The following is a 72,089-nucleotide window of genomic DNA, read 5'->3' on the forward strand; positions in this document are numbered from 1 at the left end:
TTTAAACAAATTTTCACTTGAGCCTTAAGTAACCATTTTGATGGAATATTATGTGCAAAGTTCACAATTCAAATGCTTTAAGTGGTTGTAGACGAAACAGAAGGGATTATGCCTAATGAACTGCCGTATTTTGTAGCAGTGAATCATCGATGTCTCCAGGTAGGTACTAGGTATATTTACCTGTAAAAAGTTAAATATTGGTAAACACCGGTAAAATACTGTCCTATATCGCCGAAAACATCTCCAGCTTCCTCTCAAAGAACTCTTGAAAAGTTGCTTGGATTGCCTCAGGAGGCAGCGAATTCCAGAATATGATTACTCATCGAATCTAGACTTTACCGTAGTTTGACTACACTATTAGGAATGACACGATTAAAACACAACCACCTACCACTCACAAGCAAACGAGTGGGTAGGACGCTTTCGCCGGCAGTTAAAAAATTCACTCTCAGCTGCAAGTGTTACGCAGTGGACCGATGCTTCTCCACTCGTCTTACTAGGTATTCGCAATGCAGTGAAAGCTGACATTGGATACATTGCAGCTCAATTCGTTTATGGGATGACACTTCGACTTCGAGGAGAATTCATGGATCCTTGATCTTCTTCAATGAACATGGATCTAGTCTCCTAAACGAGCTGGCTTACAAACGCAATGCGTTCAGTTCAACCTGTTTCCACTCGACCTCAATCAACTGACGTTTTCATTCAACCTGGCTTACAATAAAGTGCACATGTCTTCGTACGTCGGGACTGATATCGACGACCCCTTTAATCACGCTGATACTTCGGCAGTATCGGAAAATAAACTTAAATCAATGCGTTTTGGAAGAAGAGTAAGATTTCCAGAACATTTGAACGACTATTGCACGTAAGACACCAGATAACATTTTAATATGTCTAATACTTAATATGCTTATACTTATGTATTTTTTCAAAAAACAAACAAACAGATTTTTTGGCTATACGTCTATATTTAATTTTTCTCTTTGAAAAATAACCAAAAATTTTTCTTTATCGCTTTTATGCTATCGCAGGCGTATGAGATTATTTACCTTTTTTCGTTCGCTTTGTGTCTTAACGCGCCTACGAGTGTGTTTCAACATGCACTTAAATATTCTTGTTTTCTTTCCCAGGACGACTGGAAAAGATGATGAAAAGAACGACCAAGTCTACGAGGAACTTGAATTTTGATTGTACTTTTTTCCTTATTGCTATATTGAGGTTCATGGCTCTTTCTAGTAAGGAATGACGACCAGACACTGCTAAACATAGCAAGCTATCAGAAGAGTGTTTGCCAACGACACACTCATTGGGTTTAAACTTCTGGCTGGTCACGTTGTAGGGTCTTACTAATCTGTAGCGGTAAATAAATCTCCCAAATCAATAGCTCTGTAAGTATTTGACGGTGGACGCTGACCATATTAGTCATGAAGAATTCATGCAACCGACCCGGAAGCTGTTTTACTGTTTCATTTGGTACGCAGTATGACAATCCCAAAGATTGGTTCGAAGAACCGTGCATGGATCTTACAGTAACTGCTTACAACAAACTTAGTAAGTCGGATCGAAGGTGGGTATGTGGCACGCGCAACATGAATGCGGATGTTTTACGGAGCAACGTCATCATTCTCTTGACAGGTCTGCGGAAGAAGTTGTCAGCGAACCTGTAAAAAGCAGTCCTAAAACGGGTAAACAAACAAATACGCACAGTGAAGACAAGAAGAGCTACCTCGGCAACGCTAGTATTGACGGAGCATGTAATGACACTAGCGAGGACATGCTGAAGCTCAGCACCGTCATAACATCGACGGTACTAAACTCCTGCAGCAATCGTGGGTCCTTCAGAACAGGACCCTTGAATGCAGTGGTGGTTCCCAAAAACTCTGTAGAAGGTTGGACCTCAGTTAACAAAGTTAGAAAGACTTGTGTGTCTCCGTCTAAGACGCTGAACATCCCAGGTATTGTAGTGAAATCGACTGGTGATTTGGTTGTATAGTCTATCCTTAAGAATGTCCAGCCGGTCAGCAAAGGGCACAGGAATGTGAAACGCGCTATGACCAAACAATAAGGTCCTCAACCTGAACATACCCGAAAACCTGAGAAAATAATCACGGTCGCGATGATTCTCTCATAATCATGAACCTTAAAGGCAGCCCTGAACTTCCCCCTAGCCTGCAGGACAAAAATGACAGGATGCTCTTAGAGGAGTTAAATAAGAAGCTCGAACCTCCCAGAATAGAACCTTTGACGGTCACACGGTCCACTCGAGGAAAGGACTACAAGCATCAAAAACACCCAAGATTACTTACTGTAACGCCCACTAACGCTATGGACGTAGGGGATATCTTGTAATGATATTTGTCCTAAACACACAATCCTCAAAATTGAACTTGAGATAACTGGGAAAATGCATGTTCAACAATTAACACGAAGAGAGGATCAGCAATGGAGTAGGTGGGAATATTCATCCGAAGCGGATGGCATAGCTCAGACATGTAAGCGTAGTTATTCTTATGTAACTTATCTCCTTGAATCATATTAAATATATTGTTCTGTCTCCAGCCTAAATGTGTTCTCCGTAAGTACGACGAGCCAGTGCAGACAATGATGGGACTTCCATGTAAGATATTACCTATCAGGTAGTCACATCATGACAAATCTATGATTTAGGGATTAGCTCTACTATTAGAGAAGTACTAATAACTAAGTAGACCATAAATTTACAATCTTCATGGCTAGTCATTCACTGAAATCAGATAGGAACGTAAAAATACTGCCTGATATACCGTATTCTGAGTACAATTTCATCCGGAACATCCCTAAGGAATTTCGCGAGCAGTTTTTTCGCGAAGGAAATATCATTTTGCAAAGCGTACTGGGAAACATAAACCCCGATCACACAACTTCTGATATCAAAAAATCTTTGAAACTTCAAAACATTTTGACTCAACAGGTGGTGAGAACAGCCGAGAAGAACAGGGATTCTAGACGCTGACTGATGAGGATAACCTTCCCAGCCTCCCATATGGCGGCTGCAACTCTCGAAGCACTTCACTTCGACGAACGCCGGTTGTCAACTGGAATCCATGTGCACCCGGTGTGGTGTTTATATGAACCAGTGATTCAATTGTATTGATGACTGCTTGATTTCGAATTCCAAATACAATACATCCGTTTGTGTTTATCTAGTACTTCTTGATTAAATTGAGTCATTGCCGTGATTCCTAGTTTATACAATAATTCAAATACTCCTAATTATCACATTGGCGTCGCGATGGAGCCTGTGGCAGAACGACTGGACATACATTCAGATTTTAATGCTTTTGAGAATTACATGGAAACGTTCGAAATCCGGGCTATGGCCAAGGAAGATGTTGAGGATGTTAATACTGTGACCCATTTCCTTACATTCATCGGGAAAGAAGCATATAGCTTGATAAAGACGTTGGGATTTCCGGACAAACCGATTTCACTTGCCTATGCAACTCTCAAACAACTACTGCTGGACCGCGTAAAGTATACAAATTTCGAATGCGGTGATGGAGAAAAATTCAGTGAAATGACTTGCCAGAACATCAGGAATTCCACCACTTTACTACGTCGTATCAGTCCAATACGTAATCAAGGTTATTCAGATAACAATTCATTGGCGAGTTGTGAAAGAGTTCATGAAAATGAGCACAAGTTCGGTGGATGCTTGTTGTGTGGCAAGTTTCATCCATGTAATTCATGTGTATTTTGTAATGCTGAATGACTTAAATGTGATCAAACTGGACACAATCAGTCTGCTTGTAATACCATCGTTCATTTCGCTGAGAATAATGCTAAAATTCGTGATTGTGATCCTATAAAGTTGGATTTTTCTAGTGGACACTTGTAGACTTTTAGACTTCTAGAAGCGGTTCAACGTCACATAACAGTCGTCAAGTACAAAGGAATCATTGGTTCATATAAACACCACAATCCCGATAGGTCAATTGATACCAGGATCAGGCATTAAGGCCAGAAGGAGCTGATTATTCCACTTGTGGAATGTCCAGACCGTAAAATAAACGTGGAAAGTACAGGAGCTACCAACTTGGAAACCCCGTGTAGGTAGGTTACATGTCCATTCACTCAAGGACGGAGAAGCCCACGCGTTCCAAATTGAAAACATAAACTATCTATATATAAGCGCCACAAGTTTACATAATAAATTGGATGAGCTGCGTGAACTCAATAATGCTAATGATACTCACCTGATGGGAATATCTGAAACATGGATATCTTTTTAGTTCACAGACCAGGAGCTAGCAACACCTGAGATGTCGTTGTTTTGCAATGCCAGAGAAACAGGAATTCGGTTCGAGTAGCCTTATGCTTGCGATCTTGCCTGGCGGTACATCAAGTGGTTTTATCAGCAAAACTGAGCTAAGACATCCCATCAACAACAGGCGCTGGAATTAGAAACGGTTGAATGTATAAACTTTACAGGACAAGGTACAGCAGGTAGATTGGGAAGTTCACTCTCAACTTCACGTGAGTGCACAGTGGGATTTCTCACTGCACACGATCTTATGTGCTACAAGGTAGTCTGCTCCTTTAATGGTCCCCAAAATCTAAAAGGAACCTACAAACATCAAGAACTACACGCTTCATGTGTCGAGCCGCAAAAGGCAGTGTTGGGTAACAACGGTGCTCACAGGCAATACGAACAAATAAGGAACAAATGCACAAGGGCCATAAGAAAAGAAAGGCTTCAGTACCAGATGAAGTTTGTCAATAAATTTGTCTCTAATCCGAAAGCCTTATTCCGTCATTCGGTTTCTCTCTTCGACAAGCCAAAACAGGGTTTTCCCAACTACTAGGTCAACAACGACGGTGACGCCGCTAACCTTCTGGCTGAACAGTACTCTGGGAAATTTCAACCAACCCGCACTTACTTTATTGATGTAAGCTTCGTCTACAACTCCACAGGTCTTCCACAAGTGAATCTGAGCGCTGACTTAGTGTGCCGGGGACTGCAGCTTTTAAAATCTACATTTCTGATCCGGATATGGTTCATTCTGCTATACTGAAGGAATCAGCTTCAATCTTGACAAGGCCGCTTAGCGTGATGTTCTCATACTTGCTGAACTATCTTTCACATCAGGTATCGTCAGATTTGTTAATTTTTGCCGGTGGTGTGAAATTTTGGAGAGAGATGTGTAACCAAGAGGATAAACTAGCACTTCAGGAGGATCTAACTCGGCTTCAAAGTTAGGGAGATGATAACGGGCTTGCTTCGAATACTTTGAATAGTAAAGCAGTCCATCTGAGACATGTTACAGACTACAGCTACAAATTAGGCGACTCCATTCTTGAAGTATCCTAAGTTGAAAAGATTTAGGAGTGTTGGTCCCCTGTGACAAAAATGCCTGCCAAGCAAACCTTGAACTGGTAACATTGAAGCGTATTTTCAGCCAGTTTGACGGAAGAACTCTTCATATATTCTTCAACAGTTTTATTCGTCTCCGATTTGGAGTACGGAAGCAAAGTATTTCCTCTTTAACTCAAAAAGGGTAAGGACACTGGAGCGTATCCAACGGCAAGCTACGAAATCACATCATGGACTGAGATTCAGAAATTATGAAGAGCGTGAAGATACCAGGGGTATTATAGTTTGACAACACTGTACTAGTAACATCTTATTCAGTTGAATCGCGTCCACCCTTTGAAATCAAATGTCAGAAGCGAGGAGATTGGAGGATATATTTGATAGACTACCAATATGTCGAGGTGACTGACCTAAACTGGCTACTGATCGCAGCAGACGTTGAGCACGCCGTTCCCACTCGTGATCTGGTGCGGATGCATGACTGAGCGCCTTCAGCTAAGTTAGTCCATTAAAACTAATATGGTCAGCATTCACTGTCGAATACTTACAGAGTTATTGATTTGGGGGATTTATTTACTGCTATAGGCGACCCCAATCGCTTAAATTTTACTCATTAGAGCATAGGGGTCTAAGTGGTGACCTTCTAATGGCTTACAATGTCCTTACGTTTTCTGGACATCTCTTTAAACATCCACTTAAGCTCAGTCACAACGCAATCCTTAAGAGTAACACCCAGAAACTGGTGACACAACATAGCAGAACGGACTGTAGACACAACTTCTACTCCATAATAGTAGTCAAGTGCTGGAATTCGCTGCCGACTGAGCTAGTCCAAGTGACTTTCTAGGAGTCCTTCAAGAGAAAACTTGAAATATTCTTAAGGACTAAAGATAGTATATTACCATGATTTACCAACTTATCTTTTCCTCTCATCTTTTATCAATAATATACCTAGGTACCTACCTGGAGGTATTGGTGATGCAATGCTACTAGATATGGGAGCCCATTAGGCGAAATCTTCTTCTACTCCTCCCAAAACCATCCGAACAATATGAACTGTCGATTGACCTTGATCGTCTGTCAGCGCTCTGTTCGAGTGATACGTAACACGAGTTCAGAGTTAGTTTGTTTCAATTTTGGATGGATAGTAGTATCTTAGAAAGTCGGGACCTCTCATTCTGTAAGGCTAGTTCAAACATTTTATCTGCTTTGGTTGGTGTCAATTATCTAATTAGTGTCTAAGACAAGTCTGTGGACTTAAGTTTTCAAATATTTATAGGACAAGTGTTGAGGTTGGAAGTAGTAAAGTATTTTGGGTGAATTTATCTAATTCCCACAAAACCTTTCTCGCCTCATATTCGATTTCAGTTTTGATGAAAAATAAAGGAGTTCATTTCCAAATACTTGATATTTATGTTTAATCTGCTTATCAGATATTGTAGTACTTTTAGGGAGTATAAACCGTTTCATAAATAAACAGTGTTCACTCATCGGCTTAAAATTAGTCCGAAATCGTCCATATTTTTTTTATCTGACTGACTTCGGTATTTTAAGTCGTTCTTATTCAGGAATAAGCAGTTTTTCTTAACTTATATTTTTCGCGTTTCTTATGTTCTCACTGAGAAGTTTTTCACAAAGCTCCCACCCCAGTCTCATTGATCGTAAGCGGTAATGCTTAGCTTAGCAAAGGATGCCGGGCTTATATTTTAGAACTTGTACTAATGTGGTCTGGAGTAGTTGGACTCATGATTTTTGGACAGCTCCTTTAGTAGACAGCTTCAAGAAAGTACTAACGGTTATTCACACTACCGTATGCTGTCTTGCTTCATCTGAGGTGCTACACAAGTGTGACACGGCTATTGCACTCACCAAATTCACTTTCCGTGTAGTATTTCTTTTTCGTATAATTAGTCGCCCTTTATTTACTAACCTAAGTATATTTCCTTTACTTCTAGAAAATATAAGTACTTTATAAACTACCTCTTTTTTCGCGGTTTTGACCAGGAAAAGGTTTATCCAGTTTTGTGCAACTTGGTGGTCTTAGTAGCTTGTTAGAATTAAGAGTATTTGAAGCATAGTACAAACCAGGAATCCCGGAAATAACGCAATTTAACCGAGAAGTACTAGATGAGCATGAGCGAACGTATTGTATCTGGAATTCTAAATCAAACAGTCATCAAGTACAAAGCAATCATTAGTTCATATAAACACCACATAGCCTTATTGCCGTAATGAGACCTTGTAACTCAGTGCTGCAGCATGTTGACTTTTGTCTAGCTGTTAAGTCCGCTGACACAATTTCGGCAAAGCAATTGTACTTTATCAGTTTCGTTCTTCCAAGCATCTGAAACAGCCACACAGAACTTGGTTAACGTAGAGGAGAGATTCATTTTACTTGAGCTCTTTCAACAGATATATAAGCTACCAAACGGTGACTTAATTTCGATTTATAGACTATCTGTTGATAGCTGCTCATTGGATAATTTTTAAGGAAAAGCAAGTCGGTTAGATATAACTTTTCTACAGCCTGGTATTATTAAATACGATTGTCAGATATTAACGTCTAAACTACTGAAAGATAAAATGCCTTAGACAATTTAAATTTATTTAAGCAAATGTTTAGAATGCTTGAATATCATTTTAGCATTGTAAACTAATTTGTTCCATCAGTTAGTGCTAACTCATCATAGTTTCCTAGTCGTCTTACGTGGCCCTCAAATGCCCTGTTACGGCCAAGGGTGGGGAGAGTCCGCTCTCTCTCTCGAAATCCTCGCACATGGCCATTCATATACAGTCACTGTCAGGGAAGCCCTACTCACCGTCTTCCCGCGGCTGGGGCATTGTTTATGTAATCGAGAGGACAAAAGCGAATGTCTGGCGCTTTAACCAGGTTAGTGGATATGTAGGATTCACCTAGGGGAGTTGGAAAACTCTTATTCCAAACCAGTGGTGCACATGAGCCCCCAAATGCCCTGGTCCGGCCGAGAGTGGGGAGAGTCCGCTCTCCCTCTCGAAATGCTCTCACATGGCCAGCAAATATATAGCTTCTGCCAGGGAAGTCCTACTCACTGTCTTCTCGTGGCGGGGGTGTTGTTTAGGAAATTGAGAGGACGAAAAGCGAATGTCCGGCGCTTTAACTGGGTTGGTGGACAAGGCGAGTCCACCTAGGGGAGTTGAAAAACCCTCATTCCAAACCAATGATGCACATGGGCTCCAGTATCCTGAAGGAACAAATGGCGTACGAACCAATCGTTGATCACCGGCTACTATGGGACTGCATCTCCTCACGATGCTCCACTGCCTTGTGGATCAGATCTTTCGGTCAAAGGCTCCGGGTGTGGGCCCCCAAGAAAGCCATCTGCTTCAGTCTGGGCACCTGAGCAGTATCACAGCCCTCAAGCAAATCGGATGAGATTTGTATGGCGCATATATATCTGGTGCTTCCTTGTACCAATATTTATGTGTTTAAATAAATAAATAAATAAGGAACAAAAGGCATATGAACCAATTGTTGTTCATCGGCTACAATGGGACTTCATCTCATCAAGATGCTTCACTGCCTTGTTGATCAAACCTTTAGGTCAAAGGCTCTGGATGTTGCCGCCTTAGAAAACCACCCGCTTTGATCTGGGCACCCGAGCAGTATCACAGCCCTCACACACATCAATGATAACTGCTACTGGCCCCATCGTTATTGTGTGGTGCATATGTATTTGGTGCCCCTTGTACCAATATTTGTGTATTCAAATTAATAAATAATTTTACGTGGTTAAAAGTATAGTCGTGAAAAATCTTGGATTTTAACTAATATTGTTTTCCAAGGTTTTAAGTGTCAAAGTTCTTAAAAAATTCCCTGTTTTGTTTCCGTTGATTACCAAACATGTATCAATATCAATGTAATTGTGTATATCTTTTATGGTTTTATTAAGCCTTTAGATCAATAACCGATACATTTTAGAAATGAGTGTCTTGCGCCAACCAATGAAATGATGCATAAGTCCAAGTCTAATCAGGTGCTGGAAATTGATCATATTCAAGAGCTCCACGACCATTGGGCTAATTGCAAGTCATTAATTGATGTAAAGGATGATGGCGTTCATTCCATTTCCAAAATTGACACCGTTTTTTACCATGTCAGTAAAATTATACTGCTAGTTGTTGATGAGCATTCTTCTGACGGTAAGTCTTTTCTGCTTCAATTTGATCGTTAACCATATTAAGGGTTTGTATCCAAAGTACTGCACAAAAAGCCATCAAATTAGACCCATACATTTAATACTTTTTTGAATGAAATATCAGCTTGTAATCTAACGTTGTTGGATGTTTTTATGAAGAAGTCCTAAGTGATTTCACTTGGATAATTTGCATTCCTGATACATAACTTTCACTAATCATTCGTATACTCCAGTTTTTATTATGATGCTTGTCTAGTATTGTTAACGTTTTGAGGTTTGATCGCTCCAAGACTGAAAATAAATCGTACTAATACTTACCAAGATTTAACAAATAGGTCGTTATTTGTATTGCTTATAAACCATTTTCTGTCTACTTAATAGAATAGTGATATCAGTCAACCGTGATATTACACTTTTAGGGAAGTTTAAAAAATGCTCTATCTTGTCCGCTGGCTCAAGATTCACTTAACTACACTACGTAGTTAATGAGTGCTAAGTGATATTCTTGTTTTCTTTATATGATCAAGCATAAGCTGTTAAAGTTCAGAATCCTTAGAGACCTGCCAACCGTCAAGATAAATGACGATTTACAATGTATACAATACTCCCTTGATATCATGTAGTTTGATTTTATAGTTTGATGTAATAAATTTTCGATTAGAAGGGGTTTTGTGGAGATTTCAGTATTTTCATAGTTGAAATCATGAGTCAATTGAAGCTAGACCACCATGAAAAACCTGGAAGCACTGGACGGCCGTTTCGTCTTATTATGGGACTCCTCAGTGGCAGTGCGCATCCACGATCCCGCACTCGCGAGATTCGAACCCAGGACCTACCAGTCCCACAATAGGACGAAATGACCGTCTAGTGCTTCCAGGTTTTCCATGGTGGTCTAGCTTCAATTGACCCATGATTTCAAGTATAAAAATTTTCGATTGTCAAAGTGAAAGAAAAGAATAACTGACAGACGAAATACAATGATACGAAATAACCGAGTGAGAGCTGATTACGGGACCAGATTATTTACATGGACCCGAATGATTTGAGATTGAGGACAATATCGTTAGCTATAATAGGCCCTTATTCTAATGAAACAACATTTTTGTACAAAATATTAACGGAAGAATAGCATGAATAAATGTTAGTAACGATTAGGCAAAGTAAATTTTGCATATCTTTGATTCTTCAATTAATTAAGTTCCAGCTTTTATAACTAATTATAGTCCGTTATTTCACTTGAGATCCTAACTAACCAGTCATCCATGTATGCATTTAAGGTTGATTCTATCGTGCGGTTGACTCAAGTAGTACTTGTTCTCAAGAGAATTCTTCGTGTTTTCGTTGTCATTTTTAATGGAACGGCTCATTGGGTTACTCTGAATGATAAGTAGGTTAAGGGAACGTCATTGCCTCCTGATTAACTGTTAAATCCAGCTTATACAGACAGTTCGATTAAAATGTGGTTTAATCTACATGACTTGAATATAGATTTCTGATTGCTCGCTGAATAGTTTAAGCCTCAAACGTTAGAAAGGTTATTTTGAAATCACTATGTAGTCTGGCTGCTTCATCCGTTGGTTTCAGTGAATGGCCTGGTAAGCTCTGTTTGAAATCAAACTTCACTATTAATATTCTGTTAATTTGCACTTCTTATGGATTCTATATTTTCTCTTTATATTTAAATGTCGAGTAGGCTCCTGATCTGAGAACTTGGTGCTTTCATACTCTTACCGCGAGATGGAAATCTAATAAAAGTATTAATGTATGCACACTTCTGTCTTCAGAGTGGTATTCGAACTCAATAACTAGGTATCAGTAGTAGGGTCATACCTAATTAAGTTGGATTGTATAGCACAAAAACGTGTGTTTGATTTTAATTTGATTTAAAATAGATTTTGCTGCTTTGGGAAAGCTTTTATTCCATGGCTCTAGATATCTAATCGACACTTTTATATTACCAGTCGAACCGGTAACCTATTTCATGAATTTGCATGCTGACTAATGAACAACAATTAAGACCTTAACGCTTATTGGTCCCCAAGCCTCTTCTACACTAGTAGCCAGTTAAAAGACGCGGATGAGAAGCAGACCAATTCTCTATTGTAAGCAATCCGATTGTTACTCAAAATATGCAGTAATATGCTTGAAATGCCTGATCACAGTACATGAAATAAGAAATCGCACTTTAAGCTTAATAATATCATGAGTATTAGAAGACAAAATAGTGCATAATTAATTAGCAATAATTAGAGAGTAGTTAAACGTGCGACAATAGCCAATAGATTAACTGAAAGCTTACAATAAGAGAAACTTAGAAATACAACAGTAAGGTTGTCGTCTAATTATACAGTAAAGACATAATAATGATCCAAAAATTAGCTCTGAAAACCTCCGCTTCCCCAATATTCGTCCCACTATAACAAACTTTTTAAAACTTGTTCAATCTTCTTAATTTGCTTACTTTTTTTTCCAGTATGGCTTGTATCATCCGAATCATAGTCGATGGGTATGTGAATCCAGTTTAGAAGTTCAGGACTAGCATATACTGAGAAGGAAGAAAGATAATCTGAATCTTAATTAGATTAGGGTAAAATGTGTTATCTGTTTATTAATGACTAAATGTATCAAGCTTAATATCATAGTTTGGTATCTGAAGTTAGTGGTAAAACAGAACAATCCAACCAACTTTCGGATCTCATATTTGGTGATAAACTACTTTTGTTACCTGAGGGCTGGTAAAAATATATTAAAACCCAAGTAGGTTGGGCGTGGTTGTAATCTATGACCTACATACCTAAAGCTCTAGGTCTCTGGTCCATGTTAGGGTCAGTCGGTTGATGTCATTAACACTAATCTGAAGGTCAAAGGATGTATCATTTTTTAAAATCCATTTTACTTTTGTAGCTTTAACTTACTAATGAGTCTTATTATTGGAACTTATTTTATGTATTTTTAAGCTCTAGAAGGAAACAAACTAGTAGAAGGTTCATATCTTGAAACAATAATAAAATGTAATATTTTTGAATTACTTCTCATTTGGATCGAAGCAAATCCAACACCTAAAGATGACAAATCAATCTGTACTCGTGATGTGTTAAGAAGACATCTAATTACTACTTTTGAACAGTTAATAACACAATCGAAACAGAATGTCTTACTTTATAGACCGATTCTTCAACCTTTGTGCCAATTTTTATTCAAACTATCCTCACAGTTACGGCCTAGTTATGATCAAATCTATGGGCATTTATTACATGAAGTTTGTATTTTGTTATGTAGAAACTTTCAGTTGTTGGAGTTTAGTAAAGAAGTAAGTCCTTGATAATTTTATATTTACTTCTTTATGTGTATATGTAAGAGATCAAACTCTTAATTTCTAAAGAGACTAGCTTTATGTGGTAAAAGTTCATCAGTTAAAACTCATTCGGTCTAATATGATGTCCGGTATTTACAGAGCATGTGGTAGCTGGGAGATTAGTTACAGTTGCCAAGTCACCACCTAACTGAGTATGTGATGGTGGTTGAAGTATAACTAAATTGGCATAGCACTGAAGATGAACAGATTAAGACATAGAATCAGATCATAAAAACTATAGTCTGTCTATTTAAATATTCTAGGTAGATGTCATAGTTTCCCAATATGGCAAATCAGTGGTACTAGACAATGAGTGACATTGTTTAGAACGGATCCTCCTCTAATCTTAAGGATTTTAATATTCATTTTTCCCTCCTCTCCTTCCTCCTGTTGTGAAATCTTTTTATTTCTGTATTTAAATATATGTACTTCATTCTGGAGTGTAATAAATTGAACTGTGTTACTTGCGGGAAACCTTCTAAATTATTTTACCTAGTATTGTCAGTCCTGTACTTTTCAAGTAACCTAGAAAGCATCTTTAATGCTCACATTATTAGGAATAGCTAACGCTCGTATACGAATCTGTACGTAGCTAATGACTTTCCAATAATATACTTTTTTACTTTAACACATATAATTATTGAAAAAAATAATTGTAGTAGTCGTTGCAAACTTACTGGTGCCGGAAAACTGAATTTAGCTGTTTATTCAGCCTTATTCATTTTTCAGATAGCTTTAATCACGGACTGTGATGAGCTAGCGAACCACTGTAAGTCAAAAGAACTAGACGACTACTTCATCTTTGTGTTTGGTTGCTCAACACTTTGTACCTACTCTTCTATATGAAATCGAGTTCGGAACTATGACGTAGCACCTGTCTAATATTTCCTGGTTTCTAATTGAGTTTCAGCTCGATTCTGTATCACGGTAAAAATTACTGTTCATCTAGTTTTGTTGATTGTTCTAGGGTAGATTGAACTATCAGTGTGTATGTTGTGAATTCCCCACGTCTTCTGCTCTTTATTACCATTTGATCTTCCTAATTTATTGTCAAAAATATTTAACTCTAGACTTAAACTTAAATGCCACTAGTCAGTCAGTCAGTCAGCGACAACGTAGGACCAGGCACATATATGCATCGGTCCAAGTTGCCATACCTCGTTAGCACAACAAGATGAACACCGGATTCATAGAAGTAATTAATTTAGTGGTGGTAGTATATAAAGAAAGGTAACTTAAGCGTTCGAACTAAAACTCTGAGATAGGTTTAAATTCAGGTCTCATATTTCTGTCATTATTGTTAAACAAAATCTAAATTTTAACAAAGACCGATCTACCATCCGTCGTGATACACTTCCGCATGAATAAAAAATCAATCAAACTATTGTGACCTATGGATAAATTGGATGAAGTCGAATTCATCTTCGTTTTCATGAATATTCAATATTATTTATATTTAACCTTCTAGTGTTTCTTACAGTATACACAAATACGGCGTGTTTTTAAAATAAGTCAGTTGAAAATACTATATCAATCAATAACAGTTCTGCAACATTTCACACAGTAGATATGTGGAATGTATATGTGGAGTCTTTTTCAAACGACTCCATATTTGTGCTCCATAATTGAAGTCAATGGTAACAATTCCTAGATATTAGTGTTTGTTATTGTAGAGTTAATAATGATTAAAATCTCTAACAAAGCTTGAAATTCCTAAAAGCTGAAAATAGCGTGCTAATGTGTCCTGACGAGCATCAGTTATGGATTGAATTAGACAGTAATAAAACCAAGCGAATTATTTGATTGTTTACACTGAAACTTACTGAATATACATTTAAAACACATTATTAGTTTCTGTCACCTATCTCCGCCTGTGACCCTTTTACGGTTACTGCCGGTCTCAAGGCCGGATAAAAAAGAGGGTTGGTCATGGGGTCAGCAACCCCACCAAGTAGAAAGCAAATCTGCTAGAGAAACAATAATCAGAATAAACAATTTAAACCGTTTAAAATATGTCCTGGAAGCTGAAGGATCTTCATGCAGAAAAATTATGACTTCTCATGAGGAAAGCCGAGATTCTTCGGAAATCAAAAAGTCGATGCCTCTTCTCACAACCAGAAAAGCATTCAGTATAGGTACATGGAATGTCCAAACAATGCAGGATACTGGAAGGACCAATCAAATAGCTACGGAAACGAGAAGATATAACTTGTAGGTTCTCAGAATCAGTGAAACTCATTGGACCCAAGCTGGACAGAAAAGGATAGATTCGGGAGAGATGCTGCTGTACTCTGATCACGAAGATGAAAATGCTTCTCACACTGAGAGAAATCCTCTGATGCTGTCCAAAGAAGCACGACATACACTTATAGGATGGGAATCTCATGGATCCAGAACCATCAAAGCATTCTTTAAACAAAGAAGGAGGGAATCACAATGAATGTTATCCAGTGTTATGCACCAACCAGTGATAGTAGTGAAGAAGGTGAGGATCGATTTTATGAGCGTGACAAGGAAAGGAACTGACCATCCTAATGGAAGACATAAACTCCAAAGTCGGAATGGACAACACCGGGTGTGAAGATATCATGGGACGACATGAACTAAGAGAAAGGAACGACAATGTGGAGAGATTTGCAAACTTTTGTGCATTCAACAAAATGGTTACAGGTGTAACTATATTCCCACACAAACGCTTACACAAAGCTACAGAGATGTCACCGGATCACACTACAGAGAATCAGACCGATCATATTTACATCACTAAAAAATTCAGAGGGTCTATGAAAGACGTGAGAACCAAGAGAGGAGCTGACATAGCTTCAGATCAGCACCCGATTTCGGTCAGGATAAAACTGAAGCTAAAGAGGCATTTGAAAACTGAAGAGACAGCGTTGCAAATGTTTGTTACAGCTCTTCTTCGAGACACTGACAAACTCAATGGACTCAAGATATCTCTCAACAACAGGTCCCAAGTCTTACAGGATCTACTCAAAGAAGAAGAAACTACTATGGAAGACAACTAGAAGGGGGTCAAAGAAGCACCAACTTTGACGTGCTAGGAGGTTCTGGACAGCAAAAAGCACCATCGTAGGGAATGGATCTGTATCGAAACCCTGGACAAGATCCAATAGAGGAAGAACAAGAAGACCGAAATTAACAACAGTCGAACAAGAACAGAGAAAGTCAAGGCACAAGCTGAATACACTGGAGTAAACAGGTAAGTGAAGAAGAACATTAGAGCTGAAAAGCAGAAATACGTGAAAAACCTAGCAGCGACAGCGGAAAAAGCTGCAAGAGAAGGAAATATGAAACAATTATATGACACAACGATGTAACTGGTAGAGAAATATAGTAAACCAGAGTGACCAGTTAGGGACAGAGGAGGCAAGCCAATCACTGAGATTCAAGAATAGAGGAACAGATGGGCAGAACATTTTGAGGAACTCTTGAATAGACCAGCTCCATTGAATCCATCGGACCTCAAAGCAGCACACACAAACCTTCCTCTAGATGCCACTTCCTAGATGCTAACGTTTGGAGAAACCATCGATGGTCACCAGAAAAATCAGGAGTGGGAAAGCAGCAGGACCTGACAATATACCATATGAGGTACTGAAGTCAGACATAGAAACAAATGCTAGAATAATCCACATTTTATTGAGGAAGATTTTGGAGGAAAAACAAGTGCCGACAGACTGGAAAGAAGAATATCTCATCAAGATACGAAAGAAGGAAGATCTAAGCAAGTGTGGAAACTACAGAGGCGTCACACTTCTATCGGTACCAGGGAACGTTTTCAACATATTGTTGCTGAACCGGATGGAAGATTCAGTCGACGTCCAGCTTCAAGATCAACAGACCGGATTCCGTACGGATCAGTCGTGCACAGATCGAATCGTGACACTACGGATCATTATTGTGGGATCAATTAAATATAATTCGTCACCATACATCAACTTCCTCGACTATAAGAAAGTGTTTAATAGTGTAGCTAGGATGACCTTATGGAACCTTCTTCGAAACTATGTTGTACCTGAGAAAATGGCCAACATCATACGAAATTCATGCGACAGACTACACTGCAAAGTCGTGCATGGATGACAGCTGTCAGATGCATTCAAAATGAGAACTGGGGTCTGACAAAACTGCTTACTTTTCCCCTTTCTCTCTCTTCTGGTGGTTTACTGGATTATGAAGATCACAACATCTGAGGGAAAGCACGGAATACAGTGAACTTCGAATCTTCAAAGGAAAAGGGGAAAGAAACAGACCAGAGAACACATTGCACCGAGAATCGGAGGCAGACATAGGATTAATGAATAACACTCGAAAACAACTGGGAATGAGAGCCTAGGACAGAATTGTTTGGATAATCCGGACTTGCGGCCCATGGTTCACGAGAAGTAACGAGAAGTAAGCAAGTGATCACTTATCTCGTTCGTTTACATTGCAAATGTTCGGTGTAAATGTTATGGATGACAATAGTTATAGGTTGACCTTAATTTCAGTATATGTAAACTTTAAAACATAACCATGTCGATTGCCTAACAATTACGTGTAATCGATTTGGGTCGAAAGGTCATTTAGTAATTCTGTTTATGTTTAATTTCAACGCTTGACCAATGATGTAGTTCTCCCCTTCTAAAAATGTTCAATAACCTGTTGTCGACTTTCAAAGTTTCGATTGACACCGATCTGTAGATGATAAGCGTGACAATAATTTTACGTTTTACTAATTATCTACTTTTATGTTTTGAGGAATCAATAAATGAGAATAGTAAGGTCTTGGTGTTGAAACAAGGAACTAGAGCTACGTAGTCCCGCATAATTATGTTTTTATCTAGATATGTCTTAGGAACACCATCGAATTGTTTTTGATAGTCAAAACCTCATCAGTAATTAGAAACTTAATAAATTGTTTTTATTTCCCATCCTATCAGTTTGTATAATTTTCCTAGCCTAATCCTTCATCAGGCATTATTTTAATACGTTTGGCTTCTACAAGAAATCTACAGTAGCGATCTCATCATATAAACAATTGTACAATGACATGTGACATTTCAATTTTCTATACACAGACAAGATACTCGGTTAAAATGGAAAATGGGTTAACGAGGTAGTTAATCTTTATCTACTGAAGTAGTTGGGTATTAATATTAGTATGCTCAACAACTACCTACCTCTATGCGTAATATTGGCTGACACAAGAGTAGGTTGAAAGAAAACTAAAGGCGGTTGAACCAAGATGTGATATCAGTTCATGAATTTATTGACTGCTAAACCGAGCCGTGTTGTTGTGTTCCTCACGGTTATCGTATAAAATGGTCAGAAACGTGGGCAATATGGCTCGGAATCATTTTCAATGGCGCAGATACATTCAATTTTTGTCTTCTCTTAGACATTGAATCTCAGAATTATTGTATAGTTTTTTATGCTATGAATTCATTCTTCTTGAATCATACTATGTCTAATTTCTCCTATTGCTACTTGTAATGTCACCAGTTTTATTACTCTTCCATTTGTCTTAGTAATTTCATTTTGAGACGTACATATGTGTTAGGTTCTACTTTGTGTATGACTGATATACATAAAACAATTGTAATGAACATAACTAATGATGAACTCAATATATTTTATAGAAATTTTAGAACAAATATACCTCTTATTGTGATTAGGGAAAATAACAATTGAGCCTAGTGATCCATTATAAAGGAGTATACAGGACTGCTTCCTACATTTTATGTAGATCATGTAATGTTTGAGGGATGTTGCTGAAATTCAATCTTCAGGTTGGAAGGGTAAATTGTATTACTGACTGAGGAGACGCATGGCGCCAGTATTTTGTGTTTCTTACAAGCGACTAACACTTCCAGTAATGCTGCTCTCTCACAAATGAAAGGTGAGGGCCAGAAATAATTGACTGTAAAAGTATGCCACTGTATCTTACTTCAGAGATTTCCATTACTGACAGTTATGTTTTAAAGTTATGGAGTTAAAATAACGTTACAGAAGACGAGTTAATTTGTATGGGTTTGGGTTATTCTTGACTGAATTTTTATTGGTCTTAGTTGGCATACTTGCACTCTATGCTGATTACTTTGACATAACTATGTCGTCATATGTTATAGATGAGACGGATTGTGGTCATTATTGAAATACAGGACGCTTATTTCGTCCTGTTTATGACTCGTGTGCCGGATGTATCTAGACTCAGTAGCTTAGTGGTTAGTGCATTCGGTTTATGAAGTGGAAAGTACTTGGTTTGAGTTTCAGCGTAAATATCAACACTGGGATCCAGGTAGATCCAACCAACGAGTCCTAATAGGAGGACACGCGGGTCCTAGATTCAACTACTAGCCAGAGTTCACTTCTTCTACTGGTAGATTTTTTAAAAGATCTGACCAGTTGAAAATTTATTGGTCCGAGTTAATTGAATAGACATCCAAGACTAATCGATTATGAACTTTGGAATGAAGTTTTCCTGAGGAACTTTACTCTTTGAGGTAAGTAAAATTGACAGGAGTGATAGACATAACCTAGAGATATTTGATGACTGTTGTTTCATGTCATAAATTTAACAAAGTTGGATAAACTTAAACCATTTTTGTTGACTATCTGGCTGGGGTCCGTGTGATTATCATCACCAGTGGTTATAGATTTTGAATTATATGACTTAAAATTGTTTGCAATGGTCCATGTGCACCCGTTCTCTGTCTTCTTCCACATTTTGAGTTTCTTAGTTCCTGACTACTTTCTTTGTGTTTTTATTCCAGTAATTTATATTTCCTAGAATCGCATCTTTGATGCCTAATTTTTTCAACCACCACTCATACTTTTACTTCCTTTACTATTCTGGGATTTGACCTGGCGATTTAATCCCTCTGTTCTAATGAGGTATGGACACTTGAAACGATGTACATGCGTACCAGGTTGTACGTTGCGACTCTCTGGCTGACTGATTTGTGATTTTAAATTATTGATCATAATCGTGAATTTGAATATCTTTATTGTTTATTTTAGTTATGCAAAGAAATTTTCAATCAACCGTATATGATATTTTCACTGCTTGTTCCATTAGTACATCGAAATGACCCGTTGGGGGATTCGGCCAGAGATTCACTCTTGATCATATTTGGACTTTCTAATAAAGATGATAGTCTTGGTCAATATTTAGCATATGAATCTGATATATGTCCGGTACGTTGGTTGTGGTTATATAAGGCATCCATCTTTAAACTCAGGTCTGTGTACTACTTGTTCATGAGTTGCATTTTTGTTTTTAGAAGGATCTATGGTGTGGTGTTTCCTAGAAACTTGACGTTATGCCCGTAATTCTTTCCTATACATACTATTTATTAACTCCAGATTTGTGTATGTATCTTTGAGCTACGCTGGGTGAGGTGTAATGGTACTTCTCAAATCCTCAAGTCAAATTACATGGGGTGGAGTTTAAAAATATATATTTCAGCACATCACACAAACGGTTACGTTACATTATATCATATTTACTAGTTCATTAATGTTCGAACACATTAAAGTTAGTGAGTGATCGCTCAAAGTATGCAATAGTGACTGAAGAAACATAGGCATATACCACTTCAAATTCACTTGGGTTATGGAGATTCAATGAAATCGGGTGACAGACAATCATCCTTTTATAACCAGTTACATAATAAAAATGGATCGTGCAATTTCATTCAAAACACAAATTTCTATATAGAGAAGACTTCAGCACTATATATAAAGTTTTGACAAGGCTTTTGGCATACATAAATTCAAACTCTGTGTTAAAGTTATTCATTCTTACCCTGAAGAACCTACATTGAGTCATTTTTTAAAATTTCATTCTGTTAGTGAAAGTGTAACATCTAAGCACAGAATTCTTTCCTTATCATCAATACATATCAATGTGCTAAGTAATGAATATGTGCCTACTACTGGCTATTTTCATGACTAATATCCTGCAGTTATGATGGAAGCTAAATATAATGTTGTAACCTTGTGTAGTTTTAACTTAACAAGTGATTAACAAATATCATGTTTGTCTAGTCCTTTAATACTGATCAAATTCTATCGGTCAACAAGTTACAACATGTCCACTAGTCTAAGTGACTTGACATCGCTTGTACTTTGTTAAGATGTTAGATGGTTGGAGGTATTCGATAGGAGGCCTTGTATTGGTATGGATTTCGTACCAATTTGTAATCGTCAGCAAGGTGTGCGTATGGTCTTAAGGGACCTAATACTTTCTGTGGGTTTCGGACCCACATCAAGCAGTTGCGCCTTGATCTCTAGTATTCGATTTGTGCCAAAGGACTAACCGAACATGACATTGGCCACTACTTAGTAATCATTCAATTTTAAAAATCTCAGTTCTAAATTAGGTAAGTCCTGTCCTGAATAACCCAGTGGTAAGTTTCAGTCTGGGGAACTGGGTGGAGCTAGTTCTAGTCCCACATGGAACACCATTTCCCTGAAGACTGTAGGCACACCTTTGTGACCTAGCACCAGGGTTACTGCAAATCATTTGTCAGGTATAAGTTTATGTATTAATCGTTACGTCATTTATTTTATGCGCGAACTTCAAATGAAACTACTTAGCTGTTAGAACCTAAATGTGTGCACTGTGTTTGACTTGGCAACCCGGTAGTTAAAAAACCAAGCTCTTTAACCAGTAAGCTATCGTTTTGCCTTGTTATGTAGGAATAACTAATTCATGAATGTATGTATTTACAAATAGGGTTGTTTTTTCATGAGCCATGTTAGTTTTCCAATAAAATCGTGCATACAATTTCACTTCTGTCTTATCGTAGTTGGTTTGTTATAATATCGATCCTATTTTTCTCCATGTATGTGTTCAGCCAATATTTGGGTGTGTCTTCTGTAAATCTTGTTATAGCACAATTAACTGGTTCGGAATTATGTATTGGCTGTTTTTTGTTTCGTTTTGTACTTCAGATTTTAGCCACTGGTTTAAGTGGTCTATATTCTAGTCTACCAAAAAAGTTAGTTCCACGTTATGGATTATATCATAATCATAACGGTAATGTTTCATTAAATTCTCCTGGAGGTCCAGTTTCTGTAACTACACCAATATATATTCAATCAGATTTACTCAATCCATGTCTGTTAGAATTGCAAGTTGGTGGAGCTGAATGGCATCAGTTAACCGAGAGTGAATGTTCGAATTCAATAGACCTACGCCGATTTCTACATACATTACATTTTTGTAATCTAACTATTAAAGTAAGAAAACTATGTGTGTTTTGTAGTGTATTTTTTACTAACATTTTTAAAACCTTTAGCAATGTTTATGCTTAATGCATTGATGGCTTAGATTTCATTACGCAAGCATTTCGCTTCCATGCTAGACATAATTGTGATGGAATAATTTTAAAGAGAAAAATTACATATCTCATTGGTACTATTATACTGTCATCATTGTTAGTAACTAGTAGTCGTTTTTTTATCTCATTGATTATGTCCTAAAGGCCCGTATAAACTAAATATATATACCATAGTATAAATGTTTAAACTTGGATTAACTTTTTTAGTGCTGTTATTATTATCATTTAGTTGAAAGCAATCGACAAAAAGAGACATTTCAAGTGTACTAATTATTTTATTTCATTTAAACACATAAATATTGGTACAAGGAAGCACCAGATATATATGCGTCACGCAAATCTCATTCGATTTGTGTGAGGGCTTTGATACTGCCCAGGTACCCAAACTGAAACAGGTGGTTTTCTTAGCGGGCCACACCCGGAGCCTTTGACCTAATGGTCTGATCCACAAGGCAGTGGAGCATCGTGAGGAGATGCACTCCCATGGTAGCCGGTGACCAACAGTTGGTTCATACGCCATTCGTTCCTTCAGGATCCTGGAGCCCATGTACACCATTGGTTTGGAATGAGGGTTTTCCAACTCCCCTAGATGGACCCTCTGTGTCCACCAACCCGGTTAAAGCGCCGGACATTCGCTATTCGTCCTCTCAATTTCGTGAACAACACCCCCGTCACGAGAAGGCAGAGAGTATGACTTCCCTGATAGAGGCTATATATTCGCGTGGCCATGTGAGAGCATTTCGAGAGGGAGAGTGGACTCTCCCCACTCTTGGCCGTACCAGGGCATTTGGGGGCTCTTATTGCATGTTTTATTCACATGACTGTATTATTATTATTACCTCAATAAACCAGACATTTCTCTTACTGTTCATTTTCTCCACATGATTTATATTAATTGTAGCTTGACGGCGTACAACGAACTTACCTACTCCTTTTCATAAATGACTTTTCAAATTTACAAATGAAATGAGATGTAGTCTATGCTAAAGTTCACATATTGCATAGTTCACTTACAACTTATTTATATATATCTTATTTTTGACCTTTGTATTACAGTAATCATGGATTTATTACCGTAAAGTCTGATGATAAAGTTATTAGGAGCGATCGTTTGCGCGGACATTCTTTGTCTTGTAATACTGTTCTATAAGAGGGACCTTTCAACTAAAGTGATGGCCTTAAGTGTAGATATTTTGTTGACTACTTATTTTTTCTAAATATTCACCCATGCCATGGTTACTATTGACTTCAGTCTCTGTGAAATGTCATAACTCATGTATATTTTTACAAATTGATCTCTGTCATCTTTTGGTATGCGTGTTCTTTTGGAAGTATGTTCTTTAGATTGAGAAAAAGTATAAAAGTGAAAATTATACCTAGAGAAGGCAGGATAAGTTTAAAGTTTTGTTATTTTCTAGAATAGATAGTGTAACAATGTTTAATGTCTTCCTACTAGTCATAATGTTGTAAAATAAAATGGCTCTTTTTTGGTAATTTGTTTGATTAACTGATTAACAGGAGATATATACCAATGCAGATACATCCAAGTAGGAAGAAACACGCGTCTTGGATTGCACTGCTAGCCATCACCCATCTTTATTTATAATGCTTGTGACTTAAGACAATATCGAGGCAATCCGTACAGGATGCACTTATGCCAATAATAGACTGACCAGTTGCAGTCCTAAACATCAATGGGAAGATCCAGACAAACGATACAAAATGAATGTACTAATAAATGTTTACAACTTGCTAATTTAAATTTTTAGAAATTTCACTATTGATTTCCTATCTGAAGTATTTATGACTGTAATGCACCTTATTCAACTATTTGCTCAGATTATAGGGTTTAATAGTATTGCGATACCTTAGTCAAAATGGTCAGATAATCTTAGCTAGAAATTGCAAACACTTACTTCCAATCAATATCTTTTTATCTTTTGTAAAAAGTGGTGTTAGTAGAACTGTGTTACTCGGTACATACACCTACAAAGTTATTATATTTACTAGTCAAGTTTACTTTTATATACTCTTTTTCTGTCTTTTTATATTTAGATTGCACATCCTCATGTTCGTGATCAATTATTGTATTTCATTCATTCTGGATTCTTGGTTCCTGTTTTAGGATCTGCATTACACCAAGTATGTTTATTGTGGCTTATTCATTGTACAACGTACTGCGATTGTGGTTTAGCTCGCATATTACCATTACTACTATTTTCAGTGCACGTGATTGCTATTTGTTGATTCGCTAGGTTTTTCTGTTTTCAGCTGTTTCAGATTATAGTATGTACTTTCTCAGAAAATCGTAATTGAACAAACTTACGTTTGTGCTGCTGCTGAGCCTTAAATTAGGATGAAACAACAGTCCGATGCTTTTTATATTCCGACTATTCCCTATCTGAAGTTGATCTTGTTATGAATTCAACCTCTATATTCTCATCTAGTTTGTTTAACCCCTTAGTGATGAGACCACTCACGTCAAGTAAAATTAATGACTTTAGCTTCACTTGTTGTACCCACTAAGCATGTTAACTCAGATTTATGTACATGACTTCTTACCCCTAGCAAGCCCAATTGAAACATAATAAAAGCCATCTGATTTACCTTCTATTATGTGGTCCAAAAGATCTTAATCATGTGCATAAATTACAAAAACACAATACGCCAACTAGTTCACTCTCTTCATATAACTTAGTCATTTATGGTACCAAATTGAGTAACAGCTGATTAGTAATTTAATCCCGTCCGATTAAGTACGAACGCCAATCGGCTACTCGAGAAAAAGAATATCTTTAGTAAAGATGTGCAAGACTGGAACACTGGAGAGAGCAAAGGAAACTGGCACGTTAGTAGCTTACTTTGGTCCAGTTCATGTGGATTAAGGATTTTGATTCAACCATGCTTTATTAAGTAGACGGACACGTTACTTGTCTGCTTCTGTATAGCTGTACTAGGGGCACCCTTGTCGGGAAACTTTGTAATAAACCATAAGCTCTGTGAGTGATAATATGTACATCAGTATGAAATGTGGATAAAATCACAAGTATGCGTTACATGCATATTTAAGATACATAGACCAGGGCCTATACACTCCATAGTATGAACATAGGTATGGATTTAATTTTCTTTTGTTGCCCCCAAGCTAGAGCCCAGTTACAGTGAGAAATTAATGAAGTACTTGTTTTCAAGTCACTTGATTTAATTAGTCTGTTTATGATCAACTCTACGCTTATACCACAAATAAGTTTAGTTTTGACTCCTGTGCACTGGTTACGGCACAGTTTATGGTTATCGCTCTGGTTTTCACCAAATCTAATGAGGCTTCGTATAGATAATCCGGTCAGACGAAAAAACAAGAAACTTATTTTCAAGTTCTGTATATCATATAAGTCCTTATCACAAGCCCTTCATGTAGTCCATATTTACAACAGAGTGAGGGACTAGTCTGATCTTCACTTAACCACTTACGTTAATTCATGGAATAAAGTTTCACTTTCTTCTCGGGGGACCTCGAGTATGTGTGAGTAGGACTTTATAAAATTGGTTAACAAGGGCATAATTAACTATGACTTATGATTAACTAGCTAATTGAAAACTTGCAATTAGAGTGATATAAAAGTACCTTAAACCAAATATTCACTACATACATCATAGAAATGTTTATTGTAATCCATCCACCCTTAGAATAGTTCTCAATGTACTATCTCTCACACTTATTCACATGTAACTAATAAGTTTGTGATTAAAACTATATCTATATATCCATGTAATAGTTACTATCGATTTTATTTAAAGAGTGCTATGGATGAAGTAATTGCTGCCACAGCTTACCTGGAATTATTTTTACGTCGTTTAACTGAACCTTCAATGATCAAATTATTTTTGAAATTCATTATCACTGAATCACATGATTCTTATCATATACTCACATCGATTATGAATCGTTTGAATGCAAACGCTATGGTAAGTTCTCTTTTTGGTTCCTATTATGTAAATACATAGATATGTTGTATTTGTTTCTAAGTGTAATGACTTTTTTATTTAAAAAAGGGGGTTGTTATTTGTTACTTTTTTTGATCGAAAAAGTCTTTTTTTTTGTCATTATGTATCATGAGGGGGAATGTAATGAAAAGTTCTATTTACAAATATAGAACAGTTCAATATAGTTTCATCATTTATTTCTACCTATTTACAGTACATTCGTTCGTGTTTCTCTAGTTTATATTATAATTCAAATACTCCAAATCATTACAACAGGACAGTCTGATTAACGTCGATAGGGTAACTAACCAATTGAACTATTATTATTATTATCATTGGCTTTATTCAATATTATATTTTTGGCACAATATAGAGTTCTCAGCATAAAGTATTTCAACAAGTTTCCGTTTTTTTTTTTACTTCTTGGTCGATCCTGACGATAAATATTGAGTGATCACCAATTAGAAGTTAACAGTTCAGTCAATCGACATTTGAATAATGTACATTCTTTTCTCTGTCTATTGTCAGCAACCATTCTATTTATCCATACTAAATAAATTATGAAGGTAGAAATCCATAGAAACTATATTGCCTAGTTAGTAATTAAAGTGCAATGTAATAATGATAATAATAATCCACTCATCAATTGTTTATATCTTTTCAAGAATCTTTCCTTTTCTTATGATCTTTTTCAATTGATCATGTGATTAGTTATGATGTAAAAAGGTGTGACGTACGTATCATACATGTATTGCAGTATCTCAAGTGTATAAGTGGTAATTCGTTCATTCTATTGAATATATATGGTTTACATGAAGTTTTAAGAAAAGAATACAATATTTTTCTTCATAATACGTATTGATTGTTTAACTGAAGATGTAAGTGAGTTTGGTGTCAATTTCAAAATCCTGTGGAAAATATTCACAGTATACAAATAATCAAACATCAGTATTAATGACAGTTTTATATGATATATTGTTGTGAAGAACAGCACAAGTGGAGGAAAACTAATTTATTTTTTAATGATATGGCTGGGACACGTGTTACGTATGCCCAACCACCGACTGCCCCGACGTGCAATGTTTTATGGTGTAAGAGTAGGTTGGAAGAAAGCTAGGGGCGGCTAGACCAAAACGTGGCACAAATCCATGAAGTCACTGACAAGTGGACTGAGCCATGTTGGTAGGTGTAGACTACCTGGTTGGGATTCGCGAGATGATAGCAATCAATGGTTAGAGACCTTGAATAACATGGCTCAAAATCGTTTGTAATGGCGAAGGTGCATCCACTCTTTGTGTTCTCCCAAATTCTAATCTGAATTCTTCATGTCTCCATCTTTTTTTCTCTTTTCAAATCGATTTCACTGGATTATACTTCTTGAATAACATCTTCAAACCCTAATCTTTCCGATTACTGCTTATACTCTTGCTACTTCTACTACTATGGGATTTGAATCGACAACTTCATCTCTGTGTTAATTTGGTATGGCGTCTGGAACTGATGTACATACGTACGAAGTTCTACGTTGTGACTGACTGACTGAATGCAAAATTACACGGCGCTTTCGTAAAATATGAAAATCATACATCAAATACATTATTTGCATATCTTCTATCAGTTGTCCTTTACATATTTCATGATTATTCCAATTCTGTTGTTATTCCATTTAATCTCTACTTCTCTTCCTGTCAGGCATTCCACTTCGGATTGCTGTTGCATACTACTTATATCTGTGAACATAAGCAGCTTATACCACAATGTTGCTGATAATTTACTAATCAGTATTATTGCTCATTAATAAATGTACCAAAGTGTTGTTCATCACTTTTTTTAGTAACATTACATATATGTTATACATCTAGGACATGTAGTTCACGATTCTACAACAATTACCAGCTTAATTTAATAGTTGGATTCATGGATCTATGTAAGTTAGACCACCATTGAAAACCTGGAAACACTGGACGGCCGTTTCGTCTTAGTATGAGATTCCCCGACAGTGCGCGTCCACAACTCCACACGCAGGACTTAAACCCGAGACCTTCCGCCTTGCGCGCGAACACCTAACCTGTAGACCACTAAGCCGGCATCCAACGGTGTTAATGTCTAGCTTCAATCGATCCATGATCTTGCGCAACCATTGACCGATTGTCCGAGATAGATACCTGTCTTTAAATGACACATCGAACTTCACTGGTCATGACTTCTCACTAGAACTCCAAGAAATCCATCTTGATGCTAGTCACTAATGAGCACATGATGATTATCATGAATTCAACTATTAAAATCACTAAAATCTCCACAAAGCCCCATTCTAATAACAACTTACTTTAAACCAATCCGGTATGTTCAAACAAAATATGACTTGTGATTGATCAAGAAGTATGTATCTATTTATATCGTATATAATATCTCTACCGTTTGTACTTTTGTGTCAATAAACTATCCAATGTTTCATTACTGAATGCTCAGATTATTGAGTGAGATTATAACACGTGTTTAGTCAAAACCAACTTTATAACAAAATCCATTAATGATTCATTTGTTTATCCGAAACGATGTCTGTTCGTAAGGACTGTGTCGTCCAAGTAACAATTCCATTTAATGTGAAGTAGATACGTGATTAGCGGTTGATGTGAAGGAAAAAAGCAAGATGCATATTCTTAGGTAACAACCACGAAAATTCTTTCTATCATGTTTTCACCAGTTACTTTACGGAATATTGTACTTAAGTTACAAAGTATTTACATAATACATATGCATAGCCTTAAATCGTCCATTTGCATCTTTCATTGTGTTCTACCATCTGAACCGTCTTTTCGTCTGACCTTTAAGTATTCTGTCAACGCCGTACTTTCGATGTACTCAAAATCTTGGCTCCGGCTGACAATTGTTGCAACTTCGACTCCACGTTCTGCCATATGCTACTTACAAACAAACCTGTAAGTAGCGTCCGCTACTTCAGTATCTAATGATTCGATTATCTTCTCTGGATTAAAGTGTGAATAGAGAGGTTTAGGTGTAGCAACAGTGTAAATAGCACTTTATCTAGAAAAATATCTTTCAGTAAAGGAGTTTTAAGTGGTGAAATAACTTATGCAAAAGTATTTCCACACCTCATTTGAATTATACAAAACATTGCTTCTCTTCCCCACATACTATATTCCGTAAATATAGTCTGCTGATCATAAAGTTTTGAAAATTCCTCAAAACCAGTTTAACGAAGATAAAATTCCACTGTTGACAACAATGCTTCTCTGTGAAGGTTAACCCCCCCCCCAAAAAAAATACCGCTTAATTATTGGTTACTTGTTACTTTGTAAATTGAAATTTCTTTCTTCTTTTCATACCGAAATCCTCATTGAACCCCATTTGTTGTTTTCACCACGGTTAAAGTGATTGTCTTCTTTACAGTCTGTTACCTTTTTAGTATACTAAATTTTTAACTTATTTTCAAAGTCTTTATACATATATTTGTATTTAAATAATTTTTTGCCTAAATCATAGCCTTCATTGGTCTCTATCAATAAATCTTCCGTGTGAGATGTATCTTTTAGACTAGTGACTCTTAATTCACTGATTTGGAACTCACTCGCCGAGTTTTCCAACATAAGCGAATTTGTTATATGATCCATTTGTCATTCAATATCAAAAGCTAATGCCTATCTAACTTTCCATGTAGTTGACTTCATTAGTCAGGGTTTCTTATTTTAATGTTTTAAAACCGTTCTCAAAACTAGTCATTAATGAGCGCATAATAAGTAATATGTAAGGTTGTTTTTGTGGAAATTTACAAATTTTTTCTCTTGAATTATTAACGGAGCGGGATATATGGTGATAACTCTGTCGACAATTTCAATACTATATACAACACTTCTGTTCTGTTCTAGTCCCAGCTACTTCAGAAAACAAATCTTGTTAAGAAAGATATATAGTAAGTGAAGAAAGCTGGTTAAATTTGCTTCCACTTTAATTCACTAATGATATATCGATGTATTTCGGTGTTTATCAACTAAGTATTCATCACTCTTATGCAAAATAAGATTAAATTGATCAGCGCAATGAAATGTTCTTACCGAGTGAATCGGTACAAATGGGAATGTACTGAAAGTCAATAAAAGGAATTCATTTCAAACTAATATGTGAATATAATAATTAATTTCTGTTTAAAAGTTGTATTTGATGATTTTACATTCCCCAACACTTATTTCTTCTTCTTCTTCTTCTTCTTATTATTATTATCAGAAGGGGTTTTTGTAGAGATTTAGTATTTTCATAGTTGCAAGCGTGAGTCAATTGAAGCTAGACCACCAAGGAAAACCTGGAAGCACTGGTGCGAGACTGGTAGATCCTGGGTTCGAATCTCGCGAGTGCAGGATCGTGGATACGCGCTGCTGAGGAGTCCCATAATAGGACGAAACAGTCGTCCAGTGCTTCTAGGTTTTCGATGGTGGTCTAGCTTCAATTGACTCACGCTCTCAACCTATTTCTTACTCATGTTCTTTACACTGTAGCTCATTTTTTCTCTTAGGGATTATTCTTATTTAAAAATGTGTCATCTACTATAATATGCTGTTTGATATTTAGTTGACCACTGATAAACGATATCAAGTAAGTTGTGGTTCATGTTTTGTTATCATGTCCGGTCTGTAGTTGTTGCATATCTCTCTTCTTAAAATGTGCATGTGATTTTCCAATGTTCATACTATACATCATATTGTAAATTATACCTAGGTATTCTAATCTTCATTATCCTAGTTTAACTCGTATGTGTGTTGTTTACCCAGTACCTTTATATCAGTGGTATTCCTGCATTACATACCTATGTATATATGCATATTTGATCAGTCTGTCTCCTCTTTTGAAATATTTTATGTTGCTTGTTAGTACGTCAGTCATTCAACTGAAGTTTTTCTTACTTGAATATCATACTAGTAAGGAAGTACTTGCTTGCAGCATGTTAATAAATGACTTATTCATACTGTGACTAATGAACAGTGGGACCTCATCATTTTGTTGAAGAAATTATATTGTTCGATTAATTTTTATTATATCAGTCATAATCAATGTAGAGCCTGGCATAAATGTTCATTGGTCCAATTTGCCATACAACATTAGCTTAATGATGATGATGATGAAGATGGAGAATATTTTTCTAAAAGACAGAATGAGAAAGTATATATGAAGGAATATTTTAATTAAGGATCTAGAGCAAGGCAAATTGTATGTATATTTGCTCCATTGTGGCTAATTCTGAACTATATCACCCAACTTCTCCAACTACTGATCTCGGCTACTACACCGTCACTAACCAGATAGTCTGCATCCACAAACGTGACTCAGTTTAATAGTCAATAGGCCCATGGACTGAAAACACGTTTTAGTTCGGCTACTTCTAACTTTTATTGATTTAATTACTCGTACATCGGTTAACTAAAAGTTTAAAACCTACTGAATTTACTATTTCTTGCCTTTGTGATCAATAATAAATTCAAAACATAAACTAATGCTTCGTTGGAAAATTACCAAATATTTATTAGAAATGATAGTTAGAAGGGGTTTTGTGGAGATTTCAGTATTTTCATAGTTGAAAGCATGAGGCAATTAAAGCTAGACCACCAAGGTAAACCTGGAAGCACTGGACTGCCGTTTCGTCCTATTGTGGGACTCCTCAGTACGAGACTGGTAGGCCCTGGGTTCGAATCTCACGAGGCGAGGTCATGGATGCGCACTGCTGAGTAGTCCCACAACAGAACGAAACGGCAGTCTAGTGCTTCCAGGTTTTCGATGGTGGTCTAGCTTCAATTGACTCATACTTTCAACTAAGAAATGATAGTGTTAATATATTTCAATGCAAGTTGAATAGCTGCATGTTTTAGTGATAATTATTGTAATTGACTATTCTAATTATTGTTGTGACAATTTTCTGTTAGCTTTTCTTCCCCTTTATTCAACTGCATTAATTTATTTATTATTTTTAATGAGCATGTTTACAGTACTAGTTGTTTAAATGTTTTGGAATGCATTTTGTTTTCTTGTTTAATGTACAAATATCTTTGTATCCACTGATCGATAGCATTCGATCAACACTAAGACGGACTTGACACGCATGACATTGATCTCCACCCAGTGATCAATCAATTATGATTACATCTAAGTCCTACAGGAGGTCGGTCACAGCCCGAATAGCTCAGTGGTAACGTCTCTGACTGTGAGGCTGAGTGACACGTGATCGAATCCGTCAGGGAGCACCAGTTCCCTCAAGATTACAGGTACACCTTGCTGAAGAGTGCCAAGTAGCACGAAACCCGGGTCCAGGGTTTCCTGTTGACCACCTCCACAACCACCATCTTTGTATCCATCTTACTTGACTTTATAATATTTCTCTTTGTTTGGTATCTGAATGCTGAATGTGTGTGGATTTATTATAGATTTACACAAGTTTTTTTTTTAATTCTAAGTATCTATTTCTTACAAGAATTATCACTGATCGTAATGTATTGGTCCCTTATTTTAGGTTGATCGTCACTCATATTAATGTACTGTTAATCATCTAAATTGTACTCTATATCTGGTTTTAGATATTAGTAGCTATGTTACTTACTTACGCCTCTTACTCCCATTGGAGTATAGGCCACCTAGTAGCTATGTTATTAAATGTAAATTTACATTTTTAAACATCTCAACGATTAAAATAAATTAGCTTTATGATTTCTTCTGAGAATCTGGTCCGAGACTCTTTTGGAAAGTAATATGTATTTAAGAACTAGAAATATCTCTTATTTTTCAGTAGTAATATTTACTTTCTCTTCGTAGTCAATTATAATCCAAAAATTTAAAAGCAATTAAATGTTCCTAATTTACTCTTTGTAAAATTGATGACCTTTTTTTCTTTCCTCTCCTCAGTCGGCTTTTATATTTTACTATATATGTTTTACCATTGTGATGTGACTGTAGGCAATTATCTGGAAACCCTTAACCTAGAAAGTCTCATCATCCCTGGTAGGTTAGTGTCTGACAATATCTTGGAACGAATCTCGAAAGCTCTCTTGACTTTTGCCAAGCAAAGGATGGGTGTATTGCTCAGCAGTTCCTTCTGTATTACCCTACGGATGCGGAACGTGGTCTATGAATTTTAAACAAATAAGTAGGCTGCCGGCTTTTATTCACGAGTGTTTTCGAAACATTGCTCATGTATTGTAGGACGATCTAGTGAACAGTGAAACCTGTAGGCATAAGATATTAGGTAAAGACGCCAAATCAGTTGATGAAGTTTTGTAGTTACATCAACGCTGGTAAAAATGAATCTACCTGTTTTTAAATGTATGCTAACCTGATTTAATTAAATTGCAAACTCTAGTTGTTTCATTCCTCAATAAACACACATTTGGTTTAGTTTTGTCCTTTTTTGTCGTTGCTTCTCCACAACTGTTCATAAATTTTCCTGATTTTCCTTTTAATTCAGCTTGGGATGGTCACTTTGTCCTTATTTCGTACAATATTAAGCTTTCATTGTGAAGATGTTATGTATGAGTTAATATTCAAGTGAGTTGATTTATTCATTTCTCTTAATAAATTTCTTAATCATTATAACTTTTAGTGAGAATACTAAAACTTCACTATTTGAATCCTGACATTTTCACACCAAACGTTCGTTATGGACCATCGATAAACTGTATTTTCACAGATATTTGTGCTGGTTTATTGTTTACCCTACTAGGTGTTTGACTACTTATTGAATCTTGTGTTGTGTGTAAATTTCACATAACATATGTATGACTCAAAGTTTTGTGCACAAAAATCACTTTCTGTGCAACTTATTTGTCTGTCATTTTGAATCATTAAATCTCATGATTAGATTTTTGCTTCATTTACTCTATTTAAGTTATTCGGAGTTTAGAATGATACGTCTTGTTGATTGAACGCTATATTCGGATCCTAAGCTAATTTTGTAACCCTCAAGCTGGAACTACACAGCGACTTGAACACGAGAGAAAAGGCACAAATATGCGGGAAGCACTTTACTCCGAAGGTTCGTCTATGTACAGAAAATATAGGGTTTTTATAGTATTTTAGAAGTCCTTGGGTTTTCCCGAAAATTCTAGAATACTACTAAACATAGTAGCAGTGTAGTAATCAGCCAATCGGAATCTCTACATGTGACTTTTCATTTTCGCGATATTTGTAACAAAACTTCTAATCAAACGCTTATTGGATAAAATGCTTCTTAATGTTTTCCTGAGCTTGCCATGTCTATTGAGAAAAATTTACAGGATCATCCAAACAAGAAATAAATGGATTACCTTATCAAGAAATGTAGGGGTTTTGTTGTAGAATACACTTTGGGTTTTCTAGTTGTTTGTCAATAAATGTTAGTTCTTTTCGGTAAGGATAACTGTGATATTTACCTATTTTGTTACCTAATTTAGCATGCTTTCAGATGTTATAGATTGCCAATAGTGCTACAAATATTCTCGTTTTTTTGTATATTTATGAATCTTGGTTTAAAACTTCTTTTCTTACTTTGATTCTTTTCCCTACCATTCTGAGCTCAAGTATAAGAGAAGTCTGTGGATCTAGTGAGGAAATGTCAAGCATTCGAGTTGTGGACCTATCACATACCTATAATTATAAAATGATATAGCCTTAATTCACGAGCATTATAAGCAAGGATGGATGATGGCTAGCAGTGGAATCCAGGACGCTTGTTTCATCCTATTTGGGACTCGTCAGCTGGATGTTCACTAAGGGGCTCGAACCCAGTAACTTTCGCTTCAAACGCCATCGCGTTATCCATTCAGCTACTGAGTCCTGGTAGCCACTTGCTTGTGTAATGGGGTGAAATTTAAATTCACTTGGTATTGTTTGTTTGAATCTCCCCATTGATGCTTAGGACTGCGATTGGCTATCAGGATAGGACTCAGTAGCTGAGTGGATTAAGTGATGGCGTTTGAAGCGAACGGTACTGGGTTCGAGTCCCAGAGTGAACATCAACTCTGAGATGCAGGCACATCCAGCTGACGAGTCCCAAATAGGACGGAACACGAGTCTTGGATTCTACTGCTAGTCACTATCCATTTTTGCTTACTATTCAATTAGATTTTTATCAGGGTTTGATATATGAAGTCGTTGAGACTATTAAATGTTACTGAGATCACGAATCGATATGAACCTGGAAAAATGAACAAATATGAAAGTGGTTAACAAACATAAAAATTGCATAGTAAGAGGTATGCAAATAAGCCGTACAGATATATGGATAGTGAAGAATAGGTATAAAAAATGCAGTACTTACTTACGCCTGTTACCCCTCGTCGAGGAGCATAGGCCGCTCACCAGCATTCTCCATCCAACCCTGTCCTGAGCCTTCCTTTGCAGTTCTTTCCAGTTGCATTCATCCTTTTCATATCTGCTTCTATTTCCCGGCGTAGTGTGTTCTTTGGCCTTCCTCTTCTCCGCTTCCCTTCCGGATTCCAAGTTAGGGATTGAGTCGTGATGCACACTAGTGATTTCCTTAATGTATGTCCGATCCACTTCCAACGTCTTTTCCTAATTTCCTCTTCAGCTGGAAGCTGGTTTGTTCTTTCCCATAAAACGCTGTTGCTGATAGTATCCGGCCAATGGATGTTGAGTATTTTGCGTAGACAACTGTTTATAAATACTTGTACCTTCCTGATGATGGCCGTAGTAGTTCTCCACGTTTCAGCTCCATACAGTAGGACTGTCTTGACGTTCGTATTAAAGATTCTGACCTTGAAATTGGTTGAGAGTTGTTTTGAGTTCCATATTTTCTTCAATTGTAGAAATACTGCCCTTGCTTTGCCAATCCTCGCCTTTACATCTGCATCCGATCCTCCTTGTTTATCAATGATGCTCCCCAGGTACTTGAATGTTTCCACCTCTTCCAGAGTTTCGCCATCAAGTGTGATTGGGTTGGTGTTCTCCGTGTTGCATTTGAGAATCTTGCTTTTACCTTTGTGAATGTGGAGGCCTATCGATGCAGAGGCTACTGCTACATTTGCGGTCTTCATCTGCATTTGTTCGTGTGTATGAGAGAGGAGGGCTAGGTCATCTGCGAAGTCCAAATCATCTAATTGATTCTGAGAAGTCCATTGTATTCCGTATTTCCCTTCAGATGTCGAATTCTTCATAATTCAGTCAATCACCAGAAGGAAGAGGAATGGGGAGAGTAGACAGCCTTGTCTGACTCCGGTCCTTACTGGAAATGCATCTGTCAGCTGTCCTCCATGCATGACTTTGCACTGTAGTCCATCGTATGAGTTTTGGATAATGTTGACAATGTTTTCAGGAACTCCATAGTGTCGAAGAAGTTTCCATAATGTTCTCCTGTCCACGCTGTCAAACGCCTTCCCATAGTCAATGAAGTTGACGTATAGTGATGAGTTCCACTCAACTGATTGTTCAACGATGATCCGTAGTGTCGCAATCTGGTCTGTGCACGACCTATCCTTACGGAATCCAGCCTGTTGATCCCTAAGTTCGGTGTCTACTGCGTCTTTCATCCGATTCAGCAGCACTCTGTTGAAAACTTTTCCTGGTACTGATAACAAACTGATGCCTCTGTAGTTCTCACATTGGCTCAAATCTCCTTTCTTTGGTATCTTGATGAGATAACCTTCTTTCCAGTCCATTGGCACTTATTCCTCTTCCCAAATCTTCTTGAATAGAAGGTGAAGCATATTTGCAGTTATTTCAATGTCTGACTTCAGTGCTTCTGCTGGTATATTGTCAGGTCCTGCCGCCTTCCCACTTTTGATTTGTCTGTAGCTCTTCTAGAGTTACCGCCGGTCCCAAGCCCGGGTAAAGGAGGAGGGTTGGGCATGGGGTTAGCGACCCCATCCCGTAGAAAAGCTAACTCGCTAAAAAAAACGCTAACCAGAAAAAATAATTCAAAAAATGCAGTGAAGAAAAATAAACAAACTAAGAATGTGTGAAGTAAAATCGTTTGTTCAGTTTTATCGGAACAAGGAAGAGACAGGCGTATTACAAATTTCCTCTGAACTCAGAATCAGGTTGTTGTTTTGGATCTATCGAGCTTCTGCTGTATGTAGAATAAAAGACTGAACGTCGGCGGGAAACGAGGTTATATAGTAGGTTACTCAGAGTGATTTACTTCTATCTATCACTGTCTACCAAGTGCTATAAAACGGGGTTACATGTTGTCCGTATTTGATCCCTTCCGAACCACTCAGATAAATCTACACTCATTGGCTGTTAAATTCTGCTTGTATTGAAAGATAATTCAGACTCCTTAAAATGTACGATTAAATAGATGTATTTCAGTGTGAAATTCGTGTACACCATGATACAGTTGATGTTAGGTTTTAGTGGGGGTTACACTGAATATTTTTTTCGTATCACTAAGCCACAATCTCATACACGATCAAACCTAGTATCATTAAATCTCAGGATAACCGCTATACTTGTAGAACATAGAGTCGAATATCAATTATCATCCGCCTTTTGTCAATTTCAACCAATTGGTTGTGGTATTTCGTGTTGATCATTTTTAAAAATCTATCAATCAGTCTTTGAAGGAAAACTAACTTCAGATTTATTTTAGACCCTCACTTGATGAAATAATTTTGAGTTACTACTTATTAAACTTAAGGATTACTAAATTACTTACTATAGACAGTTAATATCATTGACTGATCTAAGGAGTCTCATACTAAAGACAATCTACTGTCCGGTGCTTCCTAGTTGTCTGACTAAGTTCAATCATGTGGGCTCTTTCTCTCTTGCTGACTAAGATTTCTATCTTACATTTAATAATATGCATAATTATCAACATAACTTGTAATTAATATCTGAGTAATGTATACATCTCATTGTTTGTCCGAATGGAGTTTATTTTATGTTTATTCTTTTATAACATTAAATTCCATTAATTAACTCACCAATTGATCATCCCAGTACGATAAACGTCTGTCATAGCAATGGACTATTATTAGAAATTCATTGAACGTTATCATGATCGTGATCATTATTTTATTTTTTTATTTCATTTAAACACATAAATATTGGTACAAACGGGCACCAGATATATATGCGCCCCACGAATCTCATTTTATTTGTGTGAGGGCTGTGATACTGCCAAGGTGCCCAAACTGAGCCTTTGACCTGAAAGTCTAGTCCACAAGGCAGTGGAGCATCTTAAGGAGATGCAGTCCTATGGTAGCCAGTGACCAATAATTGGTTCATGCGCCATTTGTTCCCTCAGGATACTGGAGCTAGCCCATGTGCACCATTGGTTTGGAATGAGGGTTTTCCAACTCCCCTAGATGGACCCTCTGTGTCCACCAACCCGGTTAAAGCGCCGGACATTCGTTTTTCGTCCTCTCAATTTTGTAAACAACACCCCCTTTGAGAGAAGACAGTGAGTAGGACTTCCCTGACAGAGGCTATATACGCCTGGCCATGTGAGAGCATTTCGAGAGGAAGAGCTAACTCCCCCACTCTTGGCCGTACCAGGGCATTTGCGGGCCGTGATCATTGTAGATTATATACATATATTTTGAATAAATGTAGAATATCTACTACATGTTTTCGTTTTAGTAATAAAAAAAAGATAGTTAGCAGTTTGAATAGGGTATGGATAACTTTTTTAGCTTGAGATCTATTATAATAATCATGTGTTTCTTACAAGACATGTGCTTTACAATCAAATGACATTTGTGTTCCATTTTTTGTGATATGGATTTCAAATTGATTTTTATGCACACACACACACACACACTTTAGAAGGTGTTGTTTATATGGTAACATGTTTTCATTTATCATTGTTGATGATTTTTTATAAACAACTAATGAAAATAAACATGATAGTTTTATATTGCAAGAACAAAAATAATACTTATTTAAATATTGTTACATATTGCATGAATGATCGTTTGTAAGATTATATATAGTAGTAATGATAACACATAAGAGAAAAGATGAAGTTATCTCTAACATTCTCAATGTTGATTGATTGTGTTGTATCCATCAATGTAGTCAATTTTCTCATTTATTTCATCGGTGTTTACTACATATTAGAGTGTAACATGCAGCCCCCAAATGCCCTGGTACGGCAAAGAGTGGGGAGAGTCCGCTCTCTCTCTCTCCAAATGCTCTCACATGGTCACGCGTATATAGCCTCTTCCAGGGAAGTCCTACGCACTGCCTTCTCGCAGCAGGGATGTCGTTTACGAAATTGAGAGGACGAAAAGCGAATGCTCGGCTCTTTAACCAGGTTGGTGGACACTGAAAGTTGGGAAACCCTGATTCCAAACCAATGGTGCACATGGGCTCCAGGATCCTGAAGGAACAAATGGCGTATGAAACAATCGTTGGTCATCGGCTACCATGGGAGTGCATCTGCTCACGATGCTGCACTGCCTTGTGGATCAGACCATTAGGTCAAAGGCTCCGGGTGTGGCCCGCTAAGAAAACCACCTGTTTCAGTTTGGGCACCTTGGCAGTATCACAGTCCTCACACAAATCGAATGAGATTTGTGCAGCGCATATATATCTGGTGCTTCCTTGTACCAATATTTATGTGTTTAAATAAATAAATAAGTAACTTGCACGGAATATTTCACTTTAAGCGTTTAGAAGTATGTATCTGTTACTGTCAGTGTAATCAGAACTAGAAATGTAATCTTTAGTGAAAATTAAATTAAAATATACACAGCTCATCAGCTAAGTAAATAGGAAAATGACCGAAAATGCTGAATATAGCAGACTTATTGGACACTAAAAACGTTGCGAATAACCTTCAGTCCAATGAAAATAATGTTATGATTTTAGTACAACGAATAAAAGATTTGAAATCAACAACCAATTATTTGAAGCTTATTTTGAAACTACTTTGAGTGCATTAATATAACACGTTCACTAAATATGAACGTAGCTATCTTTCTTATTCTGCAATTGGATTCAGTGAACATATAATTTATATTAAACCTGGTATACATCACCAGTGTATTCAAGAGTTTGACAGTTTATAGTAGACATTCACTTTACTATAAATCATACGATTTGAAGACTATTCATATCATAAAATGTTGTCAACTGAATCGCTGCTGAAAATTGCTAAGTATTGAAAATTTATTTCGTCCCATGTAATAGAGCTTCTCAATAATCGGTACCTACCATCCAAAACATTCTCGAGATCAAGTTTATTTGTTAACATAATACTTGTTTCGTCCTACCTAATTGGTCAGTTATTGTCCAGCTCTCAGGTCGGATAATATCCACTGATTCCAGCTACTGACTAGAACTTCTAATTCATAAACAATTACATCATAAGATTAAATAATCTTCTGTTCATATTCTCATATCTATTTGTCATATTATTGAAATCGTTAATTTCACTCTTTCTGACTCGCTGGTCTTCCTATTCTCTTCCATTTCTTAGGCATTTACTAGCTTTGAATCATTTAGATTCTGAAAGGTTTGATTCTTCACCAAATGGACTTCATAAAACTCTACTGACTGGATCTGCATTATGTTTATCCAACAATGGAACAACACAACAACCAAAACTACTTTGGTCTACTTCACCACGATCAACCGTGAAACATACTACTTATTATCATCCTACGGTGGATCAGTTAATCCCACATCTTGTTAAATCAGCTGAATTATTTTTATCATTAGCCAATACATCATCTTGTAATGATAAATTTTCAAAATCCAGATGTCAGTCAACAACAACAGATAATTCTGAAGTTGGCACTACACAACTAAAGAATGAGAAGAGGCAAAAATCAAGTATATCCTACTGGTATGTTGACTTTTTTGATGACATATACTTCTTTTTATTGAATAGTTCGACTTCAGCTGCTACTGGGAGGTGGGACTAAAGCTTGCCTGTTTTAATGAACCGATCAAACTATGTCGGCTGAACTACTCATTCTTTCAGGTCCTGCCATCTCAGAAAGATTAGTTGCAGAGTTGTAAGACTGCAAGCAAAAAAATATAGTTTAAGAATGACATCGTACTGCTGACTGTTTAGAAGTTTAACAGCAGTGAGGTGTTTCCCTTCTATCTGCCTCCTCACAACTGAAGGAAGTGGTTAGAAGAAGCGGATTGTAGAAAAATAACAAACCTCACTTCACCCCACGAATTTCCGTCACCTGTGATAAAGCCTTAAAAGTACGAAGCTAGGACATCTTAAACTACTCATGAAAAGGTCATAAGTGGTCAACTTCAAGCAGTTATCCCTCGAGCTCTGGGGTCACGTTCCCAAGCAGTCAAAGTCACCCTTATTTCAGTTTTTTCATATATCTCGATGAAAAATATCTCTTCACTGTATGTGCAAATGGGAAGTGACAAATACTCTCACACCTCTAGCAGCACTCGAAATCATCAGCCCCAAAGATTTGGATAAGACCACTTCAATTATCCCTCCTACTCGAACAAAGATATGTGAGCTGAGACATCGAACTCTTCCAATAACATGCCTCATTTATAACTTCACAACTATCTTTCGACCCTGAGGTGGCATGTGAACACAGGAACGTCAGATGTTTGTACTCGCCCAGCCTAACAGACTTGAACCTGCAATCAAATGCTATAGATCGTTTCAAAAAATTAATCACCACCTCATTTTAATAAGCTTTATTATTTCAAATCGCATTTATCATTTTAATTGTGCCAGTGTTTGACAAAGAGATGGTGTCGGATCTCACTTTTTCACTTCTTAAGACACTTCTCCGATTACTTCATTGATATTTTAATAAGCTTATTTCTTTGTCTTATTTCTGAAGAGGTTCTAATTACAGTTACACTCTGCCCCCAAATGCCCTGGTACGGCCGAGAGTGGGGAGAGTTCGCACTCCCTCTCGAAATGCTCTCACATGGCCGCGCGTATATAGCCCCTCCCAGGGAAGTCCTACTCACTGCCTTCTCGTGGCGGGGGTGTTGTTCACGAAATTGAGAGGACGAAAAACGAATGTCCGGCGCTTTAACCGGGTTGGTGGACACAGAAAGTCCATCTAGGGGAGTTGGAAAACCCTCATTCCAAACCAATGATGCACATGGGCTAGCTCCAGTATCCTGAGGGAACAAATGGCGAATGGACCAGTTATTGGTCACCGGCTACCATGGGAATCCATCTCCTCACGATGCTCCACTGCCTTGTGAGTTAGACCTCTAGGTCAAAGGCTCTGGGTGTGGCCCCCTAAGAAAACCACCTGATTCGGTTTGGGCACCTTGGCAGTATCACAGCCCTCTCGCAAATAAATGAAATGGAACATTCAACTGACAATTATATTCTCGTTCATACTAGAAACAAATCAATTTGCATTATTACTATCATTATTATTATTATTTACCATATCGCTAATTCACCCCCTTTTATCCCCAATTTGTGTAACCTTACTTTTCAACTTATGCAGCAGCTCGCTCTTGGTGGAAAATCTGTCCTATCTAAACGATCTTCAGTCACTGTCTGGTTGAAAGTGAATGCTTCTACAGATTATGAATACTGAAGCAGTCTTCCTGAAACCACGTACGCCGTTCAAGCTGGCTTCCTTCAACGTTCGCACACTAATGCAGATCGGACAACAGATAGGGCTGGCTATGTCTTTGGAAGGTCTTAATGTTGATGTTTGTTGTCTATCCGAGACCTGTATTCAAGACTCTAGTGAAGTACTACAAATCCGCTCTCCATCTGTCGCCTCAAAAAGCTTGTTTCACGTGCGCTTATCCGGGGACCCTGTGGCATCTTCGTCTGGTCTTGCTGGCGTTGGTGTCGCACTAAGCGTTAGGGCTGAGGCAGCACTAATCGATTGGATCCCCATTAACAGTCGGTTATGTGCTGTTAGATTAGAAAGTTCCATCAAAGTGAGGAGAAATCGGCGTGAGAAACGGTGTCTTTTCGTCATCTCCGCTTATGCTCCGACAGATTGCAGCCCGGATGCAATCAAGGATGAGTTTTACCATCAGTTAACAGTTCTTCTCCAGAAAGCGCGTTCGACAGATATTGTAGTACTAGCCGGAGACTTGAATGCCCAGGTCGGGCGTCTAGGCACAGAAGAGAGTCGTTTAGGTGGCCGATGGGGACTTGTTGGTCGCAGGACAGATAACGGGGACCGTTTGCTGCAACTGTGCACAGACCACGACCTGTTTCTGGCCAACACTAACTTCCGGCACAGTCATCGCCGGTGTGCCACCTGGCGTCCTCCCTCTGCATCTCAAGCCTGGACTCAGATTGATCACATCGCGATCAGCTACCGCTGGCGTGGTTGTGTACAAGACTGCCGCTCCTTTTGGAGTACCTATCTGGAGTCTGATCATGCCCTGGTCTGCGCCAATCTCACCTTACTTTTTAGTGGCCGAAGGATTGACCGTCATCAACGGATCGATGTTAGTAAACTGGCTGCAACTTCTGTTGCAAGTAAGTATCGAGCGGAGCTAGCCTCTAGACTAGCTACCATCCCACCGAAAAGTATAGATGAGCATTGGTTGCATCTTCACGACGCCATGAAAATGGCGAGTAAAGCCGCTTGCCGCTTCGCGAAACGTCCCGCTTACAAGCACTGGGTTTCTTCTGGCTCCTTACAACTGATGGAAGCCCGTCGGTCTACTCCGGGTGACCGTGAGTTTGACCACAAACGAAGGCTGTTACGTAATGAAATTGGGCAAAGCTTGCGTAAGGACCGAGAAGCCTGGTGGTCGGAGCGTGCTAATGAGATGGAAGCAGCAGCTGCATCTGGTAACTGCCGGAAGCTCTTCCAACTCATCCGAGCCACTGGTAGCAAGAAGTCTGGTGTGAGTGAAACAATCTACGAGGATGATGGGATGCCAATCACTAACATCTCTCGACGTCTTGGACGATGGGCGGAATTTTTCGAAGGGCAGTTCAACTGGCCTGCTACTCCGGCAACATAAACCAGTTTGTCCTGCCCCCCATGGCCGGTGACGACTGATCCACCAAACGAGGCGGAAGTCCGCAAGGAACTCCAACTCTTGAAACGTTACAAATCACCGGGCCCAGATGACTTACCTCCGGCTCTTTTTAAAGATGGTGGTGACTTTCTGACTAAGGAATTGACTGTGTTGTTTGGAAAGGTTTGGGAGCTAGAAAGTGTTCCAACATCATGGAATGAGTCGATAGTCGTCCCTATCTTTAAAAAGGGTTCACGTTGTTCCTGTAACAACTATCGGGGGATAAGTCTACTTCCGATTGCGTCCAAACTATTGGCTTCTATCATTCTTCGTAGGTTGTTTAAAACCCGAGAACGATTGACTCACGAGGAGCAGGCTGGTTTTCGTTCTGGTCGAGGATGCATTGATCATATCTTCACCCTCCGCCAAATGCTAGAACACCGTCATACTTATCGCAGGCCAACAATCGTAGTGTTTCTTGATATCAGGGCGGCCTTCGATTCGTTGGACAGGACTGTTCTCTGGGATTGTCTATTGAAGAAGGGTGTGCCTGAGAAGTTCATTAACATCTTAAAGGTCCTGTATACGAACACCTCAGGCAGAGTGAGGGCATACAACCACCTTTCTCCCTTGTTCCATTCGAGCAGTGGGGTTAGGCAGGGTTGCCCGATCTCACCATTCCTCTTCAACTTTACCATCGACGACATCCTGGAAACAGCTCTGATGGATGTAAGTAATGGCGGTGTGGATATGTTGCCTGGAGAACGACTTCTCGACCTCGAGTATGCGGATGATATTGTCTTACTGTGCGATAATGCCCAAGGCATGCAATCCGCACTTAATCAGTTGGCAGTCAGTGTCCGCAGGTACGGCATGTGCTTTGCATCCTCCAAGTGCAAGGTACTCCTACAAGACTGGCAGGATTCTCATCCTGCACTCACCCTGGATGGTGAGCAGATTGAAGTAGTTGAGAAGTTCGTGTATCTAGGTAGTTACATAAGTGCTGGTGGGGGCGTGAGTGATGAGATTGATGCACGTATAATGAAAGCCAGAGCGGCTTATGCCAATCTGGGCCATCTTTGGCGCCTTCGTGATGTTAGTCTGGCTGTAAAAGGTCGGATCTACAACGCGTCGGTGAGAGCAGTTTTGCTCTATGCTTGTGAAACCTGGACTCTCCGAGTTGAGGATGTTAGACGTCTCTCTGTGTTCGATCATCGTTGTCTCCGAAGGATTGCTGACATTCAGTGGCAACACCATGTTAGTAATGCAGAGGTTTGGCATCGTGTGCTCGGGCGCAGAGACGATAATTCAATCGGTGTCACCATCTTGAAACACCGACTTCGGTGGCTTGGACATGTTTTACGAATGTCGTCCCAGAGAATTCCACGTCGTGCATTATTTGCCGACTCTGGGACTGGTTGGAAAAAGCGGAGAGGAGGTCAGTGTGTGACATGGTGCCGAGGCATGAAAGAAAGCTGCAAAGGGCTAGCTTCTGTTGGTCCTTCACGACTCCCTGGCTGGGGTCCGAGAGATGGTACAACACAGTGGCTAGAGACGTTATCAGATATGGCTCAGAATAGAAGCCAGTGGCGATCCTGCTGTAACCTTTTACTTTCTTCATAAAGAGCGGCTATAACTTTCCTAACTGAGAGAGCTCTTCTGGTTGTACATTTCAGTTCCCCCCTTCATTACTCTTCTCCTTTTCTTTTTTTTCTTCCTTTATATATACGCATCTTCTTCCTTCTCCTCCCATTCTCATTATTTTGTGTGGCGCATATGTATCCGGTGCCCTTTGTACCAATATATATGTGATTAAATAAATAAATAACAGTTACACTCAATAGATGTTTGTCTAAGTAACATTCACTTAGTCTATAGAGCTGTTGGTGGAAATATAACTTTGCTTTATGGGTTAGCTATGTTTAAGAAAGATAAAATGGTGTCTATGTTCAACAGTTTTACTTCAGACAGTGCTAATATAGACTAAACTACTTGCTTCAAAAATCGACATGTTATATATATAATGATATATTCTCATTTTATAATCTTTAATCATTGTTTCATTGTAATAGTCCTATCGAAAAACTATGTAATGTTTCAAAAGAAGTCATATTCAGTGGTCATGGAGACTCTGTGCCTACAATCGATCCCTTAACAAGTTTAAATCGTTCAAACAACTTTAATAACGAATCAATTGATGATGATGATGATGATGATAATGATGATGATGATGATTTGAACAAAACATTAAACAACGAATGGGTTGTTATTCGTTCAACACCACTCCATCCTATTTTAGTGGCTAATAATTATCCGGAATTAATAAATTATATTAAAAATGCCAATTTGCGTGTATCACGACGTCGTCAAGCTTGTAAATCATGGCGCTCACAGTATTGGCCAAAAATGACTGAAGATTATAAAGGGAGTCAATCAACAACATCACCAGTAAGAGATGATTATTTATTAGAATTACAAGAGAAACGATCACGTTGTGATTTGTATAGAACAATCCGTTCGTCGAAATATACAAATAGTAGCGGTTGTGTAACACCGGACTTAATGCCTAATGGATTATCAGCTAGAGATCGTACAAAATTTATGCCAGACACAGTCGATAATGGTAGCAAAAACGAATGGAACAGTGTATGTGATGATATATCATTGTCTTCACCATTGTTATTGCATAGTTTATCCAGTAAACATGCTTCATCTTTATATCAATTAAATTATATAAATGATTCATCAGATGATGAAAGTAGTCAAGAGAATATGAAACAATCTAACAATTCAAATACTACTGATAATAACACAACTCTTATCGCTGCTAATAATTCTGAGTTGACTGTCTCTGAAACTGATGCCCTTGACAAGACAATTAATTCATGTTTGCCAACTGATAAACAGTTATCCAATTCTTGTTCAACAGAATCATTTCATTCAACAACTATGGACAATAAACAGCCACAAATACAATCATCAGAATTGTCGACAACATTAAAAATGAACAGTCATGAAGAAGGATGTTATAACACAGGCTCTAGTGTACCATGTAATCTCACACCCACAAATTCTACACCATCATGTACATGTTTGTCAACATTACCGGATTTGCTAAGATTAGCTCATCTAGATCCAAGTATAGAATTACATAATAGTAATCTCGCTACATCTACCACCACAGTGTGTACAAAAACTGATTTTAATGAAAGACAAGAATATGAATTAGAGAATTTTTTAGCTGCATTAGATTGTTTACCATCACCAGGACATTGTCCAAAACATTTTGGACATTTGCCACCTTTTATTTCCTATAGCAAAATTGACGAGGAATTTTTTAAAAAATTGGATGATTATATACATGAATTTGAAAATTCAAAAATTAAATTTACTGAAGCTGATAGTAGTACTGTTAGTAGTACAACAATAACTAATGATAATCCTATTCATAATTGTAGTGATAACGATGATGAGGGTAAAAATGATGCCGAAACAAAATCTAAACTCTTACAATCTTCTCTATTATCTTCGTTAATGGTTCGATCATGTAATGATGCCTTGGATTCGATATCATTAAACAGACTTGACTTAATACACCAACAACAATGTCAGAATTCAGGGAGTCATAGTAGTTGTAGTAATCATTCACACTTAACAGATTTCTCTTCAACTTCATCGACACAATCTGCAAAACATTATTCAAATTCAGTTGGTGTTGCTGGTGGTATAGGTAAGTGTGGTGATGATGATTGTATTTCAAACTTATATCATGATGATATTAAATTAATGACATGCAATTCAACACTCACTATAAATCCCCTACATTAATCGGATTTGAATCTACAGAGTATTGGTTAAAAATCAGACATTCAAACCACTGAAAAACCAAGATACATGCAAGTGTGACTTTTAGTATATACTAATTACAATCCTCGATCATTGGTACACAATTACCTTGCTTAGATTTAGGTATACGGTTCGAGACAGTCATCAGAAACCTTATCAACTACCATCGTCATATCCTAATCACCTAAGAGCCTTTCTACTTTACTCATGTTAACTGTCAAAGTGTAACGCGATAATCGAAGGTTATGTATTTTATATGTCGTAGTTATTACAGGTGTGAAAATTTCAACAAATGATTTGTATCTTCCACGCAGCACTCTAAACAACAATACTCATCAACTCAACTATGAAATTACTACAATCTCCACAAAAACTCCCGATAACTAAATAATCCACATGTGAATGTTTCTTTGGAAATTTTGACCACGCAATGTAGGTGTAAATTAGGACAAGACACATTAAATCCCTAAATATATGATATTAAATGTGAATATAAAATACCCCTTCGGTACTATCTGTAGCTTAAGCTGGAAAAACCAGTCTGTCAAATTCTTGATTCTCGGAGGAAAATTTATAACTCCAAGGTAACTGTAATAAGATTATCACAACTCTCAGTGTCCATCTTTGCTTACTTTGATGTGTGAGCTTATCATCAGTATATGTCAATGTTCATTAATTCATTTAATCTGCAAAGTATTCTCTGAATTAATTGTAAGACTTGACTACTGATGGAACGTACTTGAGCGTTATCATATATTACGATATCTCACTCATATAGTTCGCTAATATCAAATGTTTACTCAAGAAAATGATAGTCATCGTAAATAAATCAGGTGTTTAGGAAATGTATTACAAAAGCCTAATCACTGCCTAACTTGACGAGTTAGTGTAGGAGTAAGTTAAAAGAAACTTAGGGGCGGCTGAACCAAGACTTGAGATCAGTTCACAAAGTTATTGACTAATAGTTTGAGGCATGTTTTTAGATGCAAACTATCTGGCTAGAGTCCTCGCGACTAGTGGTTGGAAACGTTGACTCAGAGTTGTTCATAACTGCCTATGTACATTCTCTATCTTCCTCTTGATTTCTAATTCCACTATTCTTTCAAATATGCTTTTTCATTTTACCTTTTCGTACCATATTCCTAATGTTTAATTCCTTTCATAGTCGTTTTTACTAAACTATTCAAATCTCTTTTGCGATTTATCCTGTTAGTTTTATCTCAACATACCAATATCATAAGACAACTTGAGCTAACGCATATTTGTTCAAAGTTCTACATTGCTTACACGTGATTGGTCAAGAAATGACTTTTATTCCTGATGAATGAGAAATGCATCTTTGGTAGCTTAATTTCCTAATATATACGCCAAATTAGTTAATCAACAAATTTACTTTCTCACTATCAGTAATTTCACTTAAGTAATAGGTTGAACTTCTGCATAGGAAGATTGTGTATCACTATCAACCCTCAGACACCACGTCTCACAACAAAGAAATAATGAAATGTTAAAGCTTCTAACTGCAAAATAGTGTGACATTGTGGTGTATGCTACTTATGTTGATAGATATAAATAGTATATAACGGCAATAGGAAGTGAAATGTGTGTTATCAGAAGATTGAAATGAAGAGAACAGGAAGGAAATTGGAGAGCAATCTAAATAGCGACAGAACTAGGGGAATAATGGAGTGTGTAAATGCTATAGCGTGTGAGTGCGTACGTGCCCTGTTTATATATCAACGTTATAAGACCCCCAATCAGAGAGCCGCGAATTATCGATTGGGAAAGTGACACACGAAAACCATACGAGCAGTCTAGAGTGCGTATCGGTCCTGCTATCTGCCTAGCCCAGCCAGTTAAGTCCAGAACACCAATAACAGCCTCTGCAATATGAATCATTATTCTCAAACATATTGGGTTTATATACCAAACAAACTGACCACATCGTACCATAAAATAGAAAATGACATTTGTACAAGAATTAGCCAAAAGTGGCTGTGAATAGGGGGTACAGTAATCAATAGACTGGGGATAACTAAAGAATGGTAAATCGTATTATAATAGTCTATGGGTCAAAATAAAGTTCATAATAAAAGGGAAACGAATATGAATAGGTTAGTTACTCAATAACTATACAATGGGAAATATACATATCATATTTGTCCATAGATAGTTCTCAAAGTTACCACTCATGACTCTCCACTTATTTATTTATTTCAACACATAAATATTGGTACAAAGGGGAACCAGATACGTATGCGCCTCACAAATCTCACTTGATTTGTGTGAGGACTGTGATACTGCCAAGGTGCCCAGACTGAAGCAGGTGGTTTTCTTAGGGGGCCACGCCCAGATCCTTTGACCTGAAGGCCTAGTTCACAAGGCAGTGCAGCGTCGTAAGGAGATGCAGTCCCATGGTAGCCGGTGACCAACGACTGATTCATACACCATTTGTTCCTTCAGGATACTGGAGCTAGCCCATGTGCACCATTGGTTTGGAATGAGGGTTTTCCAAGTGCCCTAGGTGGACTTTCTGTGTCCACCAACCCGGTTAAAGCCCCGGGCATTCGCTTTTCGTCCTCTCAATTTCGTAAACAACAGTAATACCACGAGAAGGCAGTGAGTAAGACTTCCCTGGCAGAGGCTATATATTTGCGTGACCATGTGAGAGCATTTGGAGAGGGAGAGCGGACTCTCCCCACTCTCGACTGTACCAGGGCATTTGGGTGCCATAACTCTCCACGGGATACAACAGTAAAATACAACGCAAAGATGTGCAAATAATGTATTTAATGTATGATTTTCATATTTTATCAAGTCATTGTGTGATTTTGTGGTTTTTCTCACCTGAGTTTTCGTCTATTCCAACAGTACTATCTCACTATAAAATGCATTCATTTTTATTATTTAAGTACTATGGTTTATGCATTTGTTTGTTTTTTTTTCCATTAAAATACTAGGTCCATTTTTGTCCATACTCTTAAATCGTTTGGCTAATATGCACAATAATTGTTTTTTTACTAATCTCCTTCTAACTGATATATTTGCTGCATTGGCCTCTTATCCATGTCCACTGTTATATGAATTCTTATTGAATCCAATTGGTTTAAGTATAAAACCATCAGTTAATACTCTTTATAAAGTAAGTAATATCAAATATTTACTATATTTTTCTATCGGTATGAATAAATGTATCTTTTTCTTTAATTGTGTGTTCTATTGACCAACTTGCGTCATTTTTGGCGACGAATTTGCTGTGTGGCAGTTCGCACAGTATTTTGAGACCACTGATTAAGGGATGTCAGCGTTAGCCCCCAAATGCCCTGGTACAGTCGAGAGTGGGGAGAGTCCGCTCTCCCTCTCCAAATGCTCTCACATGGTCACGCAAATATATAGCCTCTGCCAGGGAAGTCTTACTCACTGCCTTCTCGTGGTATTACTGTTGTTTACGAAATTGAGAGGACGAAAAGCGAATGCCCGGGGCTTTAACCGGGTTGGTGGACACAGAAAGTCCACCTAGGGCACTTGGAAAACCCTCATTCCAAACCAATGGTGCACATGGGCTAGCTCCAGTATCCTGAAGGAACAAATGGTGTATGAATCAGTCGTTGGTCACCGGCTACCATGGGACTGCATCTCCTTACGACGCTGCACTGCCTTGTGAACTAGGCCTTCAGGTCAAAGGCTCTGGGTGTGGCCCCCTAAGAAAACCACCTGCTTCAGTCTGGGCACCTTGGCAGTATCACAGTCCTCACACAAATCAAGTGAGATTTGTGAGGCGCATACGTATCTGGTTCCCCTTTGTACCAATATTTATGTGTTTAAATAAAATAATAAATAAATAATAACACAGCTAGTGTTGTCTGAGCAAAGCCTAACACATTAGTGTTTATTTTTACTTGTTCAGTTTGCAATGAGGCATAGCGGCTATTTAGTTAGTGTTGTAATGAAAAAGAACCTAATTTGATTAACCTTCACTGGGACACTAGATTGATCATCATGCTAGATCACTTGGCATACTCGACTTAGTTATCTGACTAATAACGAAGTACCCGATTAGATCAGAATATAAATTTATTAATACAAAGTAAAAATTAGTAAACGTAGGGTGCACTCAGTTTTACATAATAAAATAGTCTCATAACTGGATATGTTTACCGTCGCTTATTTGGCAGTCATCCGAGGTTTCACTTCAACCAAATGTATGGCAATTCAGTATTCCAAGCATTTAGTTCTTGCTACAACGCCGCTGATGTTTATTAAAAATATTTTTGTCAGTTCAACTTCCTTACATATTTTTAAACTCTGTGCATCACTCTTCATTGTCCATCGTGTTCAGGTGCTCCGATCTGTGCATAGTCAAATTGTAGTCGCTTCTGAATCTGTTGAACAATGGAAATCACTTGTATTTCGTGCGCGTGTTTATTTAAATATTGTCTGGCCAGGTCCTTTCAAGATGAAAATTGATCCAAATTTTTATACAACAAAAGAGAATTCACAACGTAATAAAACTAAAATGATGGCAACAACGACAGAGCATCAATCAAATACTACTTATAGTAGTAAAAGAGGTATGTTAACAGTGTGCGAATTTGTGTGATTCAACAGTTTAAGTGTTCTTTAGAAATATATCCACCGTTTTAATATCGATAATGACCACAACGTTTCAGTGATACTAGTTTGTTCAAAGTGATTTACAATTATTCACTTTTAATTGCGAATGTATATTTCCCAAAGATATTTGATTAGTTGGTAAGATCTGATAGAAATATGCATCCACAACTCGGAACGACAGACGCTTCACATCATACTTTGGATAACTCTATACAACATGGGTTTCATGTTAGTATGTGCTTATTAGCAAAGCGTACCTGTAATCTTGAGGGGTCGGTTAGAACTCGAGTCACTTAGTGTCACAGTACGAGACGTTGCCACTGAGTTATTCGGAGAGTGGCTAGCGTTTTGTACGACTGAGATATCCACACTGATTGACCAACCCTCATGAAGCATTACAGATATATAGAGAGGAGAGAGATCATCCAGATGAAATTGAATGACAGTGCTGAAGCAAAAATTTAACGTATACTTCGAAACAAATTATGAATAGTTAAAGAGTTGAGTACAATTAATATTCTCAAATTTTTGAAAGGAATGAGTGTAGTTGCTCCAATGTGACATTTCAAATCATATCAGTGTAAATGATCAACGTTAATGATCTATCGTGTCATGATTCCCGAATATGTGATTTACATTTTCTGATATGACTCGTCTCACTGTTAAATGAGCATATGAATAGATGATCACCTTTGATGGTTTTCAACTTATTATTATGCTAGCCAGTTCTATATGTTTGAGGTTGGTAATGGCCAGGCCATGTCTGAATGATATTGGAAATATTCTTTATCATGAAACATCCACAAGTTTTTAAGCAAAGTTCAGTCTCAGCAAGAAGCGGAGTCCACGACGCACATTTCATCCCGTTTGAGACTCGTCTGCTGGGTGTTCCTGTGCGTTCTGGATATCACTACTTGTCACACACTAAATATATTAAAACTTGTAACTTAATGCTTTACAACACAGTTAACTCATGATACCGTTAGTAGCTGATCAGTTGCAGTCCTTAATTACTATTAATTAAAAGTTGCAAACCCTTAATAATCAAGAAAATTGGCTTGTAAAACATGATAGAATAAATTTGGAAATGGAGTGTAGTCGTCAAGTCTTGGAGAACAAGATTATTTTAGTTTGAAGCAAAAATTTAAAAAGATGGAAGCAAAGATATGTAAGATTAAAGATAATGACCATGGTCTAGGAAGAATTGGTGGATGGTTTTTTCATACATAGAGTATGTGGCATTCTCTACACTCACAGCAAAGACTCTAAGTATCACTCAATTCCTCTCTTACTTAACGTGTCACTGTATTGGCTAAATACTTTGTATAGTATCCCTGCTTGATTTACAATAAATATAAAAGTTTACAAACTAATGCCAATCCATTTTTTTGCTCTATTTAGGTGTATCTGAGGACAAGAGAAACATTTCTTCCTGTTTATCACGTAATAGTCTTCTTGAAAATTCAAATCATCATTCACCTTTGAATACTATAAACAAAGATTCACTTCAACATGTAGTTCCATTATTACCTGTTACCTATTCTTTACCAATAAATAATGATAATAAAGCTAATTCAAAACGTTTACATCGTAGTTCTATCAGTGGTGGTAGCAATCATTTAAATCTACGCCATAGAAGTCATAGTCGTGTAAATCAGTTTTTAAATTTAACAAGTCGTATTGGTTTAAGTCCAGTATTAAAACGTGCATCCCTTCATCATGGTAGCCGTACATCTAGTTCTTCCTCTTCTAATCAAAATTATACCAATAACAAATCTAAATTCTTAAATTCAGGATCTGATGAAGAGGATCAAAATGATGTTCATCATTTCATTGGTAATGAAAACAGTAATAATAGTACTAATGATAATCCATTTTATTCAGATCCAACTACAGATATTACAATAAAAACACGTAATTTAGTATTTGCTTCAATTATTTTTGATGAATTCTGTTTTGAACTTGCCGCATTATGTTATGAGCATAGTTTAAATCCTGATATTCATTTAAACAAATCAAACATAAATTAAACCAATATAATTATCATTACTATAGTATTATACATTATTATTTGGTTATTCAATTCATTGAACTTTATATTTACGCTTAGGACTCCACTCAGATCTCTTTCGTTCATTCATTCATTGATTCATTCTTGTTTCTATAAAAAAAAATGTTTATCCTGAAGAAGTCTAGACAAGTTAGCTGGACGAAACATTGAAAATGATTTAAAATTCAATGGCTGAGATTATTTCGAATATAATTTTTCATATATAATATCGATTATATTTTTTATTTGTCATCATCATCTTTCTTGTTGTTCATGGGTTTTTCTTTTCTGTATTTCTTCTTTTTTTTGCTTAGCAACAAAACTTCCACATACTTTAATATGTTTGTTCTTTTGTTTCAAGTTTCAAGTATTATACCCCCCTTTTGTAAAAAATTTCAAATCACCCATATTCAAAAAGTTATCTGCTTGATCCATTCAGTTTTTCAATCTATTTCAAAATTATGATGATATGTGACATGGTATCTATTCCATGGCCAAAGTTCATAGTTTACATTTTTTTTTAAAGTCCTACTTTCTTTTTTTTTCTCTGTAAATATGTATAATTTACTTGGTCACATTTGTTTTGTTCCTTTCTGAACTATTTTCTAATGGTTATTGTTTATTATATTCATTACTAACTACTTGTATTAAGTTTGAAATGATTTTTGAAGAAAACAAACAAAGTGCGCCATTTATATATTTGTATCATCTTTTTTTTGAAGTGACATTTAAATGGGAAATAAAATTGAGATAAGATGGTGGTTGGAGGTGGTCAACAGGAAACCCTGGACCCGAGTTTCGTGCTACCTAACACTCGTCAGCAAGGTGTACCTGTAATCTTGAGGGAACTGGTGCTCCCTGATGGATTCGATCCCATGTCACTCAGCTTCACATTCAGAGACGTTACCACTGAGCTATTCGGGCCGTGACCGATTTCCTGTAGGACTGAGATGTAATCACAACTGATTGATCACCACCCAGTGATCAATCAATTGGGAAATAGTATTATTTGTAGATTCACTCAGTAGAATCACCAAATGATTGAGATTACTAGTATTCATTTCGTTTTATACCAACTATACTAATGATCTTTCATTCAACCAATATGCTCACTAAGTTTTCTGATGCTCATTGATTGACTCAAATCCTTACTGTCCTCAAATTACCTAATCAGAAAATAGGAAAGCTAGCCGACCTTGTTTGTGGTATTATAAATCATATGATAATATGCATCAGTGATGACATCACAATCTACCGTAAATAAAGAATCACAATCTGTACATAATTAAGTCATCTGTGTTACAAACTGAGTAAAAGATATATAATTGTCTAACTGTAGTTCTTAAGCAATAAAAGATATCTTAAAAGTTGATGAACTTAATAAAAACTTATAATGAAAACAACACGAAATAAATACCACAAAACAAAGATCTATTTAATAGACAATAAACATATATATAGTATGGTTGAGATCATGAGTCAATTGAAGCTAGACCACCATAGAAAACCTGGAAGCACTGGACGGCCGTTTGATCCTATTGTGGGACTCCTCAGCAGTGGATTGGTTGAAGTTGGACATTAACACCGTTGGATGCCGGCTCAGTGGTCTATCGGTTAAGTGCTCTGGCTCGAGACTGGTAGGTCCTGGGTTCGAATCTCGCGAGGCGGGATTGTGGATGTGCACTGCTAAGGAGTCCCACAATAGGATGAAACGGCCATCCAGGTTTTCCATGATGGTCTAGCTTCAATTGACTCATTATCTCAACTATATAATATTACTAAAATCCCCACAAAACCCACTTCTGACATATGTAGTAATTCCTAGCATATTCTTTGAAATTCCACTTTTTTCACTTATTCGTCTGTATCCAACAATTATTATGGGATTTCACGATGAATTTTCTGCAAATGTGAATATTTAGATGAATCAGAACTTAGTGAACCTTAGCGTTAAGTACCTTTGTTTTCGAACCATCGGGGAAATAAATCTGATTACTAGTGGTTTTATCATTAGTGAATTTTTGTTGTGTGTAGATTAATTTTATTAACTAAATAATTCAACAGTTACGACAAGTAATTTCCGGAATAATCAACAAAGATGGTTAGTTCTTGGTTTTTAGTTGGGTAATATGATATAACTCAGTTATCAAGGAGATTCTCGTCTACTCAGATTTGTACCACAAGGTTTTTGTATCAAAGCTAATAAATTGTCGCTGAACGGATTCTAACCTTAATTTTTCCTTTATGCGAACATTACCAAGATTAAACATGCAATATTCTGGGAGTGGTCGAACACACACGTTATACATCAAACTACTTGACTCATTGTTATAGAGATTACGTATTATGCAACCTATAGGACGTTTGGACATGGAAGTCTGTTTCGAGAACTGTTCTGTAAAGAACAAATTCTAAGAGTACCTAAGTAACTTAGATAACACTTTACCATGTATGGTAAGTTCTAAGTTGATTGATGTATTACCGAAGCATATCTATCCACATCCAGCCATGTTACGCTCCATCCCTAGGTTACTTTGTTGAGCCCCATATTTATGCAATTTTGCATATTGTTTAGCACATGAGGAGAAAATGAATACACTATTTAAAGGTTATTTGCTTACAGAAGAGGCTTGCCCATACAAGAGCAGTTGCGAATATCACTGATATAAACTAAAAAGAGCGAAGGGCCTAAGACACTACTTTGCATTACACCACTTTTGACTGGAACAGAATCCAACAAGGAGGAGTTCATCTCATGTTGAGCAAAGACCAAGTTAAAAAGGTGAAAGTGGCTGGTCATAAAAGATCGATTTTTAAGAAAGCCATGTTGAGAATCACTGAAGAGTTTTTCAGTGAGTAAATAGTTCGTCACCAACAATTCTTTTCATAATCCCAGGTATAAATGGAGTAATATTAATGCACTGATAATTGTTCATGTCGGTCTTATCTCCAGGTTTGTAATGTGGTATGTTATATGCCGTTTTCCGATAGTAAGGGTAAGTACCTGTTTCCAGAGAGAAAGAGAGAGAATGAATAGCTTTAGAAGAAGTAAAACATCCGATCCACTATACTTGTAGAGAAAGGATGAAATCCCATTTATTCCATGACCGCTTGAAACCTTAAGGGAATTTATAGCTTTACTAATTTTTAGGCACATGGCAGAGATAGAATTTACTTATTTACTAGTCACATACATGACTTTTAAGCAATTTTATTTAGGAATTCATTATTGTTCACAAAAATATCACTGAAAAGGTTTGCAATGGTTTTAGTCATTTATAAAAGAGCCATTACGCAAGATGCATAATATATCAATATTTTGAGTTGCTCCAATGTGTTTATTGTAAAGGAAAATTAAGTTTTGTACTTTGGAGATATTATTAAATGCTAAAAGCTCCTCATTAATGCACTTAGTATTGTTTGTTTGGATCTTCCCATTGATGTTTAGGACTGCAACTGGTCAGTTTCTTATTGGCATATGTTCATATTGTGCGAATTGCCTCGATATAGTCTTAATTCACAAGCATTATAAGCAAAGATGGATGATGGCTAGCAGTGGAATCCAGGACGCGCGTTTCGTCCTATTTGAGATTCCTTACCATCAATGGGAAGATTCAAACAAACAATACTAAATGAATTTAAACTTCACCCCGTCGCACAAGCAAGTGCCTACCAGGACTCAGTAGCTGAGTGGATGACGTGATGGCGTTTGAAGCGAATGATACTGGGTTCGAGTCCCAGAGTGAACATCAACTCTGAGATTCAGGTACATCCATCTGACGAGTCCCAAATAGGACGGAACGCGCGTCCTGGATTCCACTGCTAGTCACTATCCATCACCCCTCATTACTGGTTTTTAACTATCTCATTTCTTTAATTGGTTGAAAATTATAATTATTTGTGCAACTAACGTGAATTGTTTGACTTAAAATAACACTTCTTCAGGTGTCTTAATTTATTACGATATTTAGCTGGTACAAATAATTCGTTAGGTTTACTTAACCTGTACATATTGGGAGGTGCACAGTAATCTAAACATGAATTGGTAATTATATAGATTGCATCAGTTACATCAAGAAGACTACTACCTGAGAGTAAGATATCCTACTTTAAGAATCTTACCAGGAAGTGCATGAGATCCCAATCAGCATGTCTGTAATCCCTATATTGACGGACTTTTGTATGGGTTGGTTATATGAAAGACAGACTAGAAAAGCACAAACTACTATTAGATGATTAATGCTTCCAAATTCATTGTTTATTTGTATAGATAGTGGGATGATATCACGTAAGAACCCACCGTGACCAACAGAGCATGTTAATTTTCGTTGAGAATTCATTATTAAAACACAATTAATATGAATGAAGAATATTCTTTTCAATAATTTTTCATCAGGTTCTACAACTATAAATCTAAATTAATAATCCATAAAAGAAGATTGGCCAAGTTTAAGGCAGAGTACATCATTTAAGAAACTGTAATATGTGAATAAAGGAGTGTTGTTTGTCATAGAAAATCAAATCAAATTGTTAATGTTGGAACTGACTAATATGAAGTGTTAACTGGAATCAGTTTATAAGTGAAATAAAATCGTAAGGTAAATGATCAGAATATATTTAGTTGACATGGTGGTGAAAGAGAACACTGGGATTACAAATCAGAAATTACGTAATATGTAGAATAATATGAGTTAGGTCAGATATAGTAAATAGGGGTGGATGCTGAATAAATTTCTCTAAAAGGTTAGCAAGTGTGATAATAATAGTAATGACGATGGTAAGATGTGTGGATAAGATAAATTTAGGATATAAAAATGAACAATAATCAAATTACATCACCATATTATAAAACTGATTACTAACTAGTTGGCTCCGAAGTTGCCCAGGGTAAATGGAGCGGCTGAGCATATATCTTTTAGATGCGAAACTCTGGGTTTTTGATTCGAATAGCAATTGCTTCAGATGTCTGCTGGATTCTCAGTTTGACGGAATTAGGTAGACTGCTGTTAACACAATATATTATTGCGAAAGATTGCCCCATGTTAGCTGTAGATCCCGTCTGAATTAAATGGACTAAAATGGAGCTGTTAACCGTTTTAACTATACCTGTGCTTAACCACACTGGTAGATGCTCACGAACCCGAATATACAAATTCCTAGAACATTTGTCAATACAACTTGCTCCACAGGAGCAGTCGAATTAATAGATTCAGAAAGAATTGGCCAGTCAAGCCAATCTGTCTTTCAACCTCGGAGTGATCATTAGGACATGTGGAAAACATTAATTGTAGTTTACCTGCATTTCCCCAAAATCAATAGCTTTGTAAGTGTTCGATATTGGATGCTGACCACATTTTTTTTGATGGACTCGTTTAGCTGAAGGCGCTCGGTTATGCATCCGTACCAGATCACGTTACAGAACAGAGTGGAAAACATCTCCTACGATCATTAGCGAGATTAGATCAACCGCTCCTCGATATATTGATAACCCATCAAATATGTCTTCCAACCTCTTCGCTTCTGACTTCTGATTTTGACTGGGTGGGCACGATTCGATTATAGGTGTTACTGGTAAAGAGTTTTCAAACTACAATACTGGTGGCATCTTCATCATCTTAAGTTAAAAATACTTCAGTCTGACCGCCAACTAGGCAAAACAAAACAGAGAATGGAACACCACATCCACAATATGTTCCAATATACTACAAATAAATTCGTGGTTTCGACAGTCTCAATTTTGACTAGACATTACTACCGGTTTTGTAAGCAATGTAGTCCGGCATGCCTCGCTCTGTGTTATTTTTTGGCTGACTTTTGAATGTTGCTTTGGTATTTTATGCTTCACTCTACCGAACTTCCGCACTTCATGTAATGTTCTAAACGTCTGTGGTACAAATTTGGAATAAGTTTCGTTTTTTACTACTACTATTCAGGTCAGAGTACTCCTTCCAGCATGCATAAGTGTTTTATGTGATAATGTTAATGCGATTTGTTTTCGGTATTTTTCAGAGGATACCAGGATACGGAGTGCTTTTTAGGCTAAAATCACTGTTGCTGCCGCCTGAGATTTTCCAACTGTTCGCACATTCGTTTCTGAGTGTCCCTTGTTTTAGAAAACTGTGAAAGAAAACGATCTCCGGCTTATTATTCTCTATAGTATCGTGAAAATCCTTCCCAAATTAGATATCTCTCAGAGAAAGATTGAGACTCGGGCATAACGATATTCGTCTTAATATTGACTGGTATCAAAACATGATCGTTACTAGTACTAGAAGTTGCAGAACGCTGCTTCAGCTTTGAATCAGCAATCTGAGAAACGCAAAAACCAATTACCATTGATGGGTGAGGTCTCCGGTTATAACCTTCAAAATAATCATTTTTTGTACGCCACAAATAGAGAGAATGGGATGTGATTTTTGATCGATTCAGGGCAGAAGTTTCTGTCATACCACCCATCGCTCTTCATAATCAAAACCGTGACCCCAATTTCACTCTTTAAGCAAATAATTGCTCTGGAGTAAATACCTAGAACAGATGACACAGTAATTACCCTCAAGAATAAAACCGCAACGCCCTTTCATTCTCACACCGCATCCCGATTTGTTCTGATAATTCTGGTAAATTTGCCGTTAACACGTCACTTGGATTATATAAATCTGTCAGCATAGTTTTCTACCTCAGAAGTGGGGGGAAAATATTCTTACGCTTTACTGACCAAGTATTACGCATGAACAATTTATTGTCAGCCATTAAGGACCCGAAAGATTTTACGCACCTGAGAACACTTTTTGAAAGAGTTGTAGCGGTAAATAAATATCCATAATCAATAGCTCTATAAGTGTTCAGCATTGGATGCTGACCAAATTAGTTTTAATTGACTCACGTAGCTGAAGGCGCTTGGTCATGCATTCACACCAAATCATGAGTGGGAACAGCGTGCTCAACGTCTCCTGCGATCACTAGCCAGTTTAGATCAGTCACCTCTCGACATATTGATAATCTATCAAATATATCCTCCAATCTCCTCGCTTCTGGCTTTTGATTTCACTGGGTAGGCACGATTCAATCACAGGAGGTGTTACTGGTTAAGTGTTTTCAAACTACAATACCTGTGGCATCCTCAGAGTGGATCAGTATGGGTCGGCAGTAATTCCTGTCAAATGTGATTTCGAGAAACACTCACTTACCTTCTTAGGTCACTTTGTAGATGTGAAAGGTATCAAACCAATCCTCGATGTTATTCAAGTCATTAGCGATTATTTATTACCTGACTCATTTAGAAACCTACGATGACTTTTAGGATTTGTTAATTTTTGCCATCCTTTCATTCTCATTTTAGCTACCTGGTTAGCCTGTAACATGGAACTAGTGGAGACAGTGTATTTCAACAAGGTGCGCAACACAGGGCTTAGATCAAAGCGATATCCGTGCACACCACAAAAATAAGAGAGCCTAACATTACAAAATGAACGAGGTTGGTGCTACTGACCAGCAAACGTGATAGTGGGGAGATAACCTTAGTCCACTCCATGTCACTGGGGCAGAGCATTTTGTTAAACCACAGCTTCTTATGGCCTAGCGATGTAAATAACCAATGGTGTTAACGCTAATTCGTTACGCCCAGTATCTCTTTGACTTATATCTGTAACCTTGAATTGGTCTCATTTCCTACCGAGAAATCCTACTACATGAAAAATCGGACAATTGTGCTAAGTAGGAGTCCACTCACGACTCTACAAAAGTTATAACAATGAAAACGAGCTATAATAATTTTGACGAAAGAAGCCAGTTGGTATTCGAACATTGTATTTTCCTTACTAAATTTTAAAAAATGTACATAATACTAGACTTCCAGCTCTTTTGAACCACCATCAATGATACAGTCCTTCTCTCATTAAACACCATAAATTGGTTTTTCTTCTTCAGCCTGTTTGAAAGATATTTGCTTAGGAATTAGCCTAATAGAAGTGAATTAGTCTCAGTGGTTATGCCTCAATTATTTCATCACAAATGACTAAACTTCACTAGTCATGAACGTTGTCTGTTCTGCTTCTCACCCTTTCCTTTTTCTCTCTCATTTTTAGCACCCTCATGTGAACTACGTAAAACGTCTATGGAACACATGACTTCATTATTCACTTTCAATAATACCTTCGATAATTATCTGGAAACATTATCGAGAAGCACAAAACTTCACGTCAAAGTTAACATTTCTGGCTGACTGGTTATGCAGTTATTGTTGTGAACAGCTCTAGACTTCACTTGCACTCACTCTCGGCCACAAATTGATGGTCTAAAACGATCTTCGTAAGGTGTACTAGCTCTTACTTTGAACGTTATTATTATGGCGTGTAAATATTTATCCCCTGTTTCTGTGAAGAATGTGCATTATAACATATCAAGCAAATATACTGGTCAATAAAGTAAAGGCTGTAGCATTTGCAACGGTTTCACCTTGCTCGCAAACTGGCATACCTCATGTAACGTAATTTCATTTGAGAATATATTATTGTTAGTTGCAGTTTTATAACGTGGACCCCAACTAATTGTTTACTCAGTCACTCACGTAAACTCAATTAATCCCTCTAAGCCATTCACTAATTTCAAAATTCTGAAAATCTCTTAAGCATTCAGGCATTACTCATGCACCGATTCAAATATGAACTTTTAGTACTGAAAACATGCATCTAATATTGTCGTTGTGGTAATGTGGCAGCAAAAAGTGAGTAGAAACCTACAACCACTTGTCTGTTGCCCTATTAGATTTAACCCGAACCAAACTAGTTACAACACTTTCGGAAGAGGGTAACTAGCTATCTACCTGGCTACCAAGGACTTTCACACTCAGGGTCAACACTTCTACAACATTTACGAATCAGATACCCATAACTGAAAATCCCACACAAAATCGAGGTAAGTTCAATCCACACAAAACCCTTCAGCATAAAGTAATATCACGGTTTACTTCCGATTTCCAGCACCTGTTGTTGGTAGGATGTATAAGCTCAGTTTTACCGACAAAAATAAAAGCTACGACGGCGTGATCGCTTTTCCCCAGGGGAGCAACGATCGAGAGGTTGTCAATTAGGAATTCGTCGTTTGCAAATACGCAGTCTGAGTGCGATGGAGTCTGACTGTATCTCCAACGAGTTGCCAACTTCACATTTTCCAATAATCCCAGATCTTCACTGAGGTTGAAGAAACGAGCTTCATTAGAGTTCTCACCTCTAATCTACGTATGTTCCGCAAAACTGACTTTAGGAAGATTGAAGTCGCCTAGAATCAGGATATAAGTGATTCTGAGACGATTAGAGTGGAATAATCCTTCCAGCATACGATTGTCGTACTCGATATCAGCAATGGGCTTGTTGTAGATGACTCCATCTAGATACCATGATGTGGTAGACAGTCTTACCATACGGATTCATGAAGATTGATAGACTCCTGGTTGTGCACTTGATGTACCTGCGGGCAAGATCGCAAGCATAAGGCTACTCCACCCACATTTCTGCTTTTCTGCCATCGCAAAACAAAGATATCCTGGGTATTGCTAGCTCCTGGTCTGTAAACTAAGAAGATATCCATGTTCCAGATATTCCAATCAGGTGAGTATTATCAGTATTATTGAATTCACGCAGCTCACCCAATTTATTCTGTAAACTTGCGGCGTTCATATGTAGATAGTTTATGTTTTCAATTTGGAACTCGTGGGCTTCCACAACTCGCCAAAGAATTGTTATCTGAATAACCTTGATTACGTATGGGATTGAGACGACGTAGTAATGTAATAGAATCCCTGATGTTCTGGCGAGTCATTTAATCGAATTTTTCTCCTTTACCGCATTCCAAATTTGTATATTTTACATGGTCCAGTAGTAGTTGTTTTAGAGTTGCATAAGGGAGTGAAATCGGTTTGTCCTCAAATCCTAACGTGTTTACTAAGCTATATGCTTCTTTCCCGATGAATGTAAGGAAGTGAGCCACATTAATAGCATCCCCAACATCTTCCTTGGCCATAGCCCAGATTTCGAACCTCTCCATGTAATCCTCAAAAGCATTAAAGTCTGAATGTATTTCCAACCATTCTACCACAGGCTCCATCGCGACACCAATGTGATAATTAGGAGTGTTTGAATTATAGTATAAACTAGGAATCCCAGACATAACGCAATTTAATCAAGAATTACTAGATGAGCACGAATGAATGTATTGTATTTGGAATTCGAAATCAAGCAGTCATCAATACAAGGGAATCATTGGTTCATTCAAACACCACAGTTGAAAAATTTGAACAACCTCTGAATAGATCGGCCCACTGAACCCATATGACATCGAAGCAATACACACAGATCTTTCTATAAATGTCACTTGGTAAAGAATTGAAGAAATCAACATGACCATCAGACAAATCAAGTGTGGGAAAGCAGCAAGATCAAGCAATTTACTGGAAATATCATTGAGTTCAGTCATTGAAGTAACCTCAAAGTTAGCCCGCATATTACTCCGAAAGATTTAGGATGAAGAACAAGTGTCGGCAAATGGAAAGAAGGGATACTTCTTCAAGATAACGGAGAAAGGAGATCTCAGAAAGTGGGAATTACAGGGAAATCACTGCTATCAGTGCCAGTAAGCTTTCAACAGAGTGTTGTTGGACCAAATAAAAGATTTTGTAGATACTCAACTTCTAGATTAACAGGCCGAATTCCGTAAGAATCGGTTTAGCGCAGACGGAATCGCATTTGACAATGTGGATGAAAGAACATTGTGCAGACTTCTTCGACTATATGGAATACCTGAGAAGATCATCGACACAATACGAAACTCCTACGAAGGTAAGCAACGCGAATTCACACATGGATGGCAGATAACCGATGTGGTTCAAGAGAGAACCGGTGCCAGACAAGGTCGTCAACTCTCAATTTTTCTCTATTTTCTCGTGGTTGACTGGATTATGAAGACCTTTCTACCTCAGGGGAAACACGGTCTGCACTGAACATCTCGCATGCAACTATACGGCTTGGACTTCGAAGACGACCTGGCTCCACTATCCCATGAACACTGGCGAGAACAGCCAGTGTAGCAGAAGCCTCTACAGAATTAGACGTCAACATACACGAGGGTAAGAGCGAAAATCTGAAAAACAACCCGGAGAACATCAACATAGTCACACTTGATGGAGGAACTCTGGAAGAAGTGAAGTTTTACGTACCTGGGCAGCATAAATGGTAGACAAGTAGGATCTGATGCGGATGTAAAGACACGGATTAGCAGGGCAATAGGAGTACCCTTACAATTGAGGGACATATGTAACTCAAACCGACTGTCGGACAACATCGAGGTCGAAATTTTCAATAGAAAGGTCAAGACAGTTTTACTGTATGGAGTTGAAACCTGGAGAACCATCATAATTATCAAAAAGTGAAAGCATTTACAAACAGCCATCTGCTCAAGATGCTCTGGATCTGTCAGCCGGATGCTGTTAGCAACAACTTACTAAGGGAGAGAACAAACCAACTTCTGACTAAATAGGAAATTAGGGAAAGACGCTGGAGATGAGTAGGACACATATTGCAGAAAATAACAAAGTACACCACCATGCAAACCGTAACTTCGAATATTTGAAGTTAGAGGGAAGAGGTGGGCCAAAGAACGCACTGCACCGGGAATCGAAATTATACAAGAAAGGGGTGAATAACACTCGGAAACAACTGGAAAGGATTGCTCAGGATAGATTTACAGGGAGGATTTTGATTAACTAGCATGAGAGGGTTAACCAACATCCGATTCCAAACAATTAAACGAAGAACGGACTCGACGTCTTTGAAAGTCGTTTTCGCGACTTTCGATTATGTTATCCACTTCCTGTCTGTTAACTACTGAAAGTTTTTCATCAGACTTTTTTCGGATCAATGTCGTTCGGTTTGAGCACCTCGCTCAGAATGACATTCGGTCATATTGAACTTTTTTCAAGCACGCTTGGGTTAAGTCTAATCTTACTTTGAGATTTAGCGGAGTATTCAGGAACTCAGAATGAGTTAGCCAAAGGTTTACCAACCAAATGGACACTGTTTATGGCTATTTACCTTTCTTTTCTTTGCGTCCATTTCCAATCATCCAGGAATGCCTCATAGGGACTACTGGACACCGTGAAAGCGTTCAGGTTTTACTTTAGGATCGTAGTCACCAGTATCCAGTGGTATTTCGCCCTTTGTTCATTTCAGAAGAGACTTTGTGTTTTTTATGCAGTCGAGTGTTTGGCTTGTAGATGGCATGGAGTCGCGAGTGACTATGGTTACCACTAAAAGAAGATTACGTGCCAGATATCGAGTTGGATTCCTCTGTAAGCCAAAACCTAGAAGGCTGTTGAAGGCTGAAATAAGATATATTTGTTGGCGATCTCGTGGTATCGAAAGAATACCGAGACATATCAAAGTATACGGGCGGAGCTGTCGAGCGTACTCGAGCTCATGCAAGGTCACAGGCTGTTATAAATGTATTTTGCTAATAAACGACCCAGCTATTCCTATTGCTTAGTATTCCTATACGATGACACTCGACAAGACCCCAAAATCAGAACACGTTGAACAGGAATCAAATTGTATCCAAAATAATAATGTTAAGTGAACAGCAATCACTGATTTGAACAACGTTCATATATTTATAGTATATACATAAGAAGCTTCTAGATTTTTCTCCAATAATATGCCCGGGCTGATCGGTTTAGAATTAACCAATCAGCGCGCACCATCACGGTCATGCATGAAACATGCTTTAATCCAATCTATGTCCTGCTAACACCTCCTCCTTGAGCAGATTCGTAGGATCTGGTGCTAGGGTTCAACTGCAACCGAGTGACTGGCCTGCGCTTTCGATCTGTCCATCGTCTAGGCAATAAGGAAGTTGTATCACTCTTTGCTTGCACAGAAACTGACTTGTCTGTTCCGGGCGTTTTGATTTCAAAAGTGTCTAGCAGAACATCAAGAGGTATTCGATGTCGATTCTCGCTGCTGGCTATCGAAGTTGCTTTCAGTTGGTTAGCATGACGTATCCAAACTTCTGAGCCAACTGACACCTCATAAACCACGTTCCCTTTCTTTCTCACGATCCGACCAGCTGTCCACGTAGGATGTTTACCACGATAGTCCATAGCAAGTACTTTTTGACCCACCGTGAACAATCGTCTTTGTGCCCCATGCTGTCGATTGAACTGCTTCTCTATCATCACGTTTCGTTGGGGCTCACGAGCTGGCGTCGGACGGATGACATCGAAATGTGTTCTTATTTTTCTGCCAAGTAACGCTTCCGCTGGGGAGACTCCATTTGTTGTCTGAGGGTTCGGTGTAGAACGGTAGATAAACAAGAACCTCTCTAAGATCTCTTCGGTGTCCCCCTCCACTCTTGATTTTTTTAGAGCATTTTTGAACGTACCAACAAAACGTTCTACCTAGCCATTCGATTGCGGATGGAATGGAGGTGTTCGGATGTGCGGGGCTGTCGAGCGTACTCGAGCTCATGCAAGGCCACAGGCAACGAAAAAAGTGTCTTTGGTACACTTAAACAAACAAGTACAGTAAAACAATAACTGGTACAATTGGTTACAGTAATAAATGTATCCATTACACCAACTGAGTACTCGTCACAAAAGAAGGTCACTACAGGCTCGTTCTGAAACAGAAATTACTGTTCTGACACATTCCTAATTGCCTGTAATCTTTTACCCATGCAGGCCTCATCAACTATATTGCTTGCCAACGTTAGAAGGTTAACTGCCTCTTGGATCAGTAATATATATATATACTACTTGGGCAACGAAACATGAAAGTTCAGCGAGATTCAGGCCCCGAACATATTTTGTATGTGGTGTGATTTAAACAGATGCACATCTTTTGGGACCATTTTTTGAACTCATCATATTGCATTCCTTCCTGCACAAGAAGGAAGCAGTTTGATTGACCACACTTGTGAGTATTGCCGACCATTTTAAGATAATTTACAGGGCGAAACTCGACAAACTACATAGGTTGACAAACGATGTGATAATTAACCAGATAAAGCGTACCACAAAACGGATTAAAAGAAAATTCCAAACCTTGGCCGAAATAATTCAAGCAAAAGTCGACAATCTATCGTTTCTATGAAACGAGTACATAAAAAACAAAGTTGATTCACAACAAGTACGAAATGAGTGAGAATAAACTCTACTCTTGTTTGCAATTTGGACCTTACACTGGGATAATTAATGACTAATATATACCTAGATGACCTGAAAACGTGGAAGTTAACCCCCCAACAGAGTTCAAATTCTTAAAATAACAGCAATGATTAGCGAAATATTGTGATTCTCTAGGAAATTCAGAATTGTATGACTTAAAATTCAGTAGGATGATATAAAAAGTTGAACATACACTGAGATTTAGACAAGGCAGCAAGAGTCTCAGTATTGAGATCAGTACACAAGATGTGCTTAAGTTGAACAGTGATTGAAACAAATAGTACTGAAGTATTCTTTGGAGCTATGATTGCACTGAGAAAATTACTCCTCAATTTTTGTTGGTTTTCAAAATTATGCGTTTCAAAACGGCGTGACCTTCGGACACCACTGTCCGCATGGTTTGATAGTTTTGTTGTCTTGCCAATTTACATATTATCAACCCTGAACTTTTGCTGCTTGTGTTTGATTACTATGCGTTCGTTCATTTAGATATAGTGACATCCAACAGTTGTGTCGTACATGTTTACAATATGGATTGCGTCTATTTTTATGACCACTTGGTGATGTACGTTTCCTATTATCAGTCCTTACTTTTTCAGATTTCAAAAAATTGATTATATCGAGTCCAAACTCAAAAATGAGGTACAGGGGCAGGATTTAGGATATCAAGCAAATGAAAATACGCTAAACATCGTATCCCAACTTTTAACTGAAGCTTTGAAAGATCGAGTATCGCTCGTGTGTCCTGTCAGAGTTAGCATAAAAGGCAAAGTAACTTCCGAACATTTTTGTAATTTCAGAAAGACCTCCATGGCCTAGGACTCAAATATATTGGACAACTCACTCATGCAGTCCTCACCAAAGGTCCTCCAAGTAACACTCCTGCTGGTAATGAATTTCGCCGGTTTTGGGGCAAAAAGGCTGAACTTCGACGTGTTGATGGTGATTTATGTGAATGTGTTGTGTGGAATAGTGGCTCTAATGTCTGTATGCAGATCATAAATTTTATTCTAGGAGAGTAGGTTCCTTGATGTTTTTCGATTAGTTTCCGACGCGTAATAACATAGATTGAAAACTCTTAGCTTACTCCCACCGAATTTTAGAGGTTTGCTGCCAAATATGTCCCACGGATTCGGCGAGAATTGAAACAAGCTTTTTACCGAATTAATGTAATATTAAATACTCGTTTCCTGGTCATCCTCCATTCTTAATTCGAACCGTCCTGGCTATCCAAGCTTTTGTATTTAGGGAGTCTGATACCTAGTCATCACTTTCCGCAATCCATTTTCATTTGGTAAATGGAATTAATCATGACTTAAACTATCCAGATTTTTCCGTTCTGTTTATTATTCCATTCAGGTACCAGGTCAACCAGACATGAGCAACGTAAAGCCAGGCATTTATGCACATGGGTTTAGGTTGCTACACCATATCAATGCAGCAAGACAAAATTATTAGGATTAATGTCAATGTAATATTACTAGTGGTGATAAAGAGCATTAGGCCTTAAAAGCACTCGAATAAAGAACACGAGGTATTTCTAAAACATATGCTAAAAAGGAAAACACTGAATGCACCTGGGCTGTTGGGGTGGATTATGAGCCATGTAACTTGAAAAATCAAAACACTAATTACAATAGTCTCGTTAGCTTAAAAGCCTGCCTGCAAAAATCATAAGACATGGCTAATACAAATCATGCAGCTATTTGTATTAAGTCATTTATTCTAAATCCTGGTAACACTATCCTTTCCTGAACACTGGCAAGCGATTTATCTTGCTTACTCTACCTTATTAACATTTGAGTGTTTAGAAAGCTGTAGTATAAAACAAAATCCAGTGTCGCAACAGAACAAAGTCCAGTCATGTACAATATATGCATTAGACTAACCTCATCTTGATGCATGTGTTCACTAAAACAACTTCCGATTCGGCCACTGTCTGCTTTCAGCTATCTAATGTGAGGTTAATAGTACAGTTCTCTCCGAATTTTGTGCTTATGTTGTTATTTGGACGAGTTTTTATCTATCCTCAGTCCTCAAATTCAAAGCTCGACGATCTTCGTTTTTATTATAAATAGATGAATAGTAGTGAATTAACTTATTTTCCAAGTACTTGAATATAAGCAGCATTCTGGGTGTGAATGTTAATGATACTATCCGGTTTTCCAAATTGTGGTGTGCATTTTGTGTAATTCATTTACCGGGTACAATGTACTCGAATTCGAGTGGCTAAAAGACAGCGGCTAGTGTGAGAACAGTAGTCATCCCTAAGTAAGAGTGTTGACAAATTATAGGGTTTTAATAGAACTGAAGTCTAGAAATTACACTAAATCAACCTGAGTTGCTTAAACGGTTATTTTGTGTTTGAAGCTATATTAAAATGTTGAAAACAAAACTGAATAACTAACCTATCAAATCGTTCAATTATTAGAAATAATGTAACGACCCAAGAAATGTGTTTTATATAGTTGTTGTTGTTAGAACCATTAGCAATCACCTACATGTAATAAAATCTTTATCTACTTAACTTCCTTTTCCTGTTTTATACATTGTATCTATTTTTTGCTCTAGGAAACTCCATTTTTCATCAAATGTTAACGTATCAAAGCCGTGGTATCACCTTCTGCCTAATCGTCTTGATCCATTTATAAGCTTGCATAGACGCAACCGAAAAGTCAGTTTAGTTGCCGCCTCACCTCTTCGTCTGATTAGAGCAATGGATAAACTCCGAGCGTTACTACGTGGATTAAATAATAAACTTCCCCTTAATATTACGGGGATTTTACCTTTATCATCAGCTTTTCGTGACACTTCAGTTTTCCCTCCTATATTGTCTTTTCCCATGGCTAACCAGTCACATCACGGAATAAAAAAGCCATATTTTCATACGGTTAAGTGGTTATTTAAAAATGCATGTTTCCCTGTGTTTCCATTGTATGGTGAGTAGTTTCGTATGTCATTTAGTTTTATAACAGGTATTTGTGTAATACTACTTAGTTGTGTTCTTATTTCTAATTTTTATTCACTAGATATCCGATCAAGTCATACGAACATAATAAATCACTAAACATACCAATTGAAATATCCTTTCGTACGATTGATATATTCACTAAAAATATTTTACTTCAATGCTGTCTGAATACTTATCTACCAGAAACAGACTGACAAAGTTACGGGTATTCACATACTGATCCGCTGAAGTATTACTCACGTTCTGTCGAATATTAGAATAAAAATGTTAATATTGAA

General features: G+C 37.5%; 3 protein-coding genes and 1 non-coding gene across 4 annotated transcripts in view; 3 read left to right on the forward strand and 1 right to left on the reverse strand.

Annotated features, from left to right (window-relative positions):
• Positions 1-12,788: 12,788 nt before the first annotated feature.
• On the forward strand, positions 12,789-54,608 carry Smp_149080 (hypothetical protein; the record flags this gene model as incomplete). Its single annotated transcript, XM_018791112.1, has 11 exons — positions 12,789-12,841; positions 19,910-20,086; positions 21,848-22,135; positions 24,292-24,378; positions 26,035-26,202; positions 33,686-33,765; positions 40,643-40,998; positions 46,490-47,848; positions 50,925-51,106; positions 52,304-52,535; positions 53,980-54,608. Exons 2-11 carry the CDS (start codon positions 19,940-19,942, stop codon positions 54,606-54,608), a joined length of 3,528 nt encoding a protein of 1,175 aa, XP_018645631.1. The 5' UTR covers positions 12,789-12,841; positions 19,910-19,939.
• On the forward strand, positions 35,141-35,207 carry Smp_tRNA_00442_Gln_TTG.1.1. The gene has a single exon. It is a non-coding gene (tRNA).
• A 6,164-nt stretch (positions 54,609-60,772) lies between the features above and the next one.
• Positions 60,773-61,084, reverse strand: Smp_202760 (unnamed protein product; the record flags this gene model as incomplete). The annotated part of the gene is made up of 1 exon (XM_018791113.1): positions 60,773-61,084. One exon carries the CDS (start codon positions 61,082-61,084, stop codon positions 60,773-60,775), a length of 312 nt encoding a protein of 103 aa, XP_018645632.1.
• Positions 61,085-69,370: 8,286 nt separating this feature from the next.
• Smp_149070 (nucleolar rna-associated protein, putative) overlaps positions 69,371-72,089 on the forward strand; it is a gene marked incomplete at both ends in the record, with an annotated part of 14,952 nt that continues 12,233 nt past the window's right edge. Inside the window, 4 exon segments of the mRNA XM_018791114.1 lie at positions 69,371-69,405; positions 69,440-69,611; positions 69,641-69,858; positions 71,412-71,779. Of these exon segments, the coding sequence (XP_018645633.1) occupies positions 69,371-69,405; positions 69,440-69,611; positions 69,641-69,858; positions 71,412-71,779 (793 nt within the window).

Source organism: Schistosoma mansoni (assembly GCF_000237925.1).
Source record: "Schistosoma mansoni, WGS project CABG00000000 data, chromosome 4 unplaced supercontig 0032, strain Puerto Rico, whole genome shotgun sequence".
Lineage (NCBI taxonomy): Eukaryota > Metazoa > Platyhelminthes > Trematoda > Strigeidida > Schistosomatidae > Schistosoma > Schistosoma mansoni.